Source organism: Osmerus mordax, chromosome 1 (assembly GCF_038355195.1).
Source record: "Osmerus mordax isolate fOsmMor3 chromosome 1, fOsmMor3.pri, whole genome shotgun sequence".
NCBI classification, from domain to species: Eukaryota; Metazoa; Chordata; class Actinopteri; order Osmeriformes; family Osmeridae; genus Osmerus; species Osmerus mordax.
The window spans coordinates 22738998-22809187 of NC_090050.1; the positions used below are offsets into that span (position 1 = coordinate 22738998).

The following is a 70190-nucleotide window of genomic DNA, read 5'->3' on the forward strand; positions in this document are numbered from 1 at the left end:
AGTAGAGTCCTCATCAAGTACTCATCAATGATACAAACCTTTTTTTCTACGCGAGGCTAGGTGTACCTACCTAACATGCGCTAGGCTAGGCATGGCTGTATGCCAGTGGGACTAGGCTCACAAGCGCTAGGCTTGGCTAATCTGCTAATTACAGGAGACGTAAATGAGTCCTGGCAGAGCAGCAGCCTATCTGGCACTCCACTAGAGGGTGGTAATTAAAACCCTGCTTGGCCCTCCCGCTGCCTGTCTGCTCCAATCAGCTCGCTGGCCGGTTGCCTTGGCAGCCGGAGAGATTCTGGGGCGGAAGTCACACTCACACCTGTCGCGCTTGTACTACGAAGCCAACGAGCCTATCTTGGCCAGACAGCTGGTTTGGGAGATGGCATGGCGATGCCCTTTAGATGGTGTGTGCACCAGCAGACTGAATCTGCATGGAAAAAGTACTCAGTGGCATGGTCTGTGGTGTTTGAGATACAATGTCGCTGTTGTTTTGTGTCTTGTAACCCAGACTGTTATACCGTAATATTTCTTGATTATCGGCTGAATTTACTAAACATATGTTTTTTGCGCCGCTTTGGATTATAGTTCATGTGAATGGGATCTATCTCTGTGCTGATTCTAAAAACCTGACATGAGAGACATGAGGGAGACCTCAACATGGGCGTCAACTCAGTTTGTCACCATGAGGAACTCAAACCCACCATGAGGAAATCACAGTTCAACCTGTGATTGTAGGACTATCAACAACTGATAGTCCTACCTCAATGTGTCACAGTACCGTACCGAACGACACATGGTGTCGATGGTCTATTAATCAACTGTGATCGGCATGTTTCACTAACCAGCATTATCTGCTTCTTCTAGTGGGTGCTAGCTCTTGCAGGTGGGAGTGGGTAGATGAACAGTTAGAGAGTGTCATTTTTCAGGGTTATTTACGGTACAGGTGAGAGTAATACAGACCTAGGTCAATTGCTATTGGCAAACACTGTTTGACACTGGATCAGAGTGAAGACTGGGATCTCTGGTCTGGTGTTAATCTCAGGTCTGGCTGCTAGATTAGAAGCATATGAGCCGACTCAACAGTAAACACTTTCTCTATTTGTCCATGTCTCTCTCTCTTTCTGTCTCCTTTTCTGTCTCTCTCTCTCTCTCTCTCTCTCTCTCTCTCTCTCTCTCTCTCTCTCTCTCTCTTTCTTTCTTTCTTTTTCTCTCTCTCTCTCTCTCTCTCTCTCTCTCTCTCTCTCTCTCTCTCTCTCTCTCTCTCTCTCTCTCTCTCTCTCTCTCTCTCTCTCTCCCTTGCTGTCTTTTTTCTCTCTGCACCTTTGAGACACAGAAGATCGATTCCATATGAAGGTAAGAAAAGCTCCCTGAATCACTCTTCCTGGCTTTCAATCCCAAGAGAAATAATGAAGAACAGTTCATATACTTTGGTGTCCCAATACAAATGTGTCTGTGTGTTGTTGTTTGATTTGTGTGTGTGTGTGTGTGTAGGCATACCTATCTGTGTAGGGGTGTGTGTATCATCAGGAGCAGGGACGTCGCCTTACGTTTGGAGCCCATGAAAAAAAAAAAATCCCTGGTCCTTAAAATCTATTGGATCATTGGAAGCTACAGAAGATGCTGGGTCCCTCTACGTCCCGTCCCCCCCTTTTACCCCTGTGACTTCTCTGAGTGTGATCATCTGAGCTGAGCTCAGTACAAGGACCCTTCCAAGGAGAGGATCTTAACCCGAAGGTCCACAGATCAAAGGGTTTGAGTAATTGGAGACTGCAGTGTTGATCACAGGTCTCCATTCTTAGCAGGGACAGCAGATGTTGGTGCAGCTCTGTATTAGTGTGAAGGATTGTCTCTTTTCCTTGTAGGTTTGGGTCTGGAGGGCTGTGTGCTTGTGTGTGTGTGTGTCTGACTGTGAGCATGTGAGTTGGGGGTGTTGATTGTTTGTTTGTGTGTGTGTGTGTATGTGTGCATTTGCTTGGAGACAAGTCCTGTTTGCGTGTGACTTTGTGTGTGTTCTCTACAAAAGGAACTATGTGCTGAGGTCATGTGAGGTGAGAGATGTGGGTTTCTTATTAGCCAAAACCAGCTGTGAAAGTTGGCTTTAGGTTTGGGAATAGGCCTTAAGCTTGGCTCAGGCGGTCTAAACACTTACTTGATTTCTTTCACAACTGCAACTGACCATGACACTTAGCATTCTTTGACAGCAGCCTAGAAGAAACCTATTATATCTATCTATAAACTGGACTTGTGGGTCTATCATCGGAGCGAAGAGATGTCAATGTCACTCTTCTGTTATGTGTGTGTATGTGTGCGCCTGTGTGTTGAGTGTGATTAGCCTATCGGCAATATATAAAAACCAAATAAATTGAATACTTCTGAGGTAAGTAACAGATGCTCAAGAGGAAAGGTGCTGTATAGCTATTTAAAGACCACCACTGTAGAGAAAAACAACATTTAATGACTCTGGAGATTGAAACTGTGTGAAATCTAAAGTAAACAGAAATAAACATCAGGCTTTGGACGAGAGTCGAACCGAGAATGGTGATGTATATATACTGCCGAGTGAAGGAGTGATCTGCCAACAGTCTCTGTCTGTCTCTCTTTCTCTTTAATATTTGTTTCTTTCTCTCTCGCATCTTGCATCTCATTGAGATCTCTCATCTCAAGTTCTCCCTTCCTCCTTCTCTTTGTGCGAGAGAGAGAGAGATAGGGGAGAGAGAGAGATAGAGAGAGAGAGAGAGAGAGAGAGAGATAGAGAGAGAGAGAGAGAGAGAGAGAGAGAGAGAGAGAGAGAGAGAGAGAGAGAGAGAGAGAGAGAGAGAGAGAGAGAGGGAAGAAGCAAGAAAAGGGGGGGACGGGATTGGCTTGCTATAATTGTCTTTCTGACGCTGACCAATCTTACATACCCAAAACAAGCTGTGTGGAGTACAGTTTGTGTGTGATTAACATGCCCACCTGCTGTGAGCATAGGACATGATGATGTCACGCACTTCTCACTGTATGATCCAGTTCTGAACATGAGCCACAAATCTAAAGCTGGGTTCAGATTCAACAGCAATGATGAGAGATTTCAAAAATGTTTGCCAGTAATGAGTCTATGACATCTGACAGGAATAAGAATAAAAACTATATCAGCTAGTGTGTACGTAAGATGCTCACTGAACCACCTACGTCTTTTACAGCTTCACTGACTGTGGTTGCATGTGTGAGTTGTCTTGATATACAGGTTTCGTCTCGAATCGCATGGCATGCAACCTATTTAAGTTGTATTATATTTTTTGTCATATATTGTAATTCCACGTAAAGCTAGCGCAGACAGTTTGATAACGGTGATTGTCAGATCAGATTAGGAAATGATGGGGGTCTTGTCATGTGATGTCAGGGTCATGTGATGACAGGGTCATGTGATGTCAGGGTCATGTGATGACAGGGTCTTTTGATGACGTTGCTCCTTTGATGCCCTGGGAGGGACCTCACTCTGAACAGTAGAAAGAGACAATGACTCAAGATTATTATCATGGTCGGGATGAATGATATGACCTGCTGGGTTAATAGATAAAATGATGAGGAGAGCATGGGGGGTGAGGAGAGGAGGAGAGAAGAGGACAGGTGGAGAAGTGAGGAGAGGAGGAGAGGACAAAAAAAATTGGAGACGGCAGAATAGGAGAAAAGAAAATGATGGAAAGGAGAGTCATGGTCGTAGCCATGCATCCAGTGTTCCCCGCTGTTTCCCAGTGTTCCCATGTGTGTCCCCCCCACTCCTATAATGGAGAGAGGGTGGCAGAGGAGAGCCAGGAAAGGCAGAAGAGTGCAGATGGTAGGAACAGGAGACAAATCAGAATCAGTTTAATTTGAAGTTTAATTGCCAAGTAAGTGGACAAGGGAAAGGCAAACCTGTCTTTGTTAGTTTGTCTTCGAAGTGTAAACATCCAGTCTACACCACCAGTGTCTAATGTCTAATCCAGGTTAATTAGACATCTTGTATTATATATTACATATTGTCTTACAGGTGGTCCTCTGAAGCCTCACACTATGTACAGTACAGGGGAGAGAGGGGAGAGAGATTCCAGATTCCTGGTTCCAGCCATGTTGAAATTGGGTCAGTGTTGACATAGTAGCCTTCTCGTATGTCTGTGACGGACTGCTTGTAATTTATATGAAAGTTTCATTTCGAGCTTAGCTCTGCACAAAGATAAACTGAGTTAGCCAGCTGGGAACTGTGATTTGGACTGGGCTAGGTGCATAGGCTGAAATCCCGGGGGTGCACAACCCCCTCATCCTGGGAAAAATATGATTTGTCCCCCCCAATAAATCACTGTAAACATATGTAATTTCAATATTATACTCAATGAAAGCGCTTAGCTGATTATGGACACAATGGCGCATTTTACTGTGTTATGTGTTACAGCAGTAATTCTGGTGTCCCCCTCAGGAATTGCTCTTGAGAAAATGTCATATAATTGTCCCCCCCAAAGTTGATAGCAGATTTTCGCCACTGGCTAGGTGTGCTACTGTGCTAGGTGTGCTACTGTGCTGTTGGCTCACCAGGCTTTCTATGATGTGCCTGTATCAGACTCTGTATCAGTCTCATCACACTTCGTTCTGTCTGACTCACAAGTGACAGCTGGGAGGTCTGCACACACAGATACAAGGCCTCTGTGAATACCAACCCACCACACACACACACACACACATACACACATCTGTCAGAACGCCTAAACCTAATTTCAACTCTGAGAAATATTTGAAGAGCATTGATCGATGAATATCAAAGCAACAGTTTTGAGTCGACATCACTCACCGGTCTACGTCTATTAGAATACGCTCAGATATCATCTTGTAGCTGATTGGCTCACAGGCTGCATCAGTCTCCCTGCTCCTCCAATGGGGTGTTAGATAGTTTGATTTGGCTCCGTTGTCTACTGGTTCTATGGCGCTTTTCCACTGCATGGTACCGACTCAACTCACCCTTTGGTTTTCCATTGTGCACATTTGGTACCTAGTACCTGGTACCTGATAATTTTCTGGGAACCTATTTGTCGAGATCCCAAGTGAGCTGATACCAAAAGGTGACGTGTAAACATCACAGACTACTGATTGGTCAAAGAGAATCGTAAAATGGGACACAAACCTAACATTTTGTATTATAGCGGCATATGATAGCCACCACTGACTATAGTCAAATACCGGCCGCAATTTTTTTTAATTAACGGGACTACTCGATTAAATGTCAACCCACAAACGCCGTTGTCAGTTGAGGAGGGGGAGACGTTGCTGTGGTTGTCGACTTAAGGATCCAGCGATAGTAAGGTGAGCTGCGTTGAAGATCTACTAACAGTTTCTTGAAGCTTCGTATGACAACCAGCTACTTTGAGCTACCTACTATCTGCAGTGGAAAACGACCCTAGTGAGTTTAGTCCAGTTGAGCATGCAGTGGAGAGTGCCATCATTTGTAGTTTCTCTCTCTCTGGGATTGTGAACATTTTGAACTATCTATCGATCTTGTGACTGTATGGCCATCTGGTCTACCCAGAATCGGATCACCTGGAGCAGTTGCAGGGCCGCCAACTTGGAGTGAGATTTGGCCAACCAACATTTTGCTGCGTACAAAGTTCAACGTTAGCAGAACTACTTGGTTGGCGTTGCCTTTTCAGCGTGAGAAATACAAGGTGTGGCGTGAGAGCGTGTGAACTGGTTGAAATGCGTGTGTCTCACGGCCAATGCGTGAGAGTTGGCATGCAGCCCTCCAGTTGCGATGTGGGTCAAGTAACGCTTTCTGAAGACAGGTTCTGTCCAGTAACACGTATGAGTAGTCCTACGTAAATATAGCTTTAGACTATGAACGGATTTCCTGCCGCTAACATAACATAAATATGAACCGTAAGATGGTAGATGGTAGATGGTAATTTAATATTTGTCGATGGTTAATTTAGCTTCAGCAGATGGATTAAGTATTACTTTGATTTCTTTCCTTCCTTTGGGAGGTTGAATATGTCATGTGTTTTATTGGACGACCTTCACTCAGCACATCAGAAGCCGACAGTTGGACCTACAGTACCTTCAGCGATCAGATGCAGCTGCTGCGAAACGAATGAAAGAGAACAGCAAACTCCTGCTTTCCTGTATGAAAGGGAGGCTATCAAAGATGCTCTGCGTTAGATCACTGATACAGAACGGGCCTTTTTTCAGTCCGTACAGAAAATTCAAAATCAAGGCCGTGAATCTGGAGCACTTCTCTGCTTCTCTGCTTCTCTTTTTCTTTCTTTCTTTCTTTTTCTCTCTCTCTCTCTCTCTCTCTCTCTCTCTCTCTCTCTCTCTCTCTCTCTCTCTCTCTCTTCCTCTCTCTCTCGCTCTCTAGAGCCCTCTGTGACATGCTTGCGTGTAAAAAGGGCTATACAAATTAATTTGATTTGATTTGACTCTCTCTCTCTCTCTGTCTCTCTCTCTGTCTCTCTCTCACAGATCTCAGACGGCAGGTACTTTCTAACCGTGTTTGGGCAATTATGTATTACTGTGCTGTCTCAAGGCTACATGTTCTCTGACCACAGTTGGCTAATGCTAGCCCTTCATAGGGACTGGTCCCTGGGGTGGACTAACACCAGGTGGAGGACGGGAAGCAAAGCGCAGCATTATAAGTGAGTGCTGATACAGTAGGCAGGAGCATCAGGGGTGTATTTAGTATACTGACAGAGATCTTCCTCATTAGTAAGCTACTAACTGATAAGGCTCCTCGGAGTCAGAGCAGGCAGGGGGTTTTAAGGGGGAGGGAAACAGGCTGTACAAGAGAAGATGTTCCTATTATCTGTAGAAAAAAGACTGCTGTAGCATGGTTCAATAACGCCAGCGTTGCCAACGCACAAAGGAATACTTCCATGTATAATGAAGGAATGAAATGTGTGTTGTAAATTTGTTTTTGATAAACAGCGGGATAGAGATTGGGGAAGGATGTGATGTATAAAAGCGACGGGTCAAGAGTTTGAATCTCAGTGATGTGGAACTCTTTTGTGGCGTGTCGCTGCTTTCATTCGGTGCGACCCTGAACCCAGAGAGAATAATGAGGTCAGGAACAAACGTATAAATGCAGTGACGATGACATCCCATGACCACAGCGTTTCACATCTAGCAGGAGCGGGGACCTGAGGGGGGGCTGGGGGGCCGGGGGGGGCGGGGGGTGGTGCTCTGACAAGTTCTACTGTCATTTTCTGTGGGACAGGGGGGCATCACATCTGGATGCCTGTCTAGCAGACCTGAGGGACAACAGTGCTCAAAGCAACATCAATTATGTACATCATTGAGGGACTGCTGTGTTTGGAGCAGAGGCGAGGACTTACCAGTGCTGTAGTTCTGTACCTCGGCTGAGCTCTCTCTCTCTCCGTCTCTCTCTCTCACTCTCTCATTCTTGTCTCACTCTCTTTGACTCTCTCTGACTCTCTCTGTCTCACTCCCTATGTCTCTCTTTCTCACTCTCTCTGACTCTCTCTGTCTCATTCCCTATGTCTCCCTCTCTCACTCTCTGTCTCACTCCCTATGTCTCTCTCTCTCTCTGTCTTTCTCTGTCTCACTCTCTCGCTGTCTTTCTCTCTGCCTCACTCTCTCTGTCTTTCTCTCACTCTCTCTCTGTCTGTCTGTGAGTCAAGGCAATGGCAGAGGTAGGGGCAGCTAAGTGTCGAGACAGAAATAGAGGAAGGGAAAAGTTGGGAGTGAAGGTAGAAGCTGAAACAGAGCAGAGGCAGACTGCATGACAGACAGATGACTAACAGAGACTATTCAATAATTCAACAGCGCCTAAAAATGCCTTTAATGGAAACAACAGGGCGGTATTTATGACGCTGGCCTTCCAGTGGACTGGTGTGCAACAAATGGCTGCCTCTAGTGTAGGTCTGTGCCTGTGAGGAAGACAGATCACTCGGCAACACGGACAGGACAAACAACAGTGATGGATCGGATGAGCTTGCTGACGCTGTAGTGGTTTTATAACAGCCTTTATGGAAATTACTATCCTCTTAATGCTTTCTGTTCAAATCAAGTCAAATGTATGGGGAAAGGTTTCTCATTTTTATCACTACACTGTACCTCAGGGGCATAGGCAACATAAGGCAGTCACCTAGGTATTTTTATTTTAAAAATTCAAGCATTTTTTTGCACACCTGATTTCTTGCACTCTTTGTTTAAAATTGTAAAATACAAAGTGGCATTCATCCATGTAACAATCTCGCCTAGATTGCCACACTGGCAGGAAACCCCCCTCTTGTACCTAAACCTGGTAAATGTAACTCCCAGTTCTGTTTTCTTCTGTCCTACCTCTCCTTCACAACTCTTCTGCATGTTTACATTCCCCATAATTGTGTTGAGACTTCAAAGTCCCTGTTTTCATTTAAATGAACTGAAGACCATTTAAGAGACTGCGCTCTGAGGTGAGCGAGACTTGTAAGCTGGTGTAAAGCAGGGTGAGACTCATCTTTTAACACACCCCAGCTCTGCAGCTTTCATGTCATTAAATGATGAATGCCGTGTAGCTCTGCTCCTTGCACGAGGAACACTAACCCTGATTTGCTTAATTTAGTCAGAAAGTCTCTTCTCCAAGGTTCCTCCACAGAAGAAAGCTGTAATGTCTGGCTTGTTTCAGCAGCACAGCAGCTCACCTCACATCAGGCCTGGAAGAGGAGGTTTCCATGAGGCGCAAAGACCTGTGATTTCAGTCAAGATCCTAACCCGACTCGCCAGATGGTTTGTTATTTACATTTACATTTAGTCATTTAGCAGACGCTCTTATCCAGAGCGACTTACAGTAAGTACAGGGACATTCTCCCCGAGGCAAGTAGGGTGAAGTGCCTAGCCCAAGGACACAACGTCATTTGGTTGGCATAGCCGGGAATCGAACTAGCAACCTTCTGATTACTAGCCCGATTCCCTAACCACTCAGCCATCTGACTCCCTGTTATACATGACCATCACCCTTGGAAAAAGACTTTCAGAAAATACTTTGCAAGGGATTGGATAATCCATCTGTCTATCACAGGCTAACACACACCCTTAGCTGCCAGTAGTTCCTCAAAGGGTTCTGATTGGTCCGAACCACTGTGGTTGGGGCACAAACAAATGACTTGGAGCTTTGTAAGATGAATTCTCACATGGTTGTGATCTCGCTAATCCAGCTGTCTCGCAAGGTTATCAAGATCCTGCAAGGGAATGCATGCAGAATACAGCAAGAATGTTGAGTTCCAGCTGAAGGCACAAACCGACAGTTAAGCGCTAAACCATGTGAGCCATAACAGGCTAACCCTGCCTGACCACGGACGCACACAGTGTACTTTCCACACTTCCAACCCCCACGCCTCAACGGTTTTCTTTCTGATGACGGCATTCCTCTATTGACCATCACAAGGGTCAGGGCCAGCCAAGAGATCAATACAACACCTCATACACAGCTCTTTAGTATGTGTGTGTTGTGAGTGTATTCCTTAGTGTGTATATTCATTTGTGTTTGTGATTGTGTTCATTCGTGTGCATGTGTGTGTTGTGTTTGAGTTTGTGAGTGTGTTCCTTAGTGTGTATATGCATTTGTGTTTGTGAGTGTGTTCATTAGTGTGTACGTTATGTGCGTTTCTGAGTGCCAAAACAAGCAGGATATTGTGTGTAATGGAGGATGGCATATCTGGCATCAGAGAGGAGATCTTTCATCATGAGGATAATCAGATATACATCTATCTATAGATATCTGTACACATGGTGTGTGTATGTGTGCATGCATGTGCTCTTCTGTGAATGAGTAATAGCGTGTGTTAATGTGTGTTGGCGTGTGTTAATGTGTGTTGGCGAGTGTGCATGTGTGTTACATTTACATTTAGTCATTTAGCAGACGCTCTTATCCAGAGCGACTTACAGTAAGTACAGGGACATTCCCCCGAGGCAAGTAGGGTGAAGTGCCTTGCCCAAGGACACAACGTCAATTGACATGGCCGGGAATCGAACTGGCAACCTTCTGATTACTAGCCCGACTCCCTCACCGCTCAGCCACCTGACGTCTTCTGTGTTGGCATGTTTATGTGTGTTGGTGTGTGTTAATGTGTGTTGGCGTGTGTGCATGTATGTTGGCATGTTCATGTGTGTTCATGTGTGTTGGTGTGTTGGTGTGTCTCGGTCCTGCCCTCACCCTCACACACACAGGTTGTGCTCTCACACACACCCCTCCGACCCCGTCAATAACACAAGGTCTGCCCACACCCACACACACACATCCTCCCCTCACACACATACCCATCGTAGGTAGGTATGCTTTTGCCACTCCCACTGCTTCTGCCACACACCATTCCTGCCCCGCCCCCTCACACACCATTCCTGCCCCCGCCCCCTCACACACACACCATTCCTGCCCCGCCCCCTCACATACACACCATTCCTGCCCCCTCACACACACACCATTCCTGCCCCGGCCCCCGCCCCCCTCCCCTCACGCACACACACGTTCTTCTCCCACACACACAGGTCCTGGCAATATTTACCTTTTTATTTATTTTCAGTTGTGACTGTCTAAATTGCTATACTGTTCCACAGTGCCTTTTAAATGTCACCGTCAATACGTAACGCTGTCAGTCCCGCGCTGTGTGTTCTGTTTACAGAGAGTACGGAGTCGAAGAGACCAAGACGCTAGCTCTCAGTTGCTGCGCAGTGTAAATATCGTATGTAAAGCAGAAGGGACTAGTAAACGCACCCCCACGGTAGAGAAAGTGGTTTGCTCCGTGCGGACAGTGCCGCTATGCTGAACTGCTGCTCCGCTCCTCGCTCAGTCCGTGTTTCTCTCCCGCAGCCTGCAACCCGCTCTCTCTCGCGCTCCTTCTGTCACACGAGCTCTTCTTTCTCTTTGATCCTGCTTTTTACTCTGTCCGTTTTCCTCGGTGAGTAATTTCTTCACCTCTTCTCTTTTCTTCTTTATATTTTTCCTTCTCTTTTGGTTCATCTCTTTAATTTTGATGTAGGCTATATTTTGGTGGGCATTTCAGTACCTCAGTCCTCCGTTCAGATTTTTGATGTCTGTTCTTAAGAATGCGTTTTGACTTCACGATTGCTCTCTGTCGCCGAGGCGAGGGTTGTGTTTGCGCGGGTCGCAGAGAGACTGGATGTGTGTGTCGTTACTCGTAAACGGAAACGTTTATTGCAGTGAAGATGTGGAAATTGGAACGGTGTCTCAAACCATTAGTGAATCAGTCTTCTTTTGGTATCTCGGAATAAGGTTATTGATTTTCATGTATGGGGTTTTGCCACGTTTCAAAAGTCGCCCTTATGACATATGGTTTTGTTTTTCTTTTGTTGGCAGTCTTCTGTGGCACCTCTATTTGAGTTTATTAACCCATTTTGTTGTCTTTGATTTTTCTCCTTTGAATTCCGGTGAACTTCATCAATTATTTTGCGCAACAACGGGAATATTTGTTTATTTGAACGGACGCTGTTCATGTTACCCACGCGCATTTTGAGCGTGCGAGATTGTTTTCAGAAGTGACCTTTACTGTGCGATGACAATGATTATGAATATAATCAGACAGTTAGCAAGCCTGCTGTTTTGAGTACATCAGGTAAAAGACTTCATGGAGTCAGCGTCACCCGTCAGTCAGGGGACTGCGATCAGCGGCAGCGGATGATAGCATCTTTTCCCGAGCCTATGTAACTTAGTGATGGGCATTCTGGCTCTTTTTCGTGAGCCGGCTCGTATGGCTCAGCTCACTAAAAAGAGCCGGCTCTTTTGGCTCCCAAACGGGTCTTTAAAAAATATATGTTTTAACTATGAATTTGACTATGATAGGTGTGAAAACAATTTGAATTAAATTATGAAATGAAATCATACTCGACCGTAACCACATATCTTTAAAAATGCATAGATTTTTCATGGCTCTCCTCCGAGTTTTGACTACTCTCTGACTGTGTGAGTTGGCTCGGCCCTCCCTCATGCAGGATTGACAGGAACAGAATGTGAGGATGATCGTGTGCGCTTTTAAGCCTACAAGTATTTTTTTGTTGTTCTTTGAATTAGTCAATTATTTTAAATACAATTGAAATTCATTATTTCATAATCATTTAGTTTTTATAGGCTGTATTAATCTATTATAAATAGAGTCGGCTCTTCAGATATGCGAGCCAGCTCCCGACGTTCACCTTCAAGAGCCGGCTCTTAGAGCCGGATCGTTCGCGAACGACCCATCACTAACTAGCGCGTAAACGATTCTGTTCACAAAGGGGTACATATATTTAATGATTATGACAGTTTTAACTCTAAAGCCTCGTGTTGGGCAGTAAGGTTGAATCTAAAGTTGTGATAGTGATGCCGCTTTTCAATAATTTAAAAGACTAATGCGGCAGGTTAATAAGCCATGGGTGCCTAATATTATTGGACCCCAGTTACCAAGGGCTAGGCCTGACACATCTTACATTTAGTCATTTAGCAGACGCTGTTATCCAGAGCGACTTACAGTAAGTACAGGGACATTCCCCCGAGGCAAGTAGGGTGAAGTGCCTTGCCCAAGGACACAACGTCAGTTGGCATGACCAGGAATCGAACTGGCAACCTTCGGATTACTAGCCCCATTCCCTCACCGCTCAGCCACCTGACTCCCTCCCAACATCTGATGTTCTGACAGTCCTTTCTGAATACAGAAAAAGAAGATAGTATATTATAAACTGTCATCTGATGACCATGGGGACTGTAAATCACCAGCTTCTCTTCATTAACTCATTCATTAATTCAGTTATTCATCCCACTTAAAAAAAGATTGGCATACAGTCTTGTGGCTCTCCCTCATCAACTCAAACTCTTTAATTACCCTCCCAGCCCTGGAGGAGAGGCAGGGGAAGAGAGAGGAGAGGCAGGGGGAGAGAGAGGAGAGGCAGGGGGAGAGGGGCTCTCAGAAAGGCTAAGAGGAGGAGAAGAGGCAGGGGGAGAGGAGTAGGAGAGGGAGGAACAGAAAGGACGAGTACCAGGGAGGAAAGGAGGAGGAGGAGAGGGTGGAACAGAAGGCAGACAGGACAGAGAGAGGAGAGACAAGAGGAGGAAATGGAGCAGGGGGACAGAAAATAATAGAGTAGTAAACTCAACAGTGCTCAATCTTGTTGAGTGTGTGTGTGTGTGGATTGCAGGGTGGTATGATGGATCGAGAGAGAGAGAGAGAGAGAGAGTGATCAGTTAAAACATACATAACAAAGATCTGTATATCTACAGCATGCATTGGAGAATAGAAGTCTCTGGTGTGGAAAGTCATGTGTGGATAGCCTGAGCCTTGAGCTGAGAGAGCTGAAGTGCGTGTGTGTGTGTGTGTGTGCGTGCGTGTGTGTGTGCGTGTGTGTGTGCGTGTGACAGGTGTGAGAACCTTTGACCTGAGCCAGGTGCTGCTGGGAGATGGTAACAAAGGTGTGATTTCAAGATTGGAGAGTAGAAAGTGTGTGCAAAATGGTGTATACTGTACATGTTTCTCTGTGTGTGTGTGTGTAGGTGACTGGAAATTTGTAAGGGAACGTGTACAGGTATTGGTGAGTGTGTTTGAGAACATGTAAGGACATGTGTGCTTGTAAGTGAATGTGTGTGAGTGTGAGTGAACGTGTAAGGGAATGTGTGTGTGTTGGTGGAGTGTGTCTGGGGTATGCGGGTGTCTGTTCTCTACTTGTGAGGAGGATAGAGGGTCCAGGAGGTGAGTTGTGTTCACAGACACAGTTAATCACACAGCTGCTGCCTGATAACCAGCCTGGAGCTGGAGATCCTGCTGGACCTGGAGAGATGCTGCCTGTCTGTTTGTCTGTCTGCCTGTCTGCCTGCCTGCCTGCCTGGCTGCCTCTCTGCCTGTCTCTCTGCCTGTCTGTCTGCCTGTCTCTCTGCCTGTCTGCCTGTCTCTCTGCCTGTCTGCCTGCCTGTCTGTCTGCCTGCCTTTCTGCCTGCCTGTCTGTCTGTCTCTCTGCCTGCCTGCCTGCCTGCCTGTCTCTCTGCCTGTCTGTCTGTCTCTCTGCCTGTCTGCCTGTCTGTCTGCCTGTTTGTCTGTCTGTCCGTCTGCTTGCCTGCCTGTCTGTCTGTCTGTCTGTCTATGGCTTTGTCAGTACAGCTGTCTGCCTTTCTCTACCTGTCTGTCTGTCTGTCTGCCTGTCTGAATGTGTGTATGTCCATATGGCTAGGTCTGTCTGGGTCTGAATAGCTGCCTGCCTGCCCGCCTGCCTACATTAACTAGGTCTAAAGCAGGGATCTCCAGAGATTAGAAGGACTGAGATAGATAACGATTGTTCATTCAAGGACACCGTACACCTCCAAGATGATAAGGACAATTATGAAAGATAAAAAAGTATTAAAATGTCTCAAATTAGTCCCTCAATGTATCTTCCCAGCTGTCAGGCCTCTGTCTGTGAGGCAAGTAGGGGATGACCCAGGCCTGAGCCCCACAGAGAGTCTGTCTCCTGCAGACGTCTCTCCTGCAGACGTCTCTGCTGCAGACGTCTCTCCTGCAAGGCCAGTGGGCTGAGGACTGGCCTTCATTAGGGATGAGGTCTGTTTGGTCTCTCTGTCTATCAGGTATGAAGTCTGTTTGGTGTTTCTGTCTATTAGGGATGAGGTCTGTTTGGTGTCTCTGTCTATTAGGGATGAGGTCTGTTTGGTGTCTCTGTCTATCAGAGATGAGGTCTGTTTGGTGTCTGTCTATCAGGGATGAGGTCTGTTTGGTGTCTCTGTCTATCAGGGATGAGGTCTGTTTGGTGTCTCTGTCTTTTAGGGATGAGGTCTGTCTGGTCTCTCTGTCTAACGAGGATGATGTCTGATCTCATGCACACTACTGATTCCCCTCTCTTCTCTCGCTTACTGCTACCCTCTCAGTGGAACCAGGAATGGGCTCACATACGGATCCTGATTGGCTTCCAAAGCCCATGTCAGATTTGCATAACAGCCTAGAGGGTGTATTTTTCAGTTAGCATACAGACATGGTCCGTCCCCCTAAATAAATGAATGCGGGGAAAATGGACAGCAGTTGTTCAGTTGGTCCAGTATGGCAGTAATTGTGGAGGAGAGGAATTAACTGTGGCATCTCCTGGGGGCTGGAGGCTGGAGGCCACGGAGTCTCCGAGGCCAGGGGTGGAGGCTGTCGGTCCTGCAGGGACGTGTCCAGGCAGAGGCTGGGTGGAGGCTGGGGTGGAGGCTGGGGTGGAGGCTGGGGTGGAGGCTGGGTGGAGGCTGGGGTGGAGGCTGGGGTGGAGGCTGGGGTGGAGGCTGGCGGTGCCTCTGTCTGTTCCTCCACATCCACAGAGAGAACACACAGACAGGAGGATAGAGAACTAAAAGTCAGTTCTCTATCCCCCATACTCCAAATATGCAGTAATACAACATTTAACATTTGACATACTCGTGCAAACAGACATCAACAGGTTAAAAAAACAACATAAACGATACTCGATTTACTCTATTAATCGATCTCTCTGTCAATCTTCATGCATCTATCCATCCATCCATCCATCCATCCATCCGTCCGTCCATCCGTCCATCCGTCCATCCGTCCATCCGTCCCTCCCTCCCTCCCTCCCTCCCTCCCTCCCTCCCTCCCTCCCTCCCTCCCTCCCTCCCTCCCTCCCTCCCTCCCTCCCTCCCTCCCTCCCTCCCTCCCCCTGTGCTATCAGTATGCCTCCCTCATCAGCAACCGTGTCTGTGTCTGTTCCCAGGTTGATGACAGTCTATCATTAATCCAGCCCAGAGGAGCAGCTGACAGACCTGCCATTTAGCCTTCCAGAATCCCTGCCATCAGCATACCCCCTCCCTCTCGCTTTCTCTCTCTCTCCTCTGGTCTATCTCACCTCTGCCCCTCTCTCTCTTCAGGTCTCTCTGCTCTCTCTCTTCTGCTGTCTCTCCTGCTCTCTTTCGTAGTCTCTCTCTCTTAGTCTCTATCTCTTGCTCTCCTACTTTCTTTCCCATTCTCTCTTGCTTCAACTCTCTTTATCCATCTCTCTCTCTCTCTCTCTCTCTCCCTCTCTGGTCAGCAGAACGGTGTCTGGAGGTGCGGAGAGTCAGTCCCGCCCCGTCTGCTGTCTGTGGCGGTGGGGCGCTCTGTACTCGCTCACCAGAAGACACCGGCTTTAAGTGGCAGGCGATGTTGGAAGGCAGAGTAGGAAGAGATTAAAGGAGAGGAGAGAGGGAAGGAGGAGAGAGGGATAAGGGGAGAGGAGAAAGTGATGAAAGAGGAGAAGCGAGGGAAAGTGTTGAGAGAGGAGAGGAGCAGAGAGGTAGACAGTCGCAGTCTGTGATTGGAGTATCTGCTGTGTTCAATGACTGTTAAGAGTGCAGGGGGCTGAATAATAGATGGACCGCCGTGAAAATTTCATGAAAATGTTATTCATGTGTTCAGATTTGTCAAATATCTCAGCTACAAGTACTGAGGGCACTCCTGGGCCCTGACAGAGAGAGAATGAGAGAGAGAGGGAGACAGAGAGAGAGAGGAGGGGAGGGGAGGGAGGGAGGGAGGGAGAGGGAGGGAGGGGGAGAGGAAGACAGAGCGAGTGAGAAAGGGGAGGGAGAGGAAGAGAGAGAGAGAGTAAGAGAGACAGAGAGAGAGAAGGAGAGAGGTGGGGGGGAGAGAGAGAGAGAGAGAGAGAGAGAGAGAGGGGGATGTGTCTGGTTAATTTGCCAAGCTTAGCATCTCAACAGGAGGAGGGAAGATCTTCCTTCCTTACCACAACCAGAATCGTCCTAAACCCTCAGCCAGAGACCTTTCCTGCATACCCATCCAGAACTTCTACAAACATACACATGCACACTACTAGCTAGTCACTACTCAACAGCACATCTGAGATGTTTCTGAGTGTTTCTGAAGTCCAGTACTGGCCTATCACCCTCCTGCTATAGTACCAGTGTTTCTGAAGTCCAGTACTGGCCTATCACCCTCCTGCTATAGTACCAGTGTTTCTGAAGCCTATCACCCTCCTGCCAAAGTACCAGTGTTTCTGAAGCCTATCACCCTCCTGCTATAGTAGCAGTGTTTCTGAAGCCTATCACCCTCCTGCTATAGTACCAGTGTTTCTGAAGCCTATCACCCTCCTGCTATAGTACCAGTGTTTCTGAAGTCCAGTACCTGGCCTATCACCCTCCTGTTATAGTACCAGTGTTTCTTAGGTCTCGACCCCCCACATCTCCTGCAGAGGCCGCAGCCGTGAGTTATGGTCTCATTTCAGGTCGATCCAGCCCAGCATCCTTGGTGCGCTTTCTCTATTAAAAAACACTCACACAAATCACAGGAGGGATGATTTACTCTCCCCTGGGGGGAGAGAGAGACATCCCCCCCTCCCTCTCTCCCTTTTCACCCCCCCCCCCCCCCCCCTCGGCGATTTGTCGGTTCTCCGCCACCCCTGCGGAGCTGGGGGGGGATGCCAACCACCCTCCCCCCCCCTCCCCCGGTTTCCCCGTGTCACGAGAGCATGTTCACACTGTCTGTCTCTCTCTCGTGTACGCCCCTCCCCCACCCCCCACCCACGACGTTGAGGTTGGTATTTGGTATTTGATTTATTTGACGTATTTGTCTGGTCCTGCTGGAGGGCGAGACGTAACCGCGGGCCGGCTGCATATCACCACACACCCATCTACCTCCTCACCCCACTGGACGCAGCGGGTCTGGACACAAGTGTGACGTGTGACATTTTCTATTACATGTTATACATTTAGAAAAAGCTTTTATTAAAAGTTATTTACATCTAGTACATCTAGTACATTAATAAGTAAGTATTGACATTAAAAACATGGATTATTTTCCTGGTTAAAACTAGCTAAAGGGGAATTAGATTCACAAACAGCTAAAGATCATTATTCATTTACTATACATTTTCCACTCTTCATTCTCTCTCCTCACTAATCAAAAAACACTTGATGTGCTTAATGCCATCACTGTGTTTACATTCTACTGAAGTGACTACAGTACAAATCTACCCTTTGTTATCGGATACAAACCATAAAAATAGCTGCACAGTAAAAAACCTTGACAGGAAAGGCCCCAGGAAGGGAAACTGCTACAGCACATCAACACCCAGCCCAGCCTATCACAGCCCAGCCTATCACAACCCATTCTATAAAAACCCAGCAAATCACAAACCTGCCTATAACAACCAAGCCTCACACAGCCTTTCTCTCCCCCCCTCTATCTCTCTCTCTCTCTCTCTCTCTCTCTCTCTCTCTCTCTCTCTCTCTCTCTCTCTCTCTCTCTCTCTCTCTCTCTCTCTCTCTCTCTCTCTCTCTCCTCTCACACACACACACACACACACACACACAATAGAGGCTCTGTGTTAATAAGCAGTGGGGAGCAGAGGTCATGACCCCTGTGTTTGACATGCAGTCAGTCGGGTCCACTGGTTGTGTGTGTTCGTTCTTGTGCTTGTGTGTGAGGGACAGGGAGCTACGCAGGTAAAATTCACTTACCGAGCTGTTCACTTACCGAGCTGTCACACACACACGCTGACAAAAGCAAGTAAACACACACACAAGTTTGAGACAGTGAATCACTATCCAGCAGCCAGTCCTAATTAGCCTTCTCTGGCGAGGTCCTCCAGCTCGTCCTGGGATATCTCCCTCTACTGTCAGCCTGTGTGTGGGTGAGTGTGTGTGTCGGTGTTGTGTGTGTGGGTGTGTCAGTCTGAACCCATCTGACTTCTGGAGATCAAATAGAAGCCTATTATCCGTGTCCTGGCTCTCAGCTGTTTGCGGCGAAAATGCTGTATGAAAGCAGAGTCTCTCGCTCCGTCCCTCTTTCTCTCTCTCTCTCATCTCTCTCTCTCTCTCTCTCTCTCTCTCTCTCTCTCTCTCTCTCTCTCTCTCTCTCCTTTTCATCCACTGTTGAAGAGACTCTTCCTCTTGCCTGTGACAAGCTACCCATTACCCAGCATAAACCTGAGGGTTCAGAAGTCAGGAAGTTGAGCCCTCCAAGGGATGTCTTGTTAACGAGCCTCACAAGGCCTCACACGGCCTCACATGGCCTCACATGGCCTCACACGGCCTCACATGGCCTCACATGGCCTCACATGGCCTCACATGGTCTCACATGGCCTCACATGGCCTCATATGGTCTCACATGGCCTCATATGGTCTCACATGGCCTCACATGGCCTCACATGGCCTCACATGGTCTCACATGGCCTCACATGGCCTCACATGGCCTCACATGGTCTCACATGGCCTCACACGGCCCTCACATGGCCTCACATGGTCTCACATGGCCTCACCATGGCCTCACATGGCCTCACATGGTCTCACATGGCCTCACACGGCCTCACATGGCCTCACATGGTCTCACACGGCCTCACATGGCCTCAACTAGCCTCACATGGCCTCACACGGCCTCACGCGGCCTCACATGGCCTCAAGTAGCCTCACACAGCCCCTTATAGCCTCTTAGAGTCCTGGCATGATCGTGCCTGGCTTTTATTAAACAGGCAGACAGACAGACAGGCAGACAGACAGACAGGCAGAAAGGCAGACAGACAGACAGACAGGCAGAAAGGCAGGCAGACAGACAGACAGCAGAAAGGCAGACAGGCAGACAGGCAGACACAAAGGTATGTTGACAATAGTGTACAAGGTCTAGAGAGGAAGATTGAATCTGAGTTAGAAAGAGAAAAGGAGGTGTTTTTTGTTGTTCCTGGAATCACTCTTTGCAGATTTATTAGTGTCGGAGAAACACATGAAATTAGTAGACGTATTTGAAGCTCAAGGTGTTTTTACGTTTTTTGTGGTTATATTGTGTGTGCATGTGTTTCTATGTGTGTGCATGTGTTTCTATGTGTGTGTGTGTGTGCATGTGCTTCAGTGTGCTTGTGTGTGTGTGAATCTGTTTCTGTGTGTGTGTGTGTGAGAGAGAGAGAGAGTTTTGTGTTTACCTTTAGGACAAGGCTGGACAATCAATAACCCAGATCCTTGTTTGCGATGCAGCAGATTAGGGAGAGGTGTGAAGTAGGGGGATCCATCATGAAGCAGGTTCCGGGGGGGGGGGGGGGGGGGGGGGATGGGGGGGGGCAGGGATGGGGGGGGGCAGGGATGTTTAAACAACACAATACCTCAGTCTTATTAGCCCCCTAAATTAAATGTGTGTGTGTTTGTTGTTGGGTGTGTCAGTAATATGGATGAGTTAGATGACACTGTGTGTTATATTATTGTTTGTGTGTGGATGCGTGCATGCGCTATCTCCAGGTGGTGTGTGTGTGAGAGTGGGTGTGTGTGAGTGTGTGTTTGGGTGGGAATGTAAAGTACCCTGTGTCTGTGCATTAAATGAGGTTATTAACCAAAACCTGCTTTTGGCTGGGCAGGGTACCAGAGGTGTTTAAACAGAGGTCTGTTTACCTAACATTAACTCTCTCTCTCTCTATCTATCCATCCTTCTCTCTCTCTCTCTCTCTCTCTCTCTCTCTCTCTCTCTCTCTCTCTCTCTCTCTCTCTCTCTCTCTCTCTCTCTCTCTCTCTCATTCTCTTTGTCATCATCACTTTTTCTGTCTCATATTCTCTCTCTCTTCCCCATTCTCCATCTTTCTCTCCCTCTCATCTTCCTCCCTCTCGCTCTCTCTTTCCTCAAACTCAAATGGCTCTCCTGGCTGCTGGCCCTGACTCAGTGCTGGGGGAGGGGTGCGGCTCAGCGCTGACCATGCAGGTGTGACGGTATGTAACAGACGTAGCCATGCTCCGTCACAACAAGGTGTCGTTCGCCAGTCTCTGGGCTCGAACGCACGACCTCTGACTTGCCAAGCGCGACCACTACCAACTACGCCAAAGAAAAGCTAGCTATTCATTGACGCGGGTGGCCTGTTACATACCCTGAGGAGTGAGTTTCACAGGTTCACACCCGTTACACAGGCACTGGCCTGAGCGACCGTCCTAATGACTGAGGCTGGCCCAGCACAGCCACCATCACTGTGGTCATGGAGGGGCCGCATTGTGCCAGGTGCTGCATGTGTGTGTATAGGGGGGCTGACAGGGAACTGACAGGGAGTCAGTTGGCTGAGCGGTGAGGGAGGTCGGGCTAGTAATCCGAAGGTTGCCAGTTCGATTCCCGGTCATGCCAACTGACGTTGTGTCCTTGGGCAAGGCACTTCACCCTACTTGCCTCGGGGGAATGTCCCTGTACTTACTGTAAGTCGCTCTGGATAAGAGCGTCTGCTAAATGACTAAATGTAAATAGGGGGGAGGAGAAGGAGGTTATTTGGTTTGGTTTCATAGTGGTGGTGTGTGTGTTTTGGGTATCTGTACGTATGCTCGTTAAGGTGTGTGTGTATGCTCTGCGCATGTGTATGTTCTGTGTGTGTGTGTGTGTGTGTGTGCCGGCAGGCTCTGGCAGCTTAACTGATTGCAGGTCCGTTGAGAAGTGACCTTTACTGTCAGCTGTGCAGGGAAGGCTACAGCACGTGTGTGTGTGTGCGCACAAGTGTGTGTGTGTGCGCACAAGTGTGTGTGTGTGCCTCCTCTGCAGCTGTGGCGAGGCTGAATACCAATAGTCTCTCCAACCAGCAACAGCAACCTCACCTCCTCAGGCTCTCCCCTCTAACCTACTAGATACGTAGATGTATGGATGGAAGGATAGATCCATCTAGCCCTTTCTTCCTTCCACCCCCTGGTCCCTCGGTCTGGTTGCAGCAGAGCAGTGCTGAAGAGATGGATTCCTCTGTCAGGTCGTTTCTCCAGGGCTCAGTCTGGATCAGCTTTGCTTATTCTATAGACTGCTCTACTCTCTTCCTCTCCATCTCTTTATCCTCCCCTCTTCTCTTCCTCCCCCCTTCCAGTTTGAACAGCCTGAGTGTGTGTGTGTGTGTGTGTTTGAAGCTGGTGGGCTTCCCAGCCAGGCTAAACCACGGACTGCTCCACGCTCTGCATGATCTCAAAGGATTCTCTTCATCTCTCACTTCATCTCTCACGGCCTCTCTCTCTTTCTCCCGCTTCACTTTCTTTCTCTCTCTTTCTCTTCTTATCACCCTTTATCTCCGTGTCTCATGTACTCTCTCTCTCTCTTTCTTTCTTTCCTTCTTTTTCCCGTTCTCTCTTTCTTTATCTCTCTTTCGCTCTACGTGTATCTACAAGTCAAATAGGAAGAACACTTGCAGTGGTGAGATCAAAGCTGTCTCACTACTCAGAACCAAACTCTGATTGGTTTAGACAAGGGGTCACAGGAGAAGCCTTCGTTCAAGGTTTTTGGTGAGGTTTGTGGAAAAAGGCTTCAAAGCTATTTGGAAATTAGATAAAAAAAGTAATTCACCAACGAGATTGTAGTCCAGTGCAACAACATCAATGGCATTATCTTCTACACAGACCATCAACAGGAAGACCAGTATCTCTGAAAAAAGGCAGATATACAAAGGGTAGATTTTGTATAAGTAAGACATGTTCAAATGTTCTTTCATATCGAGTTATGTTGAAATGATGAACACAATGATTTGTTTTGTAACGCTCAGTCTGAGTCAATGGGTTGACAGCAAAGTATCCAGACAGTTTGTGTGTGTGAGAGTGTGTGTGCTTGGCTTAATGGTTTAACTGTGGTTGCTACTGTATGTGTGTGTGTGCTTGGCTTATATACTGTGGTTGCTACTGTGTGTCTGGTGCTTGTGGACTTGTGTGTGTGTGTGTGCTTGTTGGTTTAACTGTGGTTGCTACTGTATGTGTGTGTGTGCTTGGCTTGTATACTGTGGTTGCTACTGCATGTGTGCATGCTTGTGGACGTGTGTGTGTGTACGTGCTTGTGGACGTGTGTGTGTGTGCGTGCTTGTGGACGTGTGTGTGTGTGCGTGCTTGTGGACGTGTGTGTGTGTGTACGTGCTTGTGGACGTGTGTATGTAATTCCAATACGGAGGACTGTCTGGCTGAGAGGCCACCCTCCCCCTAAGCCTCCTACTGCAGTCTGCTTTCAGAAGAACTCAGCATGGAGACCAGACTGTGCTTGTGTGTGGGACCAGGGTGTGTGTTTGCCCACATGGAGCAAAATGAGGGAGAGCAAAAGCAAAAGATAGAAGAGAGTGAGAGGAAACGAGACTGCAAGAGGGAGAGAGAGAGAGAGAGAGAGAGAGAGAGAGAGAGAGAGAGAGAGAGAGAGAGAGAGAGAGAGAGGGAGAGAGGGGGAAGGAGAGAGAGGGGGGGAGGAGAGAGAAGAGAGAGAGAGATAGAGATAGAGGGAAAGAGAGAGAAAGCAAGGAGGAGGAAGATGAGAGGGAGAGAAAGATGGAGAATGGGGAAGAGAGAGTGAATATGAGAGAGAAAAAGTGAGGATGACAAAGAGAATGAGAGAAAGAGTGAGGATGAGAGAGAGAGAAAGACAGAGGTAGAGAGGTAGAGGGATAGGGAGGGAGAGAGTGTCAGTGAGCCTGGTCCTTGCTGCTTGACAGAATGTTTTTAGCGTTCCCTGGGGTTTTTTCCACCTCTTCTCCAATCAGAATACGGCACAGAGAGCACAGAGCTCACGGTTCTGAGCATGCAACACCAGTTACCAGAGGGGCCTTTGCTGCCCGGGCCTCATTCACCCTCCACTGTAGCTTAGCATCAGATGCTGTGGATCCGTCTGAGCTGTAGGCTAATGTTAGCGTTAGCCACCACCGCGAGCTCTGAGCACACGACAGCTACTGGCTAACAACATTAGCACATTAGCATTTGGACTGCGCTGTGGCTGACAGATAGCCAGGCATGTGTGACCCGGCTGTGTTAAATAGGTTCTGCTTTGGGTCTTTAAATAGCAGAAGGTTCCGGTTCTGTCTGCAGGGGCGGACTGACATTTAGCCAGGGCTGCTAGCGAGCTGTTCAAACTTTGGGAAAACGTTTGTTATTTACGTTGACCCCGTATTTAAAGGCTCACAGTGGCCTGGATGCAGACAGCTAATGGAAGGTGCCAGGCTCAGGGGCCGTTTGCTGTTGAGCCAGTGTGTGTACACAGACATCCCAAGTCTCCCGGAAGGTCCGGCTCCCTGACGCCCGCAAATGCTGTGCAATCTCCTGGAAATCGGGGGGATTTTGTATTTCGAGCGAGCAAGAGACTGTCTAATGGTCATTTCTGGTAGAGATAGGTGCATATCGCGCGTCTTGATTGCATCTGGGGGGTGGGGGGGGGGGGGGGGGGGGGGTACGTGCAGGTTGAGGGGGTACATCATGCGTCTGGATTGCGTCCCGGGAGCTACTTCCCGGAAATGAGTCTCTGCAGGTTGGGATGTCTGTGTACATGTGTGTAGAGCTGCGTGTGTGTGTGTGTGTGTGTGTGTGTGAGGGAACATGATATAATTGGCTGGCTGGATAACACCTGTAGACCGAAAAGAAGAACTAAGCGCCCATTTCCCAGACATCATAAACATTCAATTTTAAGGCTCATTTATGGATTCACTGACTCACTGGGGAAGACACTGCTGAATTGAATTAACTGTAATTCCACGGTAAATCCAATCTCTCTCGACATCCTGCCTAATGGTAACAGAAATTAAACAGAGTACATTGTAGTCAGAGCGGTTGGCTGCTGAGCAAAGTGAAATAGTTGAGCTGTGAGACAGTTCTAATGTCTGATGGCTGGGAGAGAGAGAGAGAGGGACAGAGAGAGATAGAGAGAGGGAGAGGGAGAAGGAGAGGGGGAGGGAGAAGGAGAGGGAGAGGGAGGGAGGGAGGGAGAGAGAGAGAGAGAGAGAGAGAGAGAGAGGAGAGAGAGAGAGAGAGAGAGAGAGAGAGAGAGAGAGAGAGAGAGAGAGAGAGAGAGAGAGAGAGAGGGCGTGCGGGTGTGAGGGGTTCACAGCAGGACACAGACTGTAATTACAGAAAGGTTCAGTACCCCCCACCCCCCCCTCCAATCCCCAGGCAGGAAGTGGCAGGGAGAGCAGTGGTCCAGGAAGTGGCAGTGTAGTAACAGCATCGACTCCACAGCCAGCCAGTCGATGGCTCTTAAGTCTCCAGTCACTTGTTAGCGGAGATCAAAACCTCCTTTTCATGTCTCTCAATACAGCACCTTGGCCCCAGGAGCAGCTTTCCGCTGCATACACACACACAGCAGACACACACACACACATACACACACACACAGATTAAACACACACTCTCCCCGCCCCACACACTCTCTCTCTCTTTCTCTCACACACACAGCTCACACACACAGATTAAACACACGCACACACTGGCACACGCGACAAGGAGAGTGTGTCCTTTTCCAGAGTCCTGCTCCACTCTGATCATCGTTTACTCTTGCCTGTTCTACAGATCCATTAATGAGGTCTGGGGAGCTCCTAAGTATCTGACAGCAGCCATGACCGACCAGGCAGGGATTAGCCTGTTAGCATATTAGCCTAATGAGCATCAGATCCAGCCTGCTCCACCACAGGGTGGCTCTGTCACAGATCCACAGTCAATAGGGAGCCTGGCAAAAGATCCAGAGACATCCATCTTGTGTTGCTAGTGAGATAAAGGCCAGTCTCTCGCTGGGACAACAGTCTCCGACACACTGCCCTCTGTGAGTTAATTCTGCTGGTGTTTAAACCAAGGTGTAGGACTATTAACAGCTTAACCACAAGCGTGGATTGTGACTGATGGACCTGTGTGTGTATGTGTGTGTGTGTGTGTGTTTGCATTATAGCTTGGCTGAGAGCAGCTGTTATCCCTGAAGCTTTTCTACCTGCTCATTCTCTCTCTTTCTCTCTCTCTCTCTTCAAGACATGCAAACAGCATTTGAACATACATGCAGACATTCACACGCACACACACACACACACTCAACTCTAACAACCTGCACTGATGTGTAGCAGAGCAGAACAAAGATCTGATACTGCTGTGGAGTTAGGCCCAGAACATATCCAGCCAACCATTCAGCCAGTCAGCCAGTCATCCAGCCAGTCAGCCAGTCAGCTAGTCAGCCAGTCAGCCAGTCAGCCTGTCAATCATCCAGCCAGCCAGTCAGTCCATGCCTCAGCAGAACATGGTCTGAATCACCATCAGACACACTGACCAGACAGGGTGCTCCTATTCAATCTAACTCGATCTCCCCGTTTTACAGTTCATTCAGACAGACAGGGAGGGAGAGAGATAGAGAGAAGGAATCATGGTCTGTGATAGACCTGGTTTCTAAGGAGACCCAGACCTGTCTCACTGCCTTCCTCAGCCCTGTCTCACTGCCTTCCTCAACCCTGTCTCCCTGCCTTCCTCAGCCCTGTCTCACTGCCTTCCTCAGCCCCGTCTCACTGCCTTCCTCAGCCCTGTCTCACTGCCTTCCTCAGCCCCGTCTCACTGCCTTCCTCAGACCTGTCTCACTGCCTTCCTCAGCCCTGTCTCCCTGCCTTCCTCAGACCTGTCTCACAGCCTTCATCAGCTCCGTCTCACTGCCTTCCTCAGCCCTGTCTCCCTGCCTTCCTCAGACCTGTCTCACTGCCTTCCTCAGACCTGTCTCACTGCCTTCATCAGCTCCGTCTCACTGCCTTCCTCAGCCCCGTCTCACTGCCTTCCTCAGCCCTGTCTCCCTGCCTTCCTCAGTCCCGTCTCACTGCCTTCCTCAGCCCCGTCTCCCTGCCTTCCTCAGCCCTGTCTCACTGCATTCCTCAGCCCCGTCTCACTGCCTTCCTCAGCTCCGTCTCACTGCCTTCCTCAGCCCCGTCTCACTGCCTTCCTCAGCTCCGTCTCACTGCCTTCCTCAGCCCTGTCTCCCTGCCTTCCTCAGACCTGTCTCACTGCCTTCCTCAGACCTGTCTCACTGCCTTCATCAGCTCCGTCTCACTGCCTTCCTCAGCCCCGTCTCACTGCCTTCCTCAGCCCTGTCTCCCTGCCTTCCTCAGTCCCGTCTCACTGCCTTCCTCAGCCCCGTCTCCCTGCCTTCCTCAGCCCTGTCTCACTGCATTCCTCAGCCCCGTCTCACTGCCTTCCTCAGCTCCGTCTCACTGCCTTCCTCAGCCCCGTCTCACTGCCTTCCTCAGCCCCGTCTCACTGCCTTCCTCAGCCCCGTCTCACTGCCACTAGTGGATCTAGATTTGAGGAGCTTTTCTCATTTACAGTCTTGAAGAGTCGATGACAAATCCAATCTCCTCCCTGGAGACGCTAACCAGACAGAAGTGATGATCTGGATCTTCTCCTGCTCAGCTTGAGATTGAATTACCTTTTTAATGAATGGTTAGGGAGGCAGGAGGGGAACCATGTGTCGATTATAACCCAGTTACAGCCGCCCCAGTGTGGAAGCTCTCTGTGGGCCTAGGGGTGAGGCTGCCGTCCTCAGGAAGCTGGTTCAGGGCCGAGGGCCGGCCAACTCAGTCATCCTGATGATCAATACTCAGAGCTTGATAATGCTCCAGCCATATTCAGTCCAACTTCTCAGTGTCCTCGTTGCACTGCTGGAGCACCAGCTGGGGCTTTTACCACGACGGATTAAAGATTTCTTTGAATCCTCAGTCAAAAATGATCAATTCAGCACTTAGATTCCGTAACTGTTTTCGGACAAAAGTTAAACCAGATTTCCCAGGACTGTCTCTCTCTCTCTCTCTCTCTCACTCTCTCTCTCTCTCTGCTGCACACTACAGCAGGTATGTGAGGTGATTACTCCTTCCCTCCATGCTCCCCTCTTCCCTCTCCCTCCCTGCTCCCCTCTTCCCTCTCTCTCTCTCTCTCCCTCTCTCTCTCTCTCTCTCTCTCTCTCTCTCTCTCTCTCTCTCTCTCTCTCTCCCTCTCTGCAGTGCACTAGGTGTCTTTCCCCTACTCTGCTCTCTCTCGCCTTCTCTACACTCTCCCTTTTTTTCCAACACTTTCCCCCCTATCCTTCTCTTTTATTTTTCACCCCCACTCTCTTCTTCCTCCCTCCCTCCCCTCTCCTCGGGTGTCCATCCCTGCACCAGACTGACGGTCAGTCTGGTGATTACACCTGTGCTCTGGGCTTCAGGTCGACAGGTTACAGCCTGATTCTCTCTCCTAACAGCTCAGTCCTGCTGCACCTGATAAAGCTGGGATGGACTGGAGGGATGGACAGGAGAGGGAGAGAGGGAGGGAAGAGAGGGAGAGTGTCGGCTGTGTGTGTGTTTGTGAAGCCCAGGAGGACAGAGATTTAGAGGCCGATATCCAGGCTCCTCCCGCCCAGCCCTCAGCAGAGAGGCCGATGCAGATGGATGGATGAAGGAAAGGGAAGAGAGGAAGAGAGGACGGAGAGAGGGAGATGCCGTGTTTGGACTGCATACATCCTGAGCCTCAAATCGCTATAGTGCATAACCTCTCTCTCACTCACTCACACTCACTCACTCACACACACACACACACATATACACACACTGCAGAAGCAAATTAGCCTCTGGGGAGTCAGTGTGTTTAAATTGAAATTGACAGCAGGTGACAGTGGCCAGCTCATTAAAGCATCACTGGCGCGGGTCTGGCCTTAGTCTTATCGGCAGAGCAGGAGAAATTAAACATTCCAGCGCCTCTCCTTGCTCCACCCAGCGCTTGGCCTATTTTGTTCTGGTATTCCACTCAGGTCCTGGGCCAAACCAGACATTCAACTGTGTACACTAGATTACTCTGAGAGGCAGGACACGATATACGGAGGCTAACAGAGCAACGAGCTAACAGACACCTCCTAATTCGCGCAAGTCACTATCTTAACAAGCGTTGAGGCAAACTAGAGAGGGTACAATTTCTGGGGAAATTGTAGGGGGTGCTTGCTTGCGTCGGTTGCACAGGGGTCCGTTTTTGAATGACATTTTTACAACTGATATTTCTGTATATGTTATATAAAAATGCATACTTATTATTTATAAAGATTACATAGATTTAAAAGCATTTTTTTTTTGCTGCTCATTTACAACTGAAAATACGAGTGAAATGTAGAATGAAATAGATGTCTTCTCATTTCCCCTGCAAGAGGCAGACTCATCATTGAATCAAAACGAATAAATTTGGCAGACCGGTGTAAAAATTGACCTAATCTCTATGATTTAAACGTCATTTTAAGTTTTTCCATTATCATGATATTTTCAGGCATTTAGCCTACTCATTGCATTCATTCATTAATAAAGAACCCCCTTTGAAGATTATTCTACGACGTTACCCGGCAGTAGAAGATGGAATCGCGATTCAAACAGTACCATCTGCTAACTGAAAATATGCCCCCCAAAACGTAAATAAGCTTGACATTTATTTTGTGGAAAATCGCTCATTCATAAAAAGCTCACTGGTAGCGATCATTGTCAGTAACAACGCAAAATGCGATATAGCCCTGTGTGGAGAAGCTGCCCCGGTAAATTCTACTACTACGGTACAGTACTAGACTACTGTTCGTCTTGGTAGCGATTGCGTTGGTTGAATTCGATTAAACGTTCCGTTGTACGGTTTAGGCTGAAATTAATTATTTTCATGAACAGATTGACAACGTTTAGGCTGTGGCAATGAAGTTCAGGTTAGTAGTTAGATAGACTTTTGATTTAAGTAAGGGGAGTGCCGAACATGTTCTGTCGCCGTTTGACTTCCTAAACAGCTGTGTACTGTAGATGTTTTTGTAGTGTGTCTCGCGTAAGCTACAGCGTTGCAGTGAGCTACACTGGTTTGAAACCACAGGTAATGGTAATTTCACCAACAAATCGTTTACTAATGTCAGAATAAATCCTACAACGAAAATGTATATGTGAGGAATGTTTATTTTAACGATTGAAAACAGATACATCATAGACCACTGTAGTATTTGTTGCCCGGGCAACACAGGCTAATGTCATGATGCTAATACTTCAGTGAAATAGTAGACTACTGTTTCCGAAAGTAGATGTACTTCCTTAATAATATCAACTTATATTGTACATTACACATCACAATTGTGTGTCATATCACAAAGTAAAATGAGTAAATAGTTATCACCCTGGCCTCTTTGCTTGTGGCGTTTCTGCAGTAAAGCTATAGTTAGCCTAGCTATCCCCCAAGTTAACAGATGCGAAACGAATGTTCTGCCAAAGGTAGTCACGCGTGTTTTCGTGACGTCAGTGACGTAGTGACGTTAGTAACGTCCGTGACTGTGGCTAGCAAATTATCCACCGTTAGCTTCACTTTTCGCCACAAAAACTTAACTTGAGCCTAAACCATGCAACCATTTTAGGGGGGCGAAAATAAACAATAATAAATATATATGTGAGAGAACAAAGGTTGTGCTCTCGCCGAAGGCTTGAGCACACCCAATAACGTGTTCCTCTTTTACAATAATGAAGTATTCAGACCAGCTGTGTCTGTAGAGAAAGAATCAATTCCTTGCAGCAGGATTGTTCGTTGGCTTTCGGTTTCTGTCACTTTACAGCAGAATAACGCATCCGTATTATCACCCATTTATCTCACAAGCTTCGAGCTGTCAACACGTCTTTCCTGTCACAAATAAATAAATAAATAGATATGAGGGTGGAGATGGAAGATGAAAGAAACAGTGAGCCTGGAGGTTGACAAATAGAAATTCTCTGAGGTTGAGAATAGAAACCTGACTCTAAATTCAATTGTTTTTCAATAATCGCTCATGTACGGTATCGCTGAGTTTGAGCATGCTAATTGAGAACTTCTGTCACACCCATCAGTTCTGACTGATTGGTTGGCGTTTCTTTTGATTGATCGAATCCCCTGACAACTGCTTTTTCCCGCCTGTCGCGTGCTGCTGAATGGCCACTGACACGACCGTTCACCATTCTGATCTCACGCTTTAAACAAGCCCTGCTGACCGGCTGAATGGTGAACAAACTCAGACGGAAATGTGGATGTCTCTTCTCTTTTCTCTCTCTCCTCTCCTTGTCCCTCCCTCTTTTATTCCATCTCAGATCCATGTGTCTGTTTCTTTCAATCTCTTTTGTGGGTGAGGAGATTGGTGAGGGGAGGGGGGGGGGGGTTGTAGAGTAACAGAATGAGGGATGAAACCAAAGAAACAAAATTCCCTTCTCCATACTCTTCGCAACCTCAACCCCTCCTTCCACGGTGAGTTCTGATGTGTACGAATAGAGGGAAGGGGGAGGAGGTGTTAGAGGAGGAGTGGAGAGGGAGCGGTCTAATGAAGGTAGTATAGATTTCCCATAAAGGGGGTTTAATCAAACCAGCGCTGACACATCCTATGGGCCCTGGGCCCAGCGACACCAAACACATACCCCTGCACCTATCTATCTCTCTTGCCTTCTACAGCATTGCTTCCTCCTCTCCTTCCTTCCTCCCCTTCATCCCCCTCTTCTGTGGGCGGAGAGATGGAGCTGCCCCAGAGATAGATGAGAGGACCTGACGCTCGTTCATCATCAGGAAACGAGGGAGGAAAAATTGAGGAAAAACACAGTGATTGAGAGGAGAGTGGCGCAGGGGGGAGAGATGGGCAACACAATTAGAAAACAGCAGTGTTTGTGAGTGTGTGTGAGATTGTGTGTGTGGGTGTATGTGTGAGAGTGTATGTGTGTGAGAAAGTGCGTGTGTGTGAGATTGTGTGTGTGTGTGAGAGAGTGCGTGTGTGAGAGTGTGTGTGTGTGTGAGAGAGAGAGAGTGCGTGGTTGTGAGAGTGTGTGTGTGTCTACCAAAACACCATCTCAGGTTTGCCCACCAACAGAATAGTTGCTTCCAGGCTCAGTGTGGTGCTGTTAGCAATGACAGCAGTGCCCCTCTGCTGGTTTCCAGTGGTGACAGTGGTTTCCCCCCTGGGGGAATATCCATCCACCATTTGCATAATGGTCTCTTTCTGTAGCCTGGATAAGAATAAAAAAGATCACCTCCTGCAAAAATAACAAATCTCGACATTTTGAGTCTGAAGAACTATTTTGCAGTTTCAAAGAAGCAGAAGTTTGATGCTAGTTGCTTTTAATGAGTATTCTCCTTGGGTAAGATGGCTGGGTGGGTCTCCAGATTTGTAGTTTTGCCAGCCACGACCCCACACTGCCCTGCTAGAAAGGCCATGCACGAGTGAAGCTGGAAAACCAGTGATAAGCAGAGAGAGAGAGAGAGAGAGAGAGAGAGAGAGAGAGAGAGAGAGAGAAGGAGGAAAAAAGAGAGATAGGAGGGAGAGTGAGTGGGAGAGCGAGAGAAGAGAGAAATGGAGAGATGAGGACAGAGGAAGAGAACGAGAGATGAAAAACACTGGAGGGACAAACTTGCAGCACATAGTGGAGATTGCTCCGGAAATGAATTCTGCCCTGAGGACTCTGGTGGACCAGGATGGACCAGCCGGCAAGGGAGGGGATTGAGGGAGGCAGCGGTGGGGTGTGTGTGCATGCAAATGTGTGTGTGGGTGTAACAGCAGGGGATGAGCGAGCCATGTTGAGTGTATGCGTGTGTAGCATGAGAGGAGGAGATGGAGGGACGCAGGACAGCCTCCAGTCTTGCTGGGGGGGCCTTCCACAGTTATCTCTTCATTAAGCCTCAATGGGGGAGGTAGGGAGGGGGGGGAGGGAAGGGGGGGGGAGCAGGTTATCCCTCCTCAACAGCTGTAGCCTGCAGTCACAGTTCTGTCTGGGGGGGCTGGGGGTCGGGGTGTGGGGGGGTTGGGTTGCGGGAGGGTTGGATGGGTGTGGGCGGGGGTATAATGATGATCTGGCTGAAGACTCGGGTGGGGTTTCTGAAGGTCGGCGTTAGAGAGACGAGGGAGAAGAAGATTGGGAGGGCGGGGGGGAATGTTAAACATGGATTAAGAAAAGCAGAGTTCGAGTTACAGAGAATATGGGAGAGAGAGGGAGACTGGGATGAGTTGGAGAAAGAGGCAGCGTTGGAGAGAGAGTGGAGTTAGAGAGGGAGACAGAGAGAGAGAGTAGATTTAGGGACAGTAGTTAGAGAGACATTGGGAAGAGTTGGGAAGAGATGGGAAGAGAGAGGGAGAGAGTGGGTTAGAAAGAGGAGAGTGATAGAGAGAGTTGACAGTTGTGCTGTGAGACCATGCTGAATAGGCTCTGCTGTTTAGAAAACCTGTCAGTTTGGATCATTGTGCTGAGCCTCACTCTCTCTACAGGAGCAAATCCCATTATTCACACCAGACAAACCAAAACTTACATAGATAAAGAATAGGTGTAGTCTGATCTCATTTTGGTGCATTGTTAGGGTTACAAAGTGTTTGTATTGCATGCTTTGGCACTTCAAAATGTGTTAATTATCTCTGTGTATTTCCTTACACACCTCCACACCTACAAGACACTGGACTGTGTGTGTGTTCCTGGAGTGTGTGTGTTCCTGGAGTGTGTGGGTTTCCTGGAGTGTGTTGTCCAGGAGTGTGTGTTTGCGGGTTGAGTGAGTCGTAGATCTTCTCAGAGTATGTTGCTACGACGGCTCGTGTCAGCATCACTATTGGCACGGGCAACAGCCAATAACTCAGAGGAAAGCAAACAATCAATACACGCACACACACACACTCACTCAGTCGTTGTCTCATAGTGCCGGTGTCAGGGCAATACAGTATAATGCAGAGTGACCTTCTCCATTGCTGCTACCAGGGTTGATTACCCTGCCCATGATAACCAAGCACAATAATTGCCAAGACATCACACCTCTGACAGGAAATGAGGTCTTCCCTCATCCTGTCAATGACTTCCTCATTACAGCTTTGTGTGCCTGGTGTTTATCTGGGAGCAGCACATGGCCTTCCTGAGGTGACCTCTTCCTCCTCCTCTTCTACCCTTCACTGTGACCTGTTCTGGGCTTGTTCCGGCCCGGCTTGTTGACTGGTTTATGCTTGTTTACTGGTTTATGCTTGGTGACTGGTTTATACCTGTTGACTGGTTTACACCTGTTGACTGGTTTATACTTGTTGACTGGTTTATACATGTTGACTGGTTTATACCTGTTGACTGGTTTACACCTGTTGACTGGTTTATACTTGTTGACTGGTTTATACTTGTTGACTGGTTTATACCTGTTGACTGGTTTATACTTGTTGACTGGTTTATACTTGTTGACTGGTTTATGCTTGTTGACTGGTTTATACCTGTTGACTGGTTTATACTTGTTGACTGGTTTATGCTTGTTGACTGGTTTATACCTGTTGACTGGTTTATACTTGTTGACTGGTTTATGCTTGTTGACTGGTTTATACCTGTTGACTGGTTTATGCTTGTTGACTGGTTTATGCTTGTTGACTGGTTTATGGTAGAACGGGATGTTTGGAAGGATGTCCTCTGGGTTGCAGCAGCCACAGCCTCACTGCACCCCTGGATCTCTGAGGTACGTGTTCGGGGTGGAGGCTGCACCCCTGGATCTCTGAGGTACGTGTTCGGGGTGGAGGCTGCACCCCTGGATCTCTGAGGTACGTGTTCGGGGTGGAGGCTGCACCCCTGGATCTCTGAGGTACGTGTTCGGGGTGGAGGCTGCACCCCTGGATCTCTGAGGTACGTGTTCGGGGTGGAGGCTGCACCCCTGGATCTCTGAGGTACGTGTTCGGGGTGGAGGCTGCACCCCTGGATCTCTGAGGTACGTGTTCGGGGTGGAGGCTGCACCCCTGGATCTCTGAGGTACGTGTTCGGGGTGGAGGCTGCACCCCTGGATCTCTGAGGTACGTGTTCGGGGTGGAGGCTGCACCCCTGGATCTCTGAGGTACGTGTTCGGGGTGGAGGCTGCACCCCTGGATCTCTGAGGTACGTGTTCGGGGTGGAGGCTGCACCCCTGTGGCTCCTCCCCTCTCTGAAAGTAAAGGTACTGTGTCACATCGGTTTTGTTATGTATTTGTGGTTTCTACTTTAGAGTACCTGGTTAATGTGATGTACAAACGGACACGTCTTTATGGCTTGAACTGTAATCGTTTACTGAAGCATCAGTTGAAAACGTGATCAACATACAAGTCATTGTATCATGGGCGGCACAGCGCCAACTAGAGGTGCGGATACAACATAGTCAAGACATCACAGGTTTGGTGTTATATCTCACATAAACGTTTTCTTTTACGTTGAGTCAGATGGCTGAGGTTAGGGAATTGGGCTGTTAATCAGAAGGTTGCCGGTTCGATTCCCGGCCGTGGAAAAATGACGTTGTGTCCTTGGGCAAGTCACTTCACCCTACTTGCCTCTGGGGGAATGTCCCTGTACTTACTGTAATTCTCTCTGGATAAGAGCGTCTGCTAAATGACTAAATGTAAATGATATGAAGACGTTCAACTGTCTAAACATAGCTTGCTTCCACTTCCACAGCGACACACACACACACACACACACGGATCTCTAGGTTTCATGAGAATGATTCCTATAGGGCAGGGTGATGTGTGTGTATTTTTTGTAGCTGTGCTGTTAAGCTCACCCACCAGCTGTCCTGAATGCCCAGGACACAGGTTGAACCCAATGAATGCCAACACACACACACAGACACACACACACGCACACACGCACACACAGACGACACACACACACACACAAACACACACACACACAGACAACACAGAAGACACACACACACAAAGGAACAGTCAATCTAAACAAATACTGCAGAAAATCTTCCTTTTTTTGAGTCTACCAGCTTGATATCTCTGTGGGAGAGGATCCAGTGATTGTGTACTCCTGAACAATGGCATTCCTGCTATTCTGTGATTGGTCATTATGTCCCAGCAAAAAGAGAGAATATTGAGTCAAAGAAACAGACCTGACTGAGACAAACCCAGATGAGCTGAGATGTGATTCTGTCTGGTCTATTCTTACCTCCGATCTGATCAAGCATCACAAGGGCTTTTGAGGGGGCGTGTGTGTGTCTTTCCGAGCGTGTCTGTGTGTGTGTCTGTCTGTGTGTGTGTGTGTGTGTGTGTGTGTGTCTCCCAGGTCTCTGAGGGCCAAGTTCTATTGGATTCATTAAAGGGCTGGGTTCACCAATAAGGTTGTGGTGGACTATGTGTGTAGGTCACAGAGAGAGGAGCACATTTTTCTCTTTCACACACACACAAACACACACACACACACACGCACGCACACAGACAGACCTTGATCTCCCATGCCAGAGTCACGTACAGCCTGCAGAAACAGCAAAAACTACCACTGCACTGTAGAGGAATGACATTAGAGAGTTTGTCCTTGTCTGGGTGTGTGAGATTCTGTCAGACATTCAGGCCTCTGGCAGACTTCAGCTGGAGTGCAGAACACAGAGATGGATTGTTGTAATACACAGGCACAGATGCTGGGTGCTACTGGAGAACACAGAGATGCTGGGTGCTACTGGAGAACACAGAGATGCTGGGTGCTACTGGGGAACAGAACACAGAGGCTGGGTGCTACTGGGGAACAGAACACAGATGCTGGGTGCTACTGGGGAACAGAACAAAGAGATGCTGGGTGCTACTGGGGAACAGAACAAAGAGATGCTGGGTGCTACTGGAGAACAGAACACAGAGATGCTGGGTGCTACTGGGGAACAGAACAAAGAGATGCTGGGTGCTACTGGAGAACAGAAAACAGAGATGCTGGGTGCTACTGGGGAACAGAACACAGAGATGCTGGGTGCTACTGGGGAACAGAACAAAGAGATGCTGGGTGCTACTGGGGAACAGAACACAGAGATGCTGGGTGCTAATGGGGAACAGAACACAGAGATGCTGGGTGCTACTGGAGAACAGAACACAGAGATGGCGAAGGAGGGAGTGAGAGAAGGAGAGTGACAGAAGGAGAGATTGAGGGGAGGGAGTGTGAGAGGGAAGGAGGAATTGAGGGTGAGGGAAGGAGGGAAGGAGGGATTGGTGAGGGAAGGAGGGATTGAGGGTGAGGGAAGGAGGGATTGATGGAGACTGATAAAGCATGCTGTAAGACCGGTGGTGCAGAAGTAACAGTATGTGCAAAGCCCTCAAAGTGATGCTAACCTTGATACTGTGTGATTTACCTTGGTCGATCGTCATCGATTATTTAGCAAAACAGTGTGTCTGCTGGTGTGTGTCTATCGACGGCCGAGTCCCAGTGCTGTATGCTCAGGGGTCAGATGTGATTCATTGCTCTTCATTAAAGTCTTGCTGTTCTGCCCCTGCTGGCTGCTTTGGGAATAATTAGTGACTAGTAGCTTTACAACAGCCTCTACCCAGTCTCTCTCCCCCCCAGCTTCTCTCTGCTAGTTGCCAAGTATCCTCCCTCCTCAGCCTCGCTCTCCCCCTGGTGCCCCCCCGCCCCCAGCCTCTCTGCTACTGGACTATCAACCTCTCTTCTCTCCCCAGCCTCTCTCTCCCCAGCCTCTCCCCAGTCTCTCTCTCCCCAGCCTCTCTCTCCCCGGACTCTTCCTTCCCCAGCCTCTCCCTTTCATTCATAAAAAAACGTATTAAGCATTATGGAAGCATATTAACGCTCCTGCTCCCTGTAGCTACACCAGGGTTGCCGGGGTAGGTCATTAAACATACAAGCTCATAATCTAGTATTCATACTCTCTCTCTCTCTCTCTCTCTCTCTCTCTCTCTCTCTCTCTCTCTCTCTCTCTCTCTCTCTCCCCCTCTCTCCTCTCAGGCCCCAAGTCACACTCTTTTCTCCCAGTATTTTCCACCAAAATCTTTAACATTTACATTTACATTTATTCATTTAGCAGACGCTTTTATCCAAAGCGACTTCCAAGAGAGAGATTTACAAAGTGCATAGGTCACTGATCATAACAACAAGATAGCCAAAAAACATTGCGAGTAGCCAAAACATGAAGCACACATTGTGAACAACCAAAGTAAGTGCCAAAGAGAAGAACCATAAGAGCATGTAGTTAAACAAGTTACAATTAAACAACATGAACCGCTATAAGTGCAAGTGTACCTGTGGAAAAAAGCAAGCAACAATAATAAAAACAATATATCACAGCGAGTACAAAAATTTAAATCAGTTACCACTAACCACAAGAGCAACAAGTCTCTAAGCAAGAGTCATTGTGATCCTTGAGGAAACTAACATCGGGTCAAGCGAACCATTCCTAAGTACCGTTGTACTCCCGGAACAAGTGCGTCTTGAGCCTTTTCTTGAAGGTGGAGAGACAGTCAGTGTCTCTGATGGAGGTGGGGAGTTGATTCCACCACTGGGGGGCCAGACAGGAGAAGAGCTTGTGTTGGGACCGGGCGGTCTTGAGCGGTGGGACCACCAGGCGGTTGTCTGAAGAAGACCGTAGGTGACGGTTGGGGGTGTAAGGCTGCAGGAGAGACTTGATGTAGACGGGTGCAGTCCCGTTCACTGCTCGGAAGGTCAATACCAGGGTCTTGAATCTGATACGGGCCATGATAGGTAGCCAGTGGAGAGAGATGAGGAGCGGGGTAACATGGGAGCGTCTGGGTAGATTGTAGACCAGGTGGGCCGCTGCGTTCTGAATCCTCTGAAGAGGGCGGGTTGCACATGCTGGGAGACCAGCGAGCAGCGAGTTGCAATAGTCCAACTTGGAGAGGACAAGTGCTTGGACTAGCAGCTGGGTGGAGTACTCAGACAGGTATCTCCTGATCTTCCGGATGTTGTAGACATCTGCTCTCTCCCTCCCTCCTTCCATCTGTCTTTTTCTCTCCATCTCTTTCTCTGTCGGGCTCCTCGCTGGTGCGGCCAGGTGCGTGCGTGTGGGAGAGAGCAACCATGTCCCTGAAGGTCCAGACCAGCAACGTGACCAACAAGAACGACCCCAAGTCCATCAACTCTCGCGTCTTCATCGGGAACCTGAACACGGCGGTGGTGAAGAAGTCGGACGTGGAGACCATCTTCTCCAAGTACGGACGGGTGCTGGGCTGCTCCGTCCACAAGGGCTTCGCCTTCGTCCAGTACGCCAGCGAGAGGCACGCCCGCGGGGCGGTCATCGGGGAGAACGGCCGCGTGCTGGCGGGGCAGACCCTAGGTGAGCTGCCCTCGGGGCGGAGCGGGGTGGGGCAGGGGCAGGGGCAGGGCAGGGGCAGGGGCAGGGGCAGGGCAGGGGCAGGGGCAGGACAGGGCAGGTGCAGGGGCAGGGCAGGGCAGGGGCAGGGGCAGGGGCAGGGGCAGGGGCAGGGCAGGTGCAGGGGCAGGGCAGGGCAGGGGCAGGGGCAGGGGCAGGGGCAGGTTGTGTGTGGTGGGTGGTGTTTGTGATGTAGTTGTGATGTTGTGCTGCGTTTCAGCAAGTTATGACAGGTTACAAAGGCTCACAGTGAGATTTGACTGATAGTGACAGGTTATAATGAATGGATGTGACATGCTACGGGGTTGTGTGCATGAGTCCCTGCATCTCCTCAGAACACATGGAACACACATGGACTCCCAGTCACATTCTGGAACACAAAAGACCCATGAAATGCCCCTTTATACCTGAAACATCTTAATCTATTGGGCCTTAAAGGGCATGTGTTTTCCTGTGAGAAGCTGATGGAGGGAGATGGAGATGGAAGAGCCGCTGGCTGTAGAAGGGCAGTTGTGGGGGCTGTAGGATCTGTTTGAGATCAGCTGCAGCAGGAGACACTAAGAAACCTGATAGGAGCCTGCTAAATGCAGCATGTGTCTGACACACATACAGGACATGCTTTGTCTCTCTCTCTCTCTCTCTCTCTCTCTCTCTCTCTCTCTCTCTCTCTCTCTCTCTCTCTCTCTCTCTCTCTCTCTCTCGTACACTCACACATCTCGTCTCCCTGCGGGCTCTCTCAGAAAGCCAAGCAGAGAGTTCTGGAAGAGAGGTCTTGTTATCACAGCATTGATCTGCCTGACACAGAGGTGGTATTAACCCCTGGTATTAACCCCTGGGGCATGGGGTAAACCACAGAGGAACACACACGTGTATACCCCCGTGTTTGCCCTCCATTTGACACACCACCTCAGATGAGCACTGCTTGCCGGAGTTAAAAGCAGACAGACTTTGAAGGACAGGTGGACAGGTGGACAGGTGGGTAGGTGGACAGGTGGACAGGTGGGTAGGTGGATAGGTGGACAGGTGGACAGGTGGACAGGTGGACAGGTGGGTAGGTGGACAGGTGGACAGGTGGACAGGTGGGTAGGTGGACAGGTGGACAGGTGGACAGGTGGGTAGGTGGACAGGTGGACAGGTGGACAGGTGGGCAGGTGGACAGGTGGGTAGGTGGACAGGTGGGCAGGTGGACAGGTGGACAGGTGGACAGGTGGACAGGTGGGTAGGTGGGCAGGTGGGCAGGTGGACAGGTGGGTAGGTGGACAGGTGGACAGGTGGACAGGTGGGTAGGTGGACAGGTGGGCAGGTGGACAGGTGGGTAGGTGGACAGGTGGACAGGTGGACAGGTGGACAGGTGGGTAGGTGGATAGGTGGGTAGGTGGGTAGGTGGACAGGTGCTGTGTTGGATAGAGCAGCTGTGGGTCGACTCTCTGCCTTGCAACAGGCTTCACATACTCACTTGTTTGTTGTTCGTTAGTTTGTTATTTAGTTCTTTTGATTTGTTTCCTTTTTTTAGCTGGAGATGGAGGTATGGGTGAGGATGGTGGTGGTGCTGGATGGGGGCAGTGGAGGGGTGGAGGTGGTACAGGCAGGGCTGGAGGTTAGGGGTAGAGGTGGGGGTGTTTGAGTGGTGGGGTGGAGGTGGGGGTGGAGGTTGGGACAGGTGTTGAACCTGCAGGTGTCCTCTCCTGTCACAGTGGGTAGGCTGATGCGTGCCAGCCTTTCGCACACTTACTGATCTTCTGTCCTAAAAACACGCACACACACACACACACACATTCTGCTTGGCAAAAGGAGCACTATTCTTTAACTGTGACACAGTTCAACACCTCCCTCTAGTGGCAGTGAGGGGTGCTGCACTGCAGCTGTGTTCAGTAGCCTTGGGGTGAGCTACAACTCCTATTTTTCCAACAAAGATTGTTTGACCCCCTCTCCTCTCTCTCCTCTCCCCCTCTCCCCCTCTCCCCCTCTTCTCTCTCTCCTCTCCCTCTCTCCTCTCCTCCTCTACTCTCCTCTCCCCGTCTCCTCTCCTCTCCCCCCCCTCTCTCCTCTCCCCCTCTCCTCTCCCCCTCTCCTCTCCTCTCCCCCTCTCCTCTCCCCCTCTCCTCTCCTCTCCTCTCCCCCCCTCTCTCCTCTCCCCCTCTCCTCTCCTCTCCCCCTCTCCTCTCCCCCTCTCCCCCTCTCCTCTCCCCCTCTCCCCCTCTTCTCTCTCCTCTCCCCCTCTCCTCTCCCCCTCTCCTCTCCTCTCCCCCTCTCCTCTCCCCCCCTCTCCTCTCTCTCCTCTCCCCCTCTCGTCTCTCTCCTCTCCTCTCCCCCTCTCCTCTCCTCTCCTCTCCTCTCCTCTCAGACATTAACATGGCAGGAGAACCGAAGCCCAACAGGCCGAAGGGATTGAAGCGATCAGCAGCAGCAGCAGCCCTTTACAGGTACCTCAGTCTGACACAGCACCACTGAGAAACGTCTCACTCCAACTAGGTCTAACTCTGTGTGTGTGTGTGTGTGCCTGCATGCGTGCGTGCGTGTTTCAGCGGCTACGATTTTGACTACGACTACTACCGAGAAGACTTCTACGACAGGTGAGCAGAGGGCCCTACCCGGTCGCCATGGTAACCTGGTAGCAAGCGCGGCTGATACGTAGTTGACCCATGGCAGTATCTCTGCCGGGCTTCTGCCAGTCTCTCCTGGCAGTCGACAAACTCCCATGGCTAATCGCCACGCCGAGGACTGGATTCCATATCTGCCTTCCTGTGTAGGTGGGCCTGTTCCCCTCGATTGGACACTTTCCAAACGATTTCCCATAAACCATAATTTCCCCAGATGTTAACAAAAGGTTGTTTTTCACAAGGACGTTTACTTTGGAAAGTCAACTTTGGAGACTGAGTTTCCACTCGCTTCTCTACCGCTCTCTCTCTCTCTCTCTCTCTCTCTCTCTCTCTCTCCCTCTCTTCCTCTCCCTGCTGTATGTGATGCTCAGAGAGACTGTTATACAGGCACAGCACAGCTGCAGATTTCAGCCATTTATCACAGACAGAGACACATGTTAATTTATTCTTCCCCCGTTGTGCAAAGTCCCTGGTCTCTCCTTCCCTTTCTCTCTGTTTCTTTTTCTCTTTTTCTCTCACACTCCCTTCCTCTGTCTCTATCTCCCCTTCTCTCTCTCTCTCTCTCTCTCTCTCCTACCCTCTTTCTCTCCACTCTCTCTGTTTCTCCCTCCTTCCCTTAATCTCCTTTCCTCCCTCTTGTCCTCTCTCTCTTTTTCTCTCTCCCTCTCTCTACCCCCCCCCCCCCCACACACACACACACACACACACTCACACTGCCATTTGCTGACTAAGCTGGTTCCTCCAGAACATCATCTGACTCCTCCTGAACTCAGCTCTCTCCCTCCCTCTCTCTGACCAGGTTGTTTGAGTATCGCGGTCGGGTGTCTCCAGTGCCCCGTGTCGTGCCAGTCAAGCGCCCCCGTGTGGCCATGCCCCTCGTCCGGAGGGTCAAGTCGCTTCCTGTCAAACTGCTGGCGCGCTCCTCGGTCCTTCCCACCAGCAACAGCAAACCCAAATGTAGGTTCCACGTCCTCGTCTGAGAGGTCAGAGGGTTTTCTGTCTCGGCTGCATGTCACTGATGGTGTTCTGAGATGACATCTCTCTCTTCTCTTCCCTCTTTCCCTGACGTCTCTCTTTGCTTTTCTCACAACTTCACCACTTCCCCCCCCCCCTCGTTCTACTGTCTCTCCCCTAATCGCACTCTCTGCCCTTTATCTCTCCCTTTCACCTCCCTCTCACCCACTCTCCCTCCTTCCCTCTTTCCATCCTTCCATTCCTCCCTCCCTTGTTTGTTCTATTTTGCTTGCTTCTCTCTCTTCTCTCTAACTCATCCTCCCTCTTTCCTTTCAATCGCAACTATTCACTCTTGCCCCCCTCCCCCCTCCCTAAGCTGTGAGATCTACAGAACTGCAGACTATCAAATCAGAGTTGACTCAGATTAAGTCTAACATTGACTCACTGCTGGGCCGGCTGGAGCAGATCACAGATGACAAACAAACTTCTGCTGGTGAGCTGCAAACTACACACTATACACTTTACACAACACACTACACACTATACAGTACATACTATACACTACATACTACACACTGTGCACAACATTCCACCACTCTCTCCTGGCCTGCTGTTCTCTCTGTGTCCAACAGGGGGCAGAATTGTGCAGCCACTCATGAGCCTCCCACTGTGACCTATGAGCAAAAATCAATTTCCTGTCACGACCTTGGTGGTCAGCAGCTACTTAACCACACAAACAGACGGCTTGTTTTTCTGCCGCGAGATACAGAGGGCACCGTTCTGTCTCATAACACACTCCATCAACACCTGGCTAACTACACAAGCCCTGGTGCTGCAAACCTTCAGTTTTTGTAAAGATATTCTTTGGCTTCATTTATTTTGGTAGAGACAGTCAGAGGTAGACAGGAAAGCAGAGAGAGAGAAAGGGAAAGACATGTAGGAAATGGCCCGGGACAAAACTTAACTCAGGGCTCGTATGGTACGGCCTTAGCCTTTGTGGTAAGAGTTCTGATGTGGTGAGCCACTGGGACAGTTTGGCACTGCAAACCTAGCATAACTTTCTAGGACCAGCTGCACTATCAGTCAAACCAAGACGGATGTTTTATGAGCTGTTTCTGACACTGGTTTTATAGTTCACAAACTCACTGAGACACACACACAAGCACACATTGACACACACACACACACATGCACACACACTTAAGACACAGACACACAATCACATACACACAAAATAACGGAAAAACGCACACACACTCACACACATACAGCAACTATGATTGTATTGAGTGTTTCTAGAGGACCACGTAACTGTATGAGTGTTTCTAGAGGACGACGTGACTGTATGAGTGTTTCTAGAGGACGATGTGACTATGAGTGTTTCTAGAGGACGATGTGACTCTATGAGTGTTTCTAGAGGACGATGTGACTGTATGAGTGTTTCTAGAGGACGATGTGACTGTATGAGTGTTTCTAGAGGATGATGTGACTATGAGTCTTTCTAGAGGACGATGTGACTCTATGAGTGTTTCTAGAGGACGACGTGACTGTATGAGTGTTTCTAGAGGATGACGTGACTGTATGAGTGTTTCTAGAGGACAACGTGACTGTATGAGTGTTTCTAGAGGACGATGTGACTGTATGAATGTTTCTAGAAGACGATGGGTTTAGGTTTTGGGGCCACACTGTTACATAGCTCTTGTGAAAGTTGCGCACCACACACACACACACCACAACCCCCCAAGCACACCACACACACACAATACACATACTCTCCATACTCACACTACACACATTTATCACACACACACACTCCATGTCATAAAGACAGATAAGTCCAGCCAGAGGGCTGAGATCAGACTGTTCTTCCAGGTGGCTTTACAGCCGCCCGCCGGAGCGTTCTTGTAATCCAATATTTTATATATATGTGTGTGTGTGTGTGTGTGTGCAGAGCTGTGTAAGCCAGAGGACAGTAAGAGCGAGGTGTCTCAGGACGAGTCGTGTTCAGACGCAGACGAGCAGCTGGAGGAAGCGCAGCACAGCGACGCAGACCACGACGGAGACGACACCACACTGGACGAGTGTGACCACAACATGGTCAGTGTGTGAGTGTGTGTGTGTGTGTGTGTGAGTGGGATAGTGTGTGATTGTGTGTGTGTGTTTGTGATTGTGTGTCAGTGTGTGTGTATGTGAGTTGGATAGTGTGTGTGTGTGTGTGTGTGTGAGTGGGATAGAGTGTGTGTGTGTCAGTGTGTGTGTGTGTGTGTGTGTGTGTGTGTGTGTGTGTGTGTGTGTGTGTGTGTGTGTGTGTGTGTGTGTGTGTGTGTGTGTGAGCTTGGCTCCAGCTTGGTGTTGCTCTGGCATCTTGTGCAGTCTAAATGTTGTCTCAAGGCTACAAGACTCCTCGCACTATTTCACATTGTCTCAGTATGCACACACACACACACATACACACAATATCCCACTCCCTTAGACACATATACTGTACACACACACACCTTGTTACGACAGTGAAGGCCCAGAGAGAGGAAAACACTCACACTTTCTCACGTGTTTCCAGGGGGACACCCGCCTAGCAGATATGGACTCCCTCCTGCAGTAAGAGGCAAGTTCTGGTGTGCTCTGCCCCTCATTGTTTCTAAACTGTGTGGGTGTGTGCCTGTCTGTGTGTGTGTGTTTCTATGTGTATGGGTGTGTGTCTATGTGTGTGTGTGCATGCCTGTATGTCTGTGTGTGTGTAGGTTTCTTGCCCCCAGCTGCTAAATGTCTCACTAATGTCAGGGGATCAAAGTGAGTGCACCCAAATGCAGGAGGATAAAAAAAAACTCGAGTTAATTAGCTAACCCAGAAGATGAATTACTCAGGTTCTGCAGAACCTGGTTACAAACAGGCATAAATCACCAGGGAACACACAGGGCCGGAAAACAAAGGAAACAACCACTCACACAGGAACAGGAAACGACCACTCACACAGGAACAGAAAACGACCACTCACACAGGAACAGGAACAGGAAACGACCACTCACACAGGAACAGGAAACGACCACTCACACAGGAACAGGAAACGACCACTCACACAGGAACAGGAACAGGAAACGACCACTCACACAGGAACAGGAAACGACCACTCACACAGGAACAGGAAACGACCGGCTGTGGCCATGACAACAACAGTGTTTCAGTGACGCATAGCTGGTGTTAAAGTTGACCCCCGTCGAAGCAACACCATCCTGGCGGAGAAAGGTCACCAGCAGGTGACCTTTCTGCAGGAAGAGCAGCTGTTACCGCATCTCCAACTCATCTGGCCCGCAGTCTCTGCCCTCTTCCAGGCATACCAGCTCGGCACATCAGACAGATGATTGAAGACGCGTGATGTTCGCAGTTAGAACCACATGCTTACGTGAGGCAGGGGGTTGGAGATACAGTAAATATAACGGAAGATTAATCTCAAAAGACCCGATCACCTGGTTCAAATAGTGATGGATGGGATCAAAGAGATTGGGGCTTTCAGACTAGCCTGGCGGCTCGTCAGACAGTGACATTTTGCATTATGTTGTTTTACTAGAAAGTTCTTTATTAGCTGGTGTGCTGGTAGGGGATGAAAACAAGCATTTATCTCTACTCGTCCCTGTCGGCAGAGAGGAATGCATCCTCATGCTCCCATGCTCAGAAGTGAAGGGGGTATATTTCATGTTAAAAAGCGATCGAGGGAAAATAAAACCACATGTGGTGACACACGGTCAAAGACACACACGAATGCTCTCTCTCTCTCTCTCTCTCTCTCTCTCTCTCTCTCTCTCTCTCTCTCTCTCTCTCTCTCTCTCTCTCTCTCTCTCTCTCTCTTTCTCTCTTTCTCTCTCTCTCTCTCTCTCTCTCTCTCTCTCTCTCTCTATCTATCTCTCTCTCTCTCTCTCTCTCTCTCTCTCTCTCTCTCTCTCTCTCTCTCTCTCTCTCTCTCTCTCTCTCTCTCTCTCTCTCTCGCTTCACTCTCATGCAGTTTTACTATCTCTGTCCTGCTCACACGCATGCCAAAGCAAATAAACACGCAGAAACACAGACAGAAACACACGTCCACAAACACACACACACACTCTGACACAGGTCTTGATCCTTCTCCTCCTTAGGTCCATGCAGCAGAGAGCAGGAGAGTGCTGTTGACAGGAAGCTGTTTTATCACCACAGAATCCACAGGAAGTCTCTTAAACAGCAGGGTGCCAACAGAGCCCTCGCCACGACGATCCACCCTACGCCAGCTGAGACAGACTTACACACAGACCGCAGAAAACAACGAAAAAAAACATAAGAAACATAATGAAGACCGACAGACATCTGGACAGACTTTCGCACTCCAAGACAGACGGACAGTTTCACTGTGGAGAGACGATCTGGGGATGTGGCTCCTACAAACTCAGATCTCAACAACCACCTCTCTTCCTCCTGCACCTTGACCTCTGACCTCTACACCAGACCATGACCCCAGGACCCAGGACCAGGTCACCTCGGGGGTTCTCCCCCTACCACACACCGACAGAACCCTTTCTCCCCTCATCTCTCTTTCCTCCCCTCCACTGCCCCGACCTGCCCACCACCACCAAACTCCCAACCCCCTACCAGCACCACCAACCCCAGCCCCCCCCACCGCACCCGGCCCTGCCCTGCCTCGCCCACCACCACCCCCTGCCCCTCCCCCAGTGTTATCCCAGATCTCTCAATCTTATTTGTATATGCCGATCTTGAATAGATTCAACTTCTTGAATAGATTCAACTGTTATTTTTAATGACTTGTGCATATTTCTCTGCTTGCACTTTCCAGGCTGCAAGAGATCTTTACAGAATGTAAATAAACCATGTGAACTTGTGACTGGAAGCTGATGTTGGTCCGGGGGGTGGGGGAGGGGGGTGGAAGGTTAATGGGGGGGCGGGGGTGGGGGGGTGAAAGAGTGGGTATTATTCATTAGTACCTTGTCTTTATTAATACTTTACACTGAACATGCCATCCCAGGCATACCCTCATGTGGTTTCTCTCATCCACCTGAGTACAAACATCATTTCAAAATGGTTTCAGTCACCTCGGACAACCTCTTTCTGTGAGACAGTGAGCCCTGGTGACTCATGTTCTTTGTCATTAATAGTTAAGCAATTTCTTTGACAGCACACATATTTCAAACTTAATATTTCATCCCAACAGCCCAATTATGCATGTACTGTGATGCAATCACAGACACATCATATTTTTTCTTTTAGTTTTACCTCTCTCAAACACACACACACACATATATGCACACATGCATAGACGCCTAGAAGGTCATAGAAGGTTTAACTCAGGTCGAGCATGAGGAAGTGTGTTGCTCCTTGGTTTGAGGGTGTATTTCATTATGTCAGTAGCAAGAGATCATCTTCCTGATCATCAACCTCTGCAACGCCTCACTGCTACACACACACGCACACCCACACGCATGCACACACACACTCACGCATGCACACAAACACACTCACGCATGCACGCACACACACATGCACGCACACACGCACACACACGCACATGCATGCACACACACACGCATGCACACACACACACTCATGCACGCACACACACTCACGCATGCACGCACACACACACACACATGTGCACACACACACACACACATGCATGCAAAACAACACACACATAGAGAATATAGTGCACAGCAGATGATCGAGGAACAGTCTGTATTCACGTTGCAACAACAACTTTTAAAGTCCAATGTTAAGTCATTATGATGAGAGGACATCTCAACATGTTGCAACAACAACATCTCAAACCTCAACCACAGCCCTGAATTCGATATTGGGAAAGTGGGTTGTCAGAAAACAACAATAATGGGACCATTTTTCTCTGACACATTTTTGGAACAGAGTAAACCTTCCAATAACCAATCCGCAGAATCTCTTTTTTTCAGTTGAGGACTTAATCTATCCTGGAAACAAGAGTTTAAATAAGAACAAAGAGATGAACAGAATTTTCTCCTCCTCCCTCTCTCGCTTCCCCTCTCCTCTCAACCCGTCAAGTCAGTCGTGATGCAGCGCCGTGTATAATCTCTGTGACTTCCCTCCTCACTCCCTTACCTGGACAATCCCAGATCTGATGAGACTGGGTTGCCTGGAGCTGTGTTGACGAGCCAAGGAATCCCAAAAATGCTGGGATGCGATTGGACCAGACCAGGATTCCCATCACTTGGCTCCTCCCCTGGGTCTGTAAAAGGAGATGAAGGAGAAGAGGTGGTTAAGGAAACATGGCAGTTTCTGAGATTAAACAGGAACATTCCATTTCTCCAGTCTGCGGAAATATGTAGTGGTTAGACAACTAAATCCACCCACCCACACACACACACGCCCCCACACACACACCCGCACACACACATTCCCAGGCAGACCCCCCCCCCCCAGGTCATCCATATGACCTGCCAAGAAGGAAACAGGCATTCAGTAGAGTCATTATTCACTATTGTCTCACCTCTATCTTGAGTGAGATGTGATGTTGAACAGGAGCAGCTGTGTGTTTGTGAGTGTGTGTCTGTGAGTGTGTGTCTGAGAGTGTGTGTTCGTGAGTGTGTGTCTGTGAGTGTGTGTATCCTGTTTGTCAGTGTAAAACTACACATGTGCCTGCTGCTATGTTTACGACACTGTTAGTGAGTGTATGTTGTAATATGGTATTAATACAGATTACATGTAGTATGGCATGTAGTTTGCCGGTGTTTTAGCTTGTTGTGTGTGTTTATGTGTGTGAGACAAAATCCTTTCTGTTTGTTAGTGTAGTGTTTAGCGTGTTTAGTGTTGTTGCTGTGTGTCCATGTGTGATTGTGTGCTTGTGTGTGTGTGTGTGTGTGTGTGTGTGTGAGAGAGAGAGAGAGAGTCCTCTCAGCGTGTGAGTGTGGTGTGGGATGGTGTGATGTGATGTGGTGTGTTTTGAGTGTGTGTGTGTGTGTGTGAGCGAGAGAGAGAGTCCTCTCAGCGTGTGAGTGTGGTGTGGGATGGTGTGATGTGATGTGGTGTGTTTTGAGTGTGTGTGTGTGTGTGTGAGAGCGAGAGAGAGAGAGAGAGAGAGAGAGTCCTCTCAGCGTGTGAGTGTGGTGTGGGATGGTGTGATGTGATGTGGTGTGTTTTGAGTGTGTGTGTGTGTGTGTGTGAGAGAGAGAGAGTCCTCTCAGCGTGTGAGTGTGGTGTGGGGTGGTGTGATGTGATGTGGTGTGTTTTGAGTGTGTGTGTGTGTGTGAGAGCGAGAGAGAGAGAGAGAGAGAGTCCTCTCAGCGTGTGAGTGTGGTGTGGGGTGGTGTGATGTGATGTGGTGTGTTTTGAGTGTGTGTGTGTGAGAGCGAGAGAGAGAGAGAGAGAGAGAGAGTCCTCTCAGCATGTGAGTGTGGTGTGGGGTGGTGTGATGTGATGTGGTGTGTTTTGTGTGTGTGTGTGTGTGTGTGTGTGTGTGTGTGTGCGTGCGTGTGTGTGTGTGTGTGAGAGAGAGGACCTGTGAGGCAGCACGCTGGGATGTTAAATGTCACGGAAGAAAAGTGGTAGCTTGAGGACACATGCAATAAATTCCAAGTACAGACATAAAGACTGTGCTTTTGGTTGGCTCTCATTACCAATGTTTTTTCTCATGATGTTTTCCATGACTTCTCATGAAAAATTACACAGAAAGCTGGAGGGACTGAGACCAGACTGACCCTGCTTGTGTGTGTGTGTGTGTGTGTGTGTAAGAGAGAGAGAGAGAGAGAGAGAGAGAGAGAGCAGAGCATACGTGTCAAACTCAAGGTCCGCCGGCCACATCCGGTCCGGCATACAATTAAATCCAGCCGAGAGATCATTTTATTTTATGGCCCGGCGATATGAAGCACCAATAACACACAAACTACAAATCCCATAATGCAGCGCAACAGCTGACTTATCGAATAGGCTGATGCCTATTCACCTGATGCGCGCTGTGCACGCTCGCATTAACTGTGGAAGTCACTATCTAGCATCACATCAAACCCAGAATACGTCAAAAAAATTTGGCTAATCCCCGAATGTTTACAACGTATGGCTTTGCGCCTGATTAACACTCGGATCGGTAAGCCGTCTCGAAAATTGTATCAATAGAAAAAATAGTACGATTCCTTTCCGTAATCATGATACCCCAAAACAATGTTCACTGCACCTCCATTCAAAGAAGGATGCATTTGGCCCTGGATGGAAGGCAGTTTCAAGAAAGATGGGAAAGCGAATACATGTTTTCAAGGAGAAAAAACTGTATGTATTTTGTGTTATGACGCGATGTCGGTCGTTAAAGAGTACAATCTCCGTCGTCATTTTGACACCAAACACAGAGATAAATGGCCCTTTGAGGGCAACCATAATGCTGATGTGGCCATCGGTGAAAATGAGTTTGACACCCCTGGTGTAGATTCGAGAGGAGAGTACAGCCGTTCTGTCTCTGACCTCAACAGGCCTCAAGCTGTAAAGATACAATTAGAGCTAGGAAGTGCTTTTACATTTTAGTCATTTAGCAGACGCTCTTATCCAGAGCGACTTACAGTAAGTACAGGAACATTCCCCCGAGGCAAGTAGGGTGAAGTGCCTTGCCCACAACGTCATTTTTGGCACAGCCGGGAATCAAACTGTCAACCTTCTGATTACTAGCCCGACTCCCTCACCGCTCAGCCACCTGACTCCTTTACCTCAGGGAGGTAAGTCAGGTGGCTGAGCGGTGAGGGAATCGGGCTAGTAATCCGAAGGTTGCCAGTTCGATTCCCGGTCATGCCAACTGATGTTGTGTCCTTGGGCAAGGCACTTCACCCTGCTTGCCTCGGGGTAATGTCCCTGTATTCACTGTAAGTCGCTCTGGATAAGAGCGTCTGCTAAATGACTAAATGACTAAATGACCTCACTGTGTGTGAAGTCTCTCTCCCCCTCACACCCCGAGTCTCTGAGTGAAGGTGATGTCATCAGAGATCCTTACGTCCTCCTTGTCCTGGCCTGAGGAGTACGAAGTGGATTTGGCTTCTGACAGCCCGGATGCAATGTGAGTTCTTGGTTTACAGGCTGGGTACAACTCCATCCACCCACCGTCACCTTTGACCTCTGCATCCCCTTCCTCTAGGACGTTGACAGATATGGACTTCTTCTGTGGTAACAGCAACTTAGACTTCTTCTTCTTCTATGATAACACCAGCATGTTACATGTTATGTAACATGCTGTATATTCAAGCTTTTTTCCCTTTTCTTCTTCTCTTGGTAAAATAAATTCAAACCGTCCAGGTAATCTCATAATTCTTAAACAAACAGCAGGGATAAGACAGACAGAAAGAAAGATGAGCACCATCATTCACTTTCAGCCCTCCAACTTTCGCTCATATCCCCCCCTCTTCTTTTGTCACCTCCTCCTTCTTTTCCTCTAGGTCAGTCTCTCGCTGCTCCCCTTCATCTCTCTCATTCACTTCCTTGTTCTTGTCCTGGGGTATGCGCAAGGCCTTCTGGGAGTTGTTGTTTTAACTGCCACAGTTCAAGCTGTGGGCAGGCCAGTCCCTATCAGGCAACACCTGTGGCTACCTAAGAACAGAGCATTGAACACGATCAAGAGGAACTGTTGGTGTACTTAAACTTTACCATCAGGGCAGCAGCCCCACCGAATCAGAGTTGAGGATGAATCTCGCCTAGGGCACCAGATGAGCAAAGACCGGCACTGCTTACCATTATGTCCTACCACAGTCCTCTAAATATAACAGCATAACCACGAGAAAAAATTTCCTTCATCAGAACTGTGTGTCACCATCCTAGATTGCTGAGGTCCTGTTAGGATCCATAAATGTTAACAGAGTTAACATTCAAACATGACAACTCAGATTAATAAGGTCTCGTGGTGCAGGCTAATAACTGATAAAAAAGGGAAAATTGCTGCTTTGAAACATTGAAATCTGTCTATTTCTGCTTTCATCCCATGCTTACGTAACAGACCTCCTCACCTATTGGTTTAAAATGGAAACATGTGCAACAAGCTGTTGCAGAGTTTTGTGTCAGTTATTTTTCCCACTAAAAGATGGCTGGAATCTTTTGAGAGGAAAGATTTGTACTTCAACCCCTGCTGCTAAAATGCGTTGAGACATGTAAACTATCTGGCTTTACGGAGGCTCTGACTGTCAGAAGTTACTGAAGACATGGCTCCGTGCTGCGCGTACGGTTACAGTTAAAATGGGGATAATTTTCTGGAAAACTGGAACCAGACTGACGGTCCTCTCCTGTCCATCTTTTTTGAGGAATATCACAAAGTTCAAGAACGTTTGAAGGGAGTCCAATTTCCTTAGCGAAGCCTTTATAGTACTGATGCCCAGAACAGTGTAGCGAAATATTCAATGCCCTCCAGCACGATCAGACTTTGTACTCAGACTCTGTTTTCAGCAGAATTGGAGGAATTACACAGACTTGATTGGGTTTGTATTTCTAACCCTTAGTGTGGCTCAGCGGCTTAGCCATGGTCTGGTCACCCGGTCCTGGACCGCACACAGAGCCACGATGTAAAAACGGATGGATGAAAATGAGAAGGGAATATGTGACATTCTTTCAAATTAGCAAATCGATTATATCTCGTGTAGTGGAGGGGTGTGGGGGGGGGTGGGGGGGTGGGGGGGAATGTTCAGGCAAATACAACGGATTATGTTCTGAGTTCTGTCAATGTTGTATTTTGCGGTCGTGTTCCATGAATGAACACGGGTCATCTGTATGTTCCACATGGGAGCCTGTGGAAGGCCTGAGTATGGCTGCAGTGATGGTGAGGGTGATAGTCTGATAGCTGTTATGAGATAATAACAGCCTTGGCAGGCCAGGGAGAGCAGATAAATACAGCAGAGTAGAGTCAACACGGGTCTGGAGGCCACTCGGTAATAAACTCTTTCATGTTTCGCAGCCATCATTATTTCCAGGTTATCATGCATGAAATCAACTAGTTCCAAATCCGAAGCTTAATCGCTCAATTAAATTTGAGAAATTGTCATTGTTGTTACTGTAACTAGATGATAAACTTCTACTTGAATGACACCAATGACCACACCCTTCCTCCTACACACACACGTACACACACGTACACAAACACGTACGAACTATTCATAATATTTTGAGATTATACAAACCCACAGAGAATATCAAAGACAATTTAAGTGGTTTTAGGAACTTTCTGCTGGATCTGGATTGGATTAGAGTTAATTGTGTGTGTGTGTGTGTGTGTGTGTGTGTGTGATGGTCCATGTAGCACAGTTGCTGATTTAAAATGTAGGACATAGCTCTGGGTAATCTATATGTCTGCATCAGCTTCTTCATTAGCTGCACAGTTTTATAGGGGTTCAATCTGGGTTATACCGGAAAGCAGGGTAATGAGGCCCAGGCCTCACCAACCTCTCACTAACCTGCCACCAACCTGTCACTAACCTCTTACTAACTTCCCCTCAACCTCCTAATAACCTGCTAACAAACGTACCTCACATATCATTTCATTCACAAGACACGCCGTCATAGATAGATAACTCCTACTTTTGGGTGCTTAATAAATACAGGGTCCGCATATCTTATCCACTATGGGACGCAGAAACAGGCTGACTGACACTCTGAGTTTTTTTCTGGGCGTGTGGACCCGCCCCTGCCTGATCCAGCGAGGACTCTGGCCCCCGAAGCTAGCCGGTAATCCTTTACTCCAGCAACGTGGGAGCAGCTCTCCAACCAGCCGACACACACACACACGCGCGCACACACACTAGTGCTGACCTGTTATAAGAAAGACATCCTCACACACCTCTCCTGACGGGCCCAGCTAGCACACCGAAGGTAAGTCTGGAGACTTCATGACTTTGTGCTACTGGATTAAGATTTAGGATTGAGCAAAACAGGTAGCGCAAAACGAGTAGCGTCATTAGAATATTTTGCTTAGCATTGATAAAGAATCGATGCGTGCGAAATATTACGGTGATCCCAATAGGCGTTTCTATAGTTTCCTTGGTGAATCGCAGAGAACTAGAACAGGTAACGATAGTGTTAGAAACAGTGGACTTGCACGAAAGACTACTGGCTGATAAAGAAGGCAGGCAGAGCTGCAGATTTGACATACAAAGTCACACACACACACACCAGCTATAGAGGAATAGATAAATCTCTGAACTGTGTTCTTAAATGACCTGGAACGACAGGTCTGTAGGACCTTATTTTACTGTCAGAGTTCTGACAGCTAAGGATATTTTCGTGGGGTGGGCGCCAATGTTTAGGCGTTCGAGTATTCTATTAAATTGAGAATTGGAATGGAGGTTGGTGAAACACTAAAATCTGATACATAACTGCTACCTTTTCCCAGTTGGATGTAGATAAAACTCTGAAAATATAACGTTTTGGATTTCATAGCTCTGTGAATTTATTAATTCAAATAATTACACGGTGTGATAAATACAGAGGTAACAACAACATCAATGAGCTGAAGAAGTGGTCACCATTTTTAGTAAACATTCATTCTGTTAAACAAATTAATGTGATTTTCATGACAGTGGAATAAATTACTATAAAATTAGATTTGCTGAAAACCTTTAAGCAATGGATGTGTTCACACTCCAATTTTTGCTTTTTTTTATAATGTTTGATTTCAGTTATAGCTGTGGATTTGCTACTTTTTTACACCTTTTGACGTTGTAACATACTGCTCTATTTCTTGAGTTGCATGTAAAACTTTTACTATCGCGCCATCCCATGTGTATTCAATATTTTCAGCAGTTTAAATAATCAGGACCCCATAGTACAAAGACTGAATATAGATCTAGGTTTTTTATTCTTTTTAACTGATGAATGAGTTTTGTGATCGTTGTTTAACAAAAACATTTTTTATTATATTGCATTTTTTATTACCCCTAGACTCCTGTTTACATTTGTTCCTGCACATCGATAACATTTGGGTAAAAATTATTTTTAAGATTTTGTTTATCTAAAAACCAAAGGGGTAAAGTGTCCTGGGTGTTAGCTTGATTATACTGTAGGTGCTGATTTGTGGTCATCTGTGAATCTGTACCTTCAGTAAATTGATTGTAAAAAGTGCTACGCAAATAAAATATAAAATTGGATTGGATTTGAACAAACACAGACATTTAATTGTGGCCTGCCTGTTTGATGAGTTTGTCTCGTTGACACACACACATAATGTGGAGCGCTTTGATAAAGTTAGGGGTCTCCAGAAGTGCTTTGCTGTTGACAGTTGGGTTTTCTGTTCAGTAGATGGCTTAGGATGGATGACTCTGCCTGCAGAGAGGGGGATTGGGCAATTTCTCACAAATCTCTTTACACACTCAAGAGAAAATATCTGATACAACGTTGCGATCAAAAAGATACTAAAATGTGTGCTGTAATTTTTTTGTTTGTTTTAAAGACATTACTAAATACATAATCATTATTAATGTTAAAATAATAACCAAGTTATTGTGATATTATTATTATGTATTTGTTGTTTTTACCATTTATGTACTTGAAACTATTGAAAGCTTTTCAATTATTTTTTACTTCTGTTCTGTTATTATTGTAGTTAATATATCTAAGGAACATTGTGTCAAACGACATTTCAGTTAATATACATAATATTCAAAGGAAGATTGATATATTTAGGACTGCATTACTGTCTATTTTTTGTTTATTAAAGATGCTTATCAAAGCTGCTTGGTACGAACCCACATCTGTTCCATTGAATGATTAGGATCATGTTATGTTGTTGTTCAGATGCCACCAGTGTTGCTGCTGGTCTGCCTGGTCCTGGCCTGCTCGAGCCTGGAGTTGGTCCAAGGTCACATGGTCCCTGAGCAGTCCCTGGTTCCAAACAGGTCATCTAATGGTGACCTGGGGACCCACGTGCCCTCTGACGCTCCACCAATCCTGATAATAGGTTCGTCTTAGTGTGCGTGCGTGTGAATGTATTGGCTGCTTACTTGCCTGAAAACCGTTAAAAACCGAACCAAAAATGTGTTGGGTGACAGTTTTCAGTGTGTATGATTTTACTGGGGTTAGATATAAGTGGTATTCTAATGTATGTCTCTTATCAATCTATTCAGAACTGCCTAAAACAGTGAAGAAAAATAAAAAATCGAAGAAACCAAAAAAGGTAGGCCATACAAAACAGAAAGCATCAATGTTTGGGGGTCTGATTGACGAAGCAACTGCTACATTTAATCCCCATCTTCTCTCTCTCTATCCAGCAGAACAAGTTTAGTACAAAAAAGAAACGGCCCCCGCCACCTCCTAACTGTGTGCCGTTGTGGGGCAGCTGTAAGTCTCCCGGTAACGTGTGCTGTGAGCAATGTGCTTTCTGCCACTGTCGCCTCTTCAAGACCGTGTGTTACTGTAGGATGGGGAATCCGCGCTGCTGAGTCTTCTGCACTCCAAGAAGCAACACGGGTCCGCGATATACAATAGGCTACTTGCTTGACTACAGAAGACTGACATCTGGTTTTGCGTTCTTTTCTGTGGAGACTAAGCAGGAGGATTTGTGCATGTGGCCTGTAGCCTTACAGAAGGCCTAAAATCGCATAAATCGCCGGACTATCGTTGCAAGACTATTGAAAGATTATAAATAAAATATGAGCATTTTTTCCCGATACAATATTTTTTGTGGCTCTAAGAAAGATAATGTTGTCAGGAATCTGCAAATTCAAAAGAGCAACTACTTTTATATTTTGACGTTTGTTGAGATTTTCCCTCATGAGAATTTTCCGGGAACCTTTTCTGTCTCTTTATATTTAGAACTTGTTCCATCAAATATATTTTACAGCACCCCGAATGCCGGAATCCTCACAATTTGACCTTTTTCACATGCCAATCAAGATTTAAAAGTTTCTACATCCAGTTCACGGAGTTCGCCAACTGATCTCAACACTGGCCTAGTAATTCTGTTTTATGTTCCAACTATTAAGGACCAACTGTAGCTATACATGTCTACAAAGGACCCTAATACGATCAGCACTTTTTTCCATTAAGTTAGTGTTCAAATGCTTGCATCCGACTATGCCCTGGAATTGTATATGCATGACTGAAAAGCGGCATAAAGCACTTTAAAATGCCAACATGATTTCTTATGTCAGTTTACCAGTGCATTCCAATATATCATTTTTTGTCTTCCACATGGACACTATTATGCTTGGAATAAATAATACATGATAAATACATTGAAATAAATCCAAGAACATTTCTGCTACAATTAATATGATTTGTTCTGAATCCTTTATGGTTTAACTGTCTTATTAACCCATGTGAATCCAAAATCTGGTGTTTCCACACAAGAAAAAGTTATCCAAAATCAAAATGTGAGAATTGTTGCCAAGGTTTTTTTTTAATCCAATCAGCGTAAAGCAGAAATGATATGGAAACAATAATGAGGCGTTTCAAGGATTTAACCACAGTTCAGGCCCCTGCTTAGGACAGCCCCTGGCCGGGGTAGGTTGCTGGGGGGTGGTGTGGCCAGCTGGAAGGAGGAGGGGATGCAAGCAGTAGAGGAAAGAGAGAGAGAGTTATAGCAGAGGAGGTGGGATGTTGCATGTATCCCAGCTGGTTCTCATTCTGCCTGCCAGCACAGGAACTCCAGCCAGGCTGCATTGTCCAGCTAGGTGTCAGAGGAAACCAGGACACTTTCATGGCCACTTCAACATCATCATCACTACCCCAATCAGCATAATCATCATTGCTCCAGGATGTGAAACAATGAAGCCCGTCTGGGCGTCCACCCTTCGTTTGTAGTTAAGTGTAGACGTGGAAAGTTGTGTACTAAAGTTGGTCCTCACTTGAAAAGTAGAAGAAATACACAGAGCAGAAATACAAGTTCAACCCGTTCTTTATTGCATCACACTCCGTATGGGGGGACAGCAGAGATGACACATGGGGACGAACAAGTCTGCAACCGTTTCAGCTGGATCCCCTCCCTCCCTTCACACAAGACAACCAATCAGATTAACAACCATAAAAATAAAATAAAACAAGGCTCGAGGTAATGAAACGAATGCCAAATGTTTTGTAGACATGTTTTTTTTTTTTTTGCCATTTCAGCCAAAATTTCAGGCTGAGAAGAACGGAAGTGGTGAGAGGGAGGGACAGAGACAGAGAGACACCGAGCGATAGACACAGTTTCTTGAAGACATACAAGCTCAAAGGAGGTGATTAAGACAGCTAGCCACATGTACAATGCACCTGTGACCACTAGAAAGTGGGGTGGGGGCTGGGATGTCCAGGCAAGCTGGTGATGTTTTTTTTTTTTTTTTATGGCTCTCCTTTACTCAGCAGGCCTTCTAGTAACAGAATCAAAACAGGGAATGCAATTTATAACAAGAATGGTGTCTTTAGAAGCCATGTCATCCATGTTGTTGTTGTTGTCGTCATAGGCAGGCCAGAGAGAGCAGAGGTAATGGTCTGGCAGCAAGTGAAGCGTGTAGGTGGTGACAGGTGTGCGTGTGTGTAGGACAGACAGCGTGAGGGAGAACAGGCTACACCAGAGCCTCCACAGCAATGTTCTACTGTTGGGTCCTGTGGAACAGGACTTCCACATACCCACACCCTGCCTCACCTCCTTCACACCACCCCCACCACCCACCCCCCACAACCTCAAATTCTACCCCCAAGTCCCAAGCGAGGGGGCTCAGTAGCGGTAGTGGTCGGGCTTGAAGGGGCCCTCGCGGGGAAGACCCAGGTACTTGGCCTGCTTGTCTGACAGCTTGGTGAGCTTCACTCCCAGTTTGTCCAGGTGGGCAGCGGCCACCTCCTCATCCAGCTAGAAGGAGAGAGAGAGAGAGAGAGAGAAAGAGAGGGGGGGGGGAGGGAGAGAGAGAAAGAGAGAGGGGGGGAGGGAGAGCGAGAGAAGTATTAGGGAATTGTAACCATCAAACTAAACACGTGCACATGTGCTAGAAACTTCTTTAGATAATTGAGATAATTGTGTTGATCTGACATGCTCTGAGGGAACCAGACGGCAGCACTTAGACCCTCACAGCTGGGGAGGAGGAGCTTAGGAAGCTAGGGAGGAGGAGCTTAGGAAGCTAGGGAAGAGGAGCTTAGGAAGCTAGGGAAGAGGAGCTTAGGAAGCTAGGGAAGAGGAGCTTAGGAAGCCAAGGAGGAGGAGGTTAGGAAGCTAGGGAGGAGGAGGTTTGGAAGCCAGGGAGGAGGAGCTTAGGAAGCTAGGGAGGAGGAGCTTAGGAAGCCAGGGAGGAGGAGGTTTGGAAGCCAGGGAGGAGGAGGTTAGGAAGCTAGGGAAGAGGAGGTTAGGAAGCTAGGGAAGAGGAGGTTAGGAAGCTAGGGAGGAGGAGGATCGGAAGCTAGGGAGGAGGAGGATAGAACGCAAGGGGCTCGGGAGTACAGATGTAGGGAGTGACAGGCTAGGGAGTAAGAGGTTAGGAAGTAAGGGGCTAGGGAGTGGAGAACTCAGGAAGTGTTTCTGGACGGCATCCGTTCCCACTGGTGCAGTGGGGAAAGTTGCTGGATGACAGGTGCAGAGCTGGACTCTCACAAGGACATGACGGCCCTGTCTCACTGGACTCTCACAAGGACAAGACGGCCCTGTCTCACTGGACTCTCACAAGGACAAGACGGCCCTGTCTCACTGGACTCTCACAAGGACAAGACGGCCCTGTCTCACTGGACTCTCACAAGGACACACACGAGAAACACTAGCACTCCGAAGCAGCTTCCACCCAACTGTCACCCGCCACCTGGGATGCATGTGCCCTGAAACATCATATCTTCCCAGCTCTCAGACAGCCAGGACAGGAAGTGATGGTGGTGTGTGTGACCTCTGACCTTCTTGGGCAGGAAGTAGACCCCCAGGGGGTACTTGCTGGTGTTCTTCCACAGCTCGATCTGGGCCAGGACCTGGTTGGTGAAGGAGTTGCTCATGACGAAGCTGGGATGACCCATGGCACAGCCCAGGTTCACCAGACGGCCCTCCGCCAGCACAATGATGTGCCGACCGCTCTTCATACGGTAACGATCCACCTGGGAGGACAGGCACGGGACTGAGTGAGCATGTGTGTGTGTGTGTGTGTGAGGGGATGTGTAAGGGGGAAGGGAGTCTGGGTGGGTGTGAGGTGAGGGTGTACATGATCTTGTGTGTGTGTGTGTGAGGGGGATGTGTGTTGGAGTACCTGTGGCTTGATGTTGATCTTCTCTGCAGCGTTAGCGTTGAGCCAGCTCATTTCAATCTCGCAGTCAAAATGTCCGATGTTGCACACAATGGAGTCATCCTTCATCTGCTCAAAGTGTCTGGAAGAAAGACAGATATGCACAGTTAAATATAGTTCAAACGTTCTCCTACATGGTCATGTGTTTAGGACGCAACTGCCTTTTCAGATAAGCATGAGTAGCCTGGTATCTGGAGGTCCACGTACAGTGGTGGTGCTGCCACCTGCTGGTATCTGGAGGTATTACAGCAATGTGATGTGGTGGTGCTGCCACCTGCTGGTATCTGGAGGTATTACAGCAATGTGATGTGGTGGTGCTGCCACCTGGTGGTACTACATCAAAATGTGCCAAGGAGGAGCTGCCTGCCAATACTTCTAAAAGTTAGCCACTTCTGGTCTTAAAATGCTGTTGCTCTCGCTGGTACCTACTTGCCAACGATGATGTCCTCACAGCCAGTGGTGGTGACAAAGATGTTGCCCTCCATGCAGGCCTCCTCCATAGTGGTCACCTCGTAGCCTGCAGGGCAGGGAGGGAGGAGTTATGACAGAGGTACCATCACTGTCATAACCATTAAAAACTCATCATGGCTTCTATTACAGTATGGTATTTAATACAGACACAAAAATAAATATTTTACACACAGGTTTGTTTTACTATCCTAGTAAGGGCCAACACTTTCTCTAACCCTAAACCCTACCCTGAACCCTAACCTTTCATGTAATTCCAACCCGGAACCCAATTCTAAACTTAACTTAAACCCCCTAAAAATAGTACTTGACCTTGTGGGGATCATAAAAATGTCCCCACAAGATTCATTTTCCTTTTAGTTCATTATACTTGTGAGGACTTCTGGTCCCCACAAGGGAGGTAAACACGACCACACACACACACACACACACACACTGACCCTCCATGGCAGCCTGAAGGGCGTTGATGGGATCCACCTCGGTGACGATGACGCGAGCGCCGAAGCCTCGGAGGGCCTGGACGCAGCCCTTGCCCACGTCCCCGTACCCTGCCACCACCGCGACCTTGCCAGCGATCATCACGTCCGTCGCACGCTTGATCCCGTCGATCAGAGACTCCCTGCAGCCGTACAGGTTGTCAAACTTACTCTGGAGAGGGGAGGAGGGGTTTGGCTTCTTTAGGCCTTCACTCAGTGGAGATTACCAGAGCACACCACTGGTATGGAGAGATGTGGCCTAGTGGCACACAGGTCTTATTTCTGCGTTACCTTGGTGACGGAGTCATTGACGTTGATGGCGGGGATCTTGAGCTCGCCTTTCTTCAGCATCTTGTACAGGTTGTGGACTCCAGTGGTGGTCTCCTCTGACAAGCCACGGATTCCTGGACGAACACACACACACACACACGTCAAAAATGGTCTCCACCCTCAGATATTAAGGGGCCTGGCAATCTTTCACATCAGTCCAAACTTTATTTCTATTGTCCTTTTTATGAGAACCGTCACGAAGGGCTTCACAGAATCCTACATATCACCGACGACCAACAGCAACATCTTCTTTAAGCTCATCAAGCACAGGACCAAGCAGCCCATTATCTTAGTCACTTCAGAAACATGAGTTATGTGAACGAGTCAAGTATTGATCCAAACATTCAGACTGTCAGGAGTAACAGCGCTACCCGGTGTTTGATACTAAGGATGACAGGCTGGGAACTGCATCAGAAGGAACAGCCAACGCTGCCTTACTAAACAGTTTACAAAACCAAACCTTCCAGAACTATCCCAGGAGCTGTGCTTTAGGGCGTGTCTGGGGCTGAGATGACTACTGTGCGGTCAGGAGGTCTCTCAGGAGCATAAGGGTTAGCATGCTCTTACGCACACACAGACACACACACCCTTTGGTTGGAATTGGTTATATAACCTGCCTTTAAGACACGTCAGGTGAGACATAAAGACTGCACATTATTCTACTGAAGTACAGACGCCAAGGACTATGTTGGCTCATAGCTGGCAGGCAAACAAACTAAACAAAGCAAGTTGTGTCAATATAATGACATTTTCCTTCTACCCAGAGCTATGTTCTGACGTTGCAATCTGAAAGAGACAGGCAGCCAGGGTGTTCAGTCGTGGGGTGAGGAGGACATGAGACAGGTGTGTGTGTTGTTAGTACCTGCGAGCAGTTTGGGGAACTTCTGGTGCACCATGTTGGTGAGGTCTCCTCCGTCGTCGAGAATCATGTTGAGGGGCTGGCCATCCTTAAAGTAGATGGTCTGCTCAATACACCACACATACTCCTCATCTGTCATCCCCTTCCAGGCATACACTGGAGGGAGGGAGGGTTACATTATACATGTTACATTATATTTGAATTCCCTTTTGAAATAGAATATTCAGTCAACAGTATGTTACTTTCAGTATCTGTTTAACTAGAGAGTGTTTCTATCAGAACCACTCAACTAATGATTTAAGGAGATGAGAGGATTATACTGGACTACTCCTGCTGGGTCACCATGGAGACAAAACTAAGCCAGCGTGGGCCCGGATCCAACCCCACCAAAGCAGCCTTCTCTCCTCCCCTCAGCTGATTGGTTGAATCCTCCATCTATCACCATCTATGACAGGCTAGCTTCAACCACGCCCGTAGCTGCCAGTAGTTCGTCGTAGAACGCTGATTAGTCCGAATCACTGTGGTCCGAGCACAAACGGATAAGTTGGAGCTTGGTAAAATGATTTCCATGCCTCTCCCCTCTCCACAGCAGCACTAGCGGCGGCTTCACTGCAGCTCTGGCTCAGCAAAGGCCAAACCACTAAACTAGACAGGTGACTCAGAGGAAATGCCACTGAAACACAGTGCCACTGCCAGCCTGAGGTGTGCTCACCCAACCTCCCCACTCCTCCAGTTCCTGCCTTCATCCCTCCTCCAGTTCCTGCCTTCATCCCTCCTCCTCACTCCTCCAGTTCCTGCCTTCATCCCTCCAGTTCCTGCCTTCATCCCTCCTCCCCACTCCTCCAGTTCCTGCCTTCATCCCTCCAGTTCCTGCCTTCATCCCTCCTCCAGTTCCTGCTTTCATCCCTCCTCCAGTTCCTGCCTTCATCCCTCCTCCAGTTCCTGCCTTCATCCCTCCTCCAGTTCCTGCCTTCATCCCTCCTCCCCACTCCTTCAGTTCCTGCCTTCATCCCTCCTCCCCACTCCTCCAGTTCCTGCCTTCATCCCTCCTCTAGTTCCTGCCTTCATCCCTCCTCCAGTTCCTGCCTTCATCCCTCCTCCCCACTCCTCCAGTTCTTGCCTTCATCCCTCCTTCAGTTCCTGCCTTCATCCCTCCTCCCCACTCCTCCAGTTCCTGCCTTCATCCCTCGTCCCCACTCCTTCAGTTCCTGCCTTCATCCCTCCTCCCCACTCCTCCAGTTCCTGCCTTCATCCCTCCTCCCCACTCCTCCAGTTCCTGCCTTCATCCCTCCAGCAGGAGATCACCAGAAAACCAGCTTGCCCGGTCTGAGCCGGATCACTTTAACTGTGTTAGTGGAGAAGACGGCCTGGCACTGATCCAGGGAAAAAAGGGCCGCCAGGTTTGTGGTGCGTGGCGGGTGTGTAATAGAGTTGCCATGTTTGTGGTGCAGGTGGGTGTCCCAGGGTTGGCAGGTTTGCGGTGCAGGTGAGAGAGGGCGTACCTGGGACGCCAGTCTTGGCGATGGCAGATGCAGCGTGGTCCTGGGTGGAGAAGATGTTGCAGCTTGACCACTGGACCTGGAACAGAGACGGGGTCAGATGGCTGATCGGTTAGGGAATCGGGCTACTAATCAGAAGGTTGACAGTTCGATTCCCGGCTGTGCTAAAATGACGTTGTGTCCTTGGGAAAGGCACTTCACCCTACTTGCCTCGGGGGGAATGTCCCTGCACTTACTGTAAGTCGCTCTGGATAAGAGCGTCTGCTAAATGACTAAATGTAAATGTGAGCAGGGAGCAGGAACACGAGGACAGAGGAGGGGCAACACGACACAAAGAGGTTAACAAATATAGTCCCCGAGGCAGTTAGGCAGCAGGCTCTGGCTCCTAACCCGCACCCCTCCTCCCTCCTGTGTGTGCTTGTGACAGAGCAGATAAAGGCAACTGGCTTTGATAAACTCCGCATGGCCTTGAGGAGACACAGGGAGGAAAGAGGGCAGGGGGGCAGGCTTCCCACAGAACACATCCCACTAGAAATGAGCCAGGGGTCAGGGGTCAGAGAGAATTATATTTATTTCAACAAACACTTTCTCCCTCTTTCTCTTCCCCTCTATTCTCTCAACACACTCTTTTGATCTCTCCCCGTATTCCCTACCCCCTATTGTCTCTCCCTCCCTCCACCCATGTCATCCCTTCAGCTCCCTTCCTCTACCTCCCTCCCCCTCCCTCACCTCCGCCCCCAGGTCGGTGAGGGTCTCGATGAGCACGGCGGTCTGCAGCGTCATGTGGAGGCAGCCTGCGATGCGGGCGCCCTTCAGGGGCTTGGACTGGCCGTACTTCTCCCTCATCTTCATCAGGCCTGGCATCTCGTTCTCGGCGATGTCGATGGCCTTCCTGCCCCATTCGGCCAGGCTGATATCAGCTGCAGGGAGGGAGGGAGGGAAGGTCGTTAACAACCACCAGTCAGGAACACATACAGAGACATTCATTCCAAGAGCAGAATCACAACACCGTTCCACTGCGTCGCCACGGAAATGCCCCCCCCCCATATGCATATGCTACATGAATTCGGGTACATCCTCCAGGAGTATCACAGGGAGTTGGAGCAGAAAGCCCTGGCTCCTTCCTGCCATGTGGTCCCAGTAGGAGAGCAGCCTGGTTAGGGTCAGGCTCAGTAGGAGCGCAGTCTGGTTAGGGTCAGGCTCAGTAGGAGCGCAGTCTGGTTAGGGTCAGGCTCAGTAGGAGCGCAGTCTGGTTAGGGTCAGGCTCAGTAGGAGAGCAGTCTGGTTAGGGTCAGGCTCAGTAGGAGAGCAGCCTGGTTAGGGTCAGGCTCAGTAGGAAAGCAGCTTAGTTAGGGTCAGGCTCAGTAGGAGCGCAGTCTGGTTAGGGTCAGGCTCAGTAGGAGAGCAGCTTAGTTAGGGTCAGGCTCAGTAGGAGCGCAGTCTGGTTAGGGTCAGGCTCAGTAGGAGAGCAGCCTGGTTAGGGTCAGGCTCAGTAGGAGCGCAGTCTGGTTAGGGTCAGGCTCAGTAGGAAAGCAGCTTAGCTAGGGTCAGGCTCAGTAGGAAAGCAGCTTAGTTATGGTCAGGCTCAGTAAGAAAGCAGCCTGGTCAGTGTCAGGCTCAGTAAGAAAGCAGCCTGGTCAGTGTCAGGCTCAGTAGGAGAGCAGCCTGGTCAGTGTCAGGCTCAGTAGGAGAGCAGCCTGGTCAGGGTCAGGCTCAGTAGGAGAGCAGCCTGGTCAGTGTCAGGCTCAGTAGGAGAGCAGCCTGGTCAGTGTCAGGCTCAGTAAGAGAGCAACCTGGTCAGTGTCAGGCTCAGTAGGAGAGCAGCCTGGTCAGTGTCAGGCTCAGTAGGAGAGCAGCCTGGCTCAGGTCAGCACTGCAGAGCTGCACAGCCACAGGGCAGCTGTGCTCTGAATGACAGTCAGTCTGATACTGGAAGCAGCCTGCCAGTCCTCCACTGGCTGCTGGTTCCAACAGCTGCAACCATACACTGCAGGCTCCAGGGCTCTCATGACCAGACCACACCCCTACACCCCTGCTCTGCCTGGGGGCAGCCAGCACTGAAGCAACCCTCCCTAAACTGGAGCAGACCTGAATCTCCACGGGTTCATGAAGTCCAACTGGTGGCCTTGTGTGTGTGTGTTTTATAGGTATGCATCTCAGGATTCTCCAGGTCAATTTGGTGAACTCAAGTGTTCCAAATATGTCCCGAGTCAGCAAAACTGCCGCGAGAGGCATAACTTCCCTCAAAAGGCAGAGGAAGAGAGAGTGAGAGAGACAGGTCTTAGAAACCGTTAAACCCTTCAAGAAATTTGGGGTCCATTCACCAATGGCTCGATTTAACGTTTATATATACACACACACACACACACGTGTTTGTGTGTGTGTGTGTGTGTGTGTGTGTGTGTGTGTGTGTGTGTGTGTGTGTGTGTGTGTGTGTGTGTGTGTGTGTGTAATACTAGGGGAACTCTGGCCTACAGAAAGGTCAAAGTCCAGCTGACTACCATATCACTACTACTATGCCAGAGTAACTAAGCTTCTAGTTGCTTCTGACAAAACACCTGCATGACACGCAACGGTTCACAGGGGATTGGGAGACACCGACACCGAGATATTTCAAACGTGTGCAGGCCTGACCAATGCCTGATTCAGAATCTGCCAACTCTATTGACTCATTTAATCAGACATTTCCTGCTACAGTAAATCTTTACAATAGGGTACAGTGATTCTTGCGTACAGATTGATACTTGCAATCGAAATTGGTTTGGGGTATTAAAATCGACTTTAGGAGTCCAAAGACTAACAATAAAACCTTCAAAGCACAAAGATTTGTTTTAATCCACCACGTGCAGTTTCAACTCACAGTAGTACACTGTGTTATTTCACCGCTCGCTTAGTCTGTGCCTGTCAATCAACAAAGTGGCGGCATTGCGCAATGGCTTATTGTGGATGTAGTTTTTCTGACTAGCGGACAAAAAGACTGTGACTCACCAACATCCTTAAATGAACTACAACTACCACTACCTCTAACAGAAGAGGTTTCTGAATGAAACCATGCTTGCTTGGCAGTGTTATATACGGATTCCTTCCTTCCTGTCAACAAAACATTAAACAATTCCACATGCATTTGATAAAAATGCATGTAGTACTGTATTACAAGTGTAACTCATTGTACACAACTAGCATCCCACTACGCAATGTGTTGCAGTATCAACAAAGTGTCGCCTGCAACCTCACAATGTGTCACATCTGAGACAACATTCGTATTAAAAGCTCAACGTTGACTCAAGGCGCCGAGGTAAACTATCAGTCCTCATATCCAAGGTAATACTAAACTGACTGACGCTAACATATAGCTAATAGTACTTATCTAATATCTGTGGGCATTAAAACACGATTAACAGTTAGCTACTGCAACTATCTAGTCGATCCACTATCTAACTACCGGTTACCAATATCAATGCATGACAAAGCATTAACAAAATGTGATACTGACCAACTTTGAAGGGTAGTTTCTCGGACATGATTATATTTCCTTTTGTGTATTGGGAGATGGGTGAAAACGGTTGTTGCCTGATTTAGAACAGGGATTGAGAGGGAGGGATCGAATGGCGTGAACTTGGTTTTAAGAAGAAGGGAAATGCCGATTTGTAATATTCATTAGCTCTTTCGTGCCAATCCACCTCCTTATGGTTTTCATTGGCCGAGAATGTTCCTGCCCCGTAGGAGTAAAATATGATTGGCTAGAAAAGCTTCGGTGGATTTTATCCAATGGCAGAGCTGAATTCACAGTGGGTGTGTTGGCCCCGCCGCGGTGTTACGAAGTTTGACAACACTCAAATGTAGCTGAAACAAGTTCCATCCAGCCTACTATTTTCTTTAGGGAGACTCAAATGTTTAACCAAATGGTCAGGCATAAACCCGACTTGGTTCTAGGTAGTGTGTGATTGCATCATTAACATGTTTTCAACAGTCCCAGTTTTCAGAATCTTTGTAAGGAAAGGATGGATATTTTAGCAGGTAGACTAAAACTTAAGTTATGACATGAACAGGGTCTTTTGGCCGTCAATTTGATTAGAGTCATGCATTCCTGGCTGTGCTTCTGTAATCCGCCGCCAGGCCTAAACCTGACCGATAGTCAAGATAGACGATACAAGATAAGCTACCCGTCATTAAGTTTTGATGAGATTTTAGGAAATACTGTCCAGACAACACCGATCAGAACAGGATCAGTACCGGTATTTTGTCTTTATTTGTACAACAGTCTGATAAAACGGTCTGAGGCCGTCTGGGGTTTGCGTCGGCTTACGTTTGAAAATATAATCACGAGCCTTTCCGTGTCGCTCATTTCTATCTTTCACAAACTGTTTGCTGGCTGCATTGGGAGAAACACTACAATTACGAGAAAAAATACTTTGTGTAGCTATTCAGCAGCAAAACTAAACAGAGAAGCAGTGTGTGCAGTCTGGGGTTATGCACGAGTCTTGCTGTGACTGGATGTGAGATTGGGCCTACAGAAAACAAAATATTTGTGAATATATGATATATATAAATGTTGGATGGTGACTGATCACTTAATTTACCAAAACTACTGATGGACATTTTATTGTGTAACCATGGAGACTTATTTTATCAACCACTTTTTCATATGCTAAATGTTCTTTTTGACCAGTAGGCTATGACACAGACACATCACACAGGCCTCATGATACGACCACGAATTAGACATATGTACCCGACTATTCTCTCAATATGTTGTTAGAAAGATCCTCACTTAATCCTGGGTTTATAAACACATCAGTGATTATAGTCCTTGCCCAACCCTAACCCTAAACCCAGACTCCTATGTGGAGTTTGACCCACAGCACCTCAGGCAAGCAGATGACCCTTTGATCATAATATTAGCTGTGACCAGTACAAAGTTTGAGGTTCCTGGTCAAAATATCAGGTCTGTGATTTACTATGTTAGACACCCTGGTTATACATCCCATCTAACTATGTCAGGGGAGTCGGGTGGCTAAGCTGTTAGGAAATCGGGCTAGTAATCTGAAGGTTGCCGGTTCAATTCTTGGCCATGCAAAAAATGACGTGTCCTTGGGCAAGGCACTTCACCCTACTTTCCACGGGGTAATGTCCCTGTACTTACTGTCGCTCTGGATAAGAGTGTCTGCTAAATGTAAATGTAATGTTGCATTCCCCTGGTTATGTCATCAGTGTCTGAGCTAATCAGAGCCCATCAAGGTGTGAAGGGGGAGAATGAAGACCGCAAGTCATTTGGCAAAAGGGTTTAATTTATGCGTACCATGATAACATGAGTAGGGGAAAGAACAGGAATTCAGCTGTCACACACAGCCATGTGTGAACACACAACCACACACACACACACACACACACACATCAGGCAGGAGAAGAGAAGTGCTTACATGCACAACCAGCCCCAGCTGAGGGCGGTGGACTCTCACACGTCAGGTATGACACTCCTGATGTTGTTTCCTCATCTGGAGGAGCAAGTTGTGCACCTGCATGTGTGAGGTAAGCAACTGCACCCAGGCCGCCGGTCAGTGCTAGACCAGCCTGTTTGTGACCGCAGGCCTTACAGCAGGCAGGAAATAGAAAACTAGAAAACGTCGTTCTGCCCAGGGAGGTGAACTATGATACAGAGAGGGGGAGCGGTGGAGAGGGGCGTCCCGGGTCAGCGAGGCCTTCAAGTTAGAGGATAACTGACCGTACATGTTCATCCCAATACAATCACTACTTTGTTTCTCTCACCCACACATTCACACACTCACACCCTCACACACTCACACACACACTCACAGCATAAGTATGCTCTATGAACTACGAACCAAATCACCTGGGATAAACACACGAGCCCTCTAGTGTTAATATGTCTCTTATGGAGGAGAATAAGCAACAGTGCACTCACATGCACACCCTCACAGAGGTGCGCATAGTCACTCATTCATGCACTCACCACAGTAAATCACTCATTCACAATATGAACAGCTACAGTATAAACTCTTTACTAGAGTACTGTCTTAACATTTGCAGAATATAAGTGGTTGGAGGTACTTGGCTAAAATAAAAGAACTGTGTGAACCATCACCCAGAGAGGCAAAGAGCGATGACACAT

The 70190-nt window shown here is 48.2% G+C and overlaps 3 protein-coding genes across 3 annotated transcripts; 2 read left to right on the top strand and 1 right to left on the bottom strand.

Annotated features, from left to right (window-relative positions):
- The first annotated feature begins 38403 nt into the window (after positions 1 to 38403).
- On the top strand, positions 38404 to 46868 carry raly (RALY heterogeneous nuclear ribonucleoprotein). Its single transcript, XM_067240882.1, has 8 exons — positions 38404 to 38659; positions 41040 to 41118; positions 41221 to 41268; positions 42095 to 42256; positions 42633 to 42742; positions 44201 to 44346; positions 44810 to 44854; positions 46374 to 46868. The coding sequence occupies exons 1-7, from the start codon at positions 38404 to 38406 to the stop codon at positions 44849 to 44851; spliced, it is 843 nt and encodes a 280-aa protein (XP_067096983.1). The 3' UTR covers positions 44852 to 44854; positions 46374 to 46868.
- A 7142-nt stretch (positions 46869 to 54010) lies between these two features.
- Positions 54011 to 57454, top strand: asip1 (agouti signaling protein 1). The gene is made up of 4 exons (XM_067232802.1): positions 54011 to 54075; positions 55996 to 56158; positions 56325 to 56374; positions 56469 to 57454. Exons 2-4 carry the CDS (start codon positions 55996 to 55998, stop codon positions 56637 to 56639), a joined length of 384 nt encoding a protein of 127 aa, XP_067088903.1. The 5' UTR covers positions 54011 to 54075; the 3' UTR covers positions 56640 to 57454.
- Positions 57455 to 58078: 624 nt separating this feature from the next.
- On the bottom strand, positions 58079 to 67680 carry ahcy (adenosylhomocysteinase). The gene is made up of 10 exons (XM_067232813.1): positions 67554 to 67680; positions 64790 to 64980; positions 64064 to 64139; positions 62565 to 62717; positions 61664 to 61776; positions 61337 to 61544; positions 60858 to 60945; positions 60393 to 60510; positions 60049 to 60243; positions 58079 to 59026 (listed from the first exon to the last, which is right to left on the bottom strand). Exons 1-10 carry the CDS (start codon positions 67579 to 67581, stop codon positions 58895 to 58897), a joined length of 1302 nt encoding a protein of 433 aa, XP_067088914.1. The 5' UTR covers positions 67582 to 67680; the 3' UTR covers positions 58079 to 58894.
- Between the last annotated feature and the right edge of the window lie 2510 nt (positions 67681 to 70190).

Bases quoted from the DNA above. Each gene is read 5' to 3' on its own strand.
- raly (XM_067240882.1), top strand. From the start codon at position 38,404: ATGTCCCTGAAGGTCCAGACCAGCAACGTGACCAACAAGAACGACCCC. The intron at 38,660-41,039 runs GTGAGCTGCCCT...CTCTCCTCTCAG, and splicing joins GCTGGCGGGGCAGACCCTAG to ACATTAACATGGCAGGAGAA. The intron at 41,269-42,094 runs GTGAGCAGAGGG...CTCTCTGACCAG, and splicing joins CGAGAAGACTTCTACGACAG to GTTGTTTGAGTATCGCGGTC.
- asip1 (XM_067232802.1), top strand. From the start codon at position 55,996: ATGCCACCAGTGTTGCTGCTGGTCTGCCTGGTCCTGGCCTGCTCGAGC. The intron at 56,159-56,324 runs GTTCGTCTTAGT...CAATCTATTCAG, and splicing joins TCCACCAATCCTGATAATAG to AACTGCCTAAAACAGTGAAG. The intron at 56,375-56,468 runs GTAGGCCATACA...CTCTCTATCCAG, and splicing joins AATCGAAGAAACCAAAAAAG to CAGAACAAGTTTAGTACAAA.
- ahcy (XM_067232813.1), bottom strand. From the start codon at position 67,581: ATGTCCGAGAAACTACCCTTCAAAGTTG. The intron at 61,777-62,564 runs GTACTAACAACA...GTGTTCGTCCAG, and splicing joins GTTCCCCAAACTGCTCGCAG to GAATCCGTGGCTTGTCAGAG. The intron at 60,946-61,336 runs GTCAGTGTGTGT...CCTGCCCTGCAG, and splicing joins CCTTCAGGCTGCCATGGAGG to GCTACGAGGTGACCACTATG.